The 54,199-nt window shown below is 40.4% G+C and overlaps 3 protein-coding genes across 3 annotated transcripts; 1 reads left to right on the forward strand and 2 right to left on the reverse strand.

Moving 5' to 3' along the window:
* Positions 1-29,358: 29,358 nt before the first annotated feature.
* Positions 29,359-30,053, reverse strand: LOC145793735 (uncharacterized). The gene is made up of 2 exons (XM_082876605.1): positions 30,019-30,053; positions 29,359-29,935 (listed from the first exon to the last, which is right to left on the reverse strand). The coding sequence occupies exons 1-2, from the start codon at positions 30,051-30,053 to the stop codon at positions 29,359-29,361; spliced, it is 612 nt and encodes a 203-aa protein (XP_082732731.1).
* A 27-nt stretch (positions 30,054-30,080) lies between these two features.
* Positions 30,081-31,763, reverse strand: LOC145793736 (uncharacterized). Its single transcript, XM_082876606.1, has 3 exons — positions 31,418-31,763; positions 30,656-31,222; positions 30,081-30,415 (listed from the first exon to the last, which is right to left on the reverse strand). Exons 1-3 carry the CDS (start codon positions 31,761-31,763, stop codon positions 30,081-30,083), a joined length of 1,248 nt encoding a protein of 415 aa, XP_082732732.1.
* A 1,869-nt stretch (positions 31,764-33,632) lies between these two features.
* Positions 33,633-53,930, forward strand: BGAL9 (beta galactosidase 9). The gene is made up of 19 exons (XM_082875167.1): positions 33,633-34,126; positions 35,294-35,389; positions 35,504-35,616; positions 36,538-36,604; positions 36,867-36,959; positions 37,236-37,379; positions 37,560-37,648; positions 38,812-38,917; positions 39,618-39,705; positions 39,874-39,995; positions 43,921-44,124; positions 44,514-44,746; positions 48,145-48,260; positions 48,491-48,588; positions 49,739-49,849; positions 50,781-50,891; positions 51,693-51,901; positions 52,090-52,438; positions 53,537-53,930. Exons 1-19 carry the CDS (start codon positions 33,941-33,943, stop codon positions 53,678-53,680), a joined length of 2,679 nt encoding a protein of 892 aa, XP_082731293.1. The 5' UTR covers positions 33,633-33,940; the 3' UTR covers positions 53,681-53,930.
* The last annotated feature ends 269 nt before the right edge of the window (positions 53,931-54,199 follow it).

Genomic DNA, 54,199 nt, shown 5'->3' on the forward strand with positions numbered 1-54,199 from the left:
GGCTAGCATTTGTCTGATTGAAGTCACCCAAGGTTTGAGAGAAGGAAAGAGCTGTATTGCCATGACCTTGGCCGAGACACTGATGGGCTTAGATTCTGTCTATCGCCGGGAGGCGACTAGGTTTGCCGGGAGTCCACTGCTGCTGCAGGTAATGTTTCCCACCCGACCTCACATATATATTTGCTCACATCACTCGACCCTCAGGCTCGGTTTTTCTCACAAAACCCTTTTCCTCACTTTTTCTCTCATCGTACATCTCTCTGTTCTTTATTCTCTCATTTTCCGTCCCTCCCCTAGGTATGGTTAATGGACAAGTTGCAGGTTGTGGACTCTTGCCCGGCTTATTCAGCTCGAGGCTACTTCTTTCGACAGCGCCTAGTCAATGCTCTTGACGAAAGGTGGTGGTTCGATTGGATGTGCAATTTGTCCGTAGACGGCATTGTTTGGCGTTGTCCTTAGCTCAACCTCCCGACAATGAGCTATAGTATGTCTCGGCTGATTGGGATCCAATTGATTGGTCTAACCCACTGCGTATTCTATTTTCCGTTCCGGTTCCTGCGTCAGTTTGGTCATGATCAGACCTGCCCACCGGAGGGGATTGAGTACCCAGCTGCTTTCCCGGTCCGGGGTGCACAGCTTGCCCGATATGCCACGGCATGGAGGACTAGAGAGCTCCTGGCCCCTGCTTCCACTTTCAGTTGCACTTTGTCCGATGAGTGCTTGGATTGGCTCAACGAGGAGGCACAGGTTGGGCCTAGCTTGGCTTCAGATGCTTCGTCCAGCTCTGGGAGGGGACACAGAGATACTTGATTCAACTATGCCCCAAATTTATTGCTTATTTAGCATTTTCAAGTTTTCCTTATGAATGTAAAAAAAAAAAACAACCTCGATTGTAATGCAAGAGCAGGAGAACTCAGTTTTGAAATCAATGAAATTGAAAGTTATGGTACTGAAAATTTTCCGCTTTTGGTCCAAAAATGGTCTTAGTCGTAAAAAGATTGATTTGAACAAAGTCAACTTTTATTAAAACTTTTCAAAACTATTTTCGATGTGGATCAGAACTGGACACGCCGAAGATCTGTCACTGAGATGCACAACCCCAGATCCCTGCAACTGGAAAGTTGCCCCTAGTCTGAAGAACAATGCGGCACTGTCGCGGCAACGGAAAGTTGCCCCTAGTCTGAACAGCACTGTACCGGAGATCGCGATAAATGCTGATGGATAAAGATGACTGAGATGATCGAAATGGACAGAGTTGATCGGGGAAAAGTTTATGGCTGAACTTCAAGGTGAAGTTGCCTACGTATCCCAAAGATGGGAATCAAGCCTTACGTAGTTCAAGCTAAGGTTCACTCGAGTATTTTCACTCTCCTTTTGCGCTCTAACTTTTGCCAAGGCCACCCTTTGCGGGTTTTCAACCTTGCGAGCTCAGTTTTTATATTTTCTAATTTTTTTGTGCTCTGACTTTTGCCTAGGTCGCCCTTTCGGGTTTTCGGCCTAGCGAGCCTCTAAAGGATAGTATTTCTTCAACTTGTCCATATTGATCGGTTGTGAGAACTCCAAGCCATCTAGATCCATCAGAACCACAGCTCCACCTGACCAGATAGCTTTGATGATGTAAGGACCAGTCCAATTGGGTTTGAACTTGCCCCTTGGGTCGTGGATGGGAGCTCGGTTGTCTTTGAGCACCAAATCTCCTTCTTTCAGATTCCTGGACTTAACCTTCTTGTTGAAAGCCCGGGCAATTCTGCGTTGATAGCCTTGGATGTGGTACAGTGCTTTCAGTCTTCTTTCATCAAAGAGCATGAGTTCTTCGAATCTGCTTTGCTGCCAATCTGCTTCGGCTATCTGGCATTCAGCCAATACTCGTAACGATGGAACCTCAATCTCGATGGGTAGAACAGCCTCCATTCCATAGACCAATGAATATGGAGTTGCTCCAGTAAAAGTTCTGATTGAAGTCCTGTAGCCCCACAGAGCAAATGGCAGCTTGTCTGGCCAATCCCGGTAGGTTCCCACCATCTTCTGCAGTATATGCTTGATATTCTTGTTGGCGGCCTCAATCGCTCCGTTGGTCTGCGGTCGGTATGTAGATGACTTATGGAAAGCCACATTGTATTTCTCCAACAAGTCTATCACTTTTTTCTTGAAATGGAAACCATTATCTGAAATTATCTCGTTTGGCACCCCGTAGCGACAGATGATGTTGTTTCTGATGAACTTTGCGACGTGCGACACCTTCAACACCGCGTATGATTGGGCCTCGACCCACTTTGTGAAATAATCTATCGCTACTAGGATAAACTCATGCCCGTTTGACCCCTTCGGGGTAACAGCTCCGATCACATCAATTCCCCAGACTGAAAAAGGCCATGGCGAAGTCATGTTGTACAGTTTTGACGGCGGGATGTTCATGCGATTTGCATGGATTTGACACTTGTGGCATCGCATTAACAAAACTAATACAATCCTCCTCCATGGTTGACCAGTAGTAGCCCTGTCTGAGGATCTTTCTGGCCAGCATTACTCCATTCATGTGTGCACCGCACTCCCCCCCATGGATGGCTTCCATCAGGCGTTTTGACTCTTCAGCTTCTACACAGAGCTTATGCATTCCCAGATGACCCCTTTTGTACAGCTTTCCCCCGCAGATAATGAACTGAGCAGCCATTCTTCTAATGGCCCTCTTATCTTTGGCATTTGCCCCTAGTGGATAAGTCTCCTTTTCCAAGAAGTTCCAGATGTCGTAATACCAGGGGTTGCCGTCTTGAACCTCATCTATGGCGAAAATCGACTCGTATGCTGGCGTAAACTTTTGATCAATAATGACTGGACGCATCCGGACTCCGGACGGGATGTCTATCATAGAAGATAGAGTTGCTAATGAATCTGCAAACCTGTTGTTCTCTCTTACGAGGTGGGTGAAATTTAGCTTCTCAAACCGAGGAATTAACAAATCCAAGGTTTGGTGGTAAATTATCATCCTTTCCTCCTTGACTTTCCAATCTCCTTTTGCTTGAGACACAACAAGGTTCGAGTCCCCAATGACGTCCAACCGTCTTGCCCCTAGTTCTAGGGCTGCTTCCAGGCCAGCAATACATGCCTCATACTTTGCTTCATTGTTGGAAACTTTGAACTGGAGCTTGAATGCTAGAGGGATACGAGAATCGTCAGGCGCTATCAGCAACACCCCTATCCCATACCCATACTGGTTTGACGCTCCGTCAAAGTACATCGTCCAAGTTTCATCTTCGATGTGCAGAATGGCTTCACCTGGGAATAGATACTCAACCGCTTCATCCCCCTCAACCGGGTGGTCGGCAAGGAACTCCGCTACCGCTCTCCCTTTTACTGACTTGCGCGTTACATACTTCAAATCAAATTCGGAGAGCAACAGCAGCCAACGAGCCAACCTACCCGTAAGTGCTGGTTTCTCGAAAAGATATTTGATGGGATCCAAACGCGAAACCAACATTACAGAGTGGGCTAACAGGTAGTGCCGCAGCTTCCTGGTTGCCCATACCAAGGCCAAACAAGCCTTCTCCAGCGGTGTATAGCGGATCTCGTAATCCAGCATCTTTTTGCTCAAATAGTAGATGGCTCTTTCCACTTTGTCTTCTGACTCCTGCGCGAGCATGCAGCCCATGGTAGTCTCAGTTACCGAAAGGTACAATATCAACGGTCTCCCCGGCTCTGGTGGTGACAACACGGGTGGGTTCTGTAGATACTCTTTGATCTGCTCAAAAGCTGCTTGACATCGGCCGTCCCATTGGAATTTCTTTCCTTTCTTCAGGAGACCAAAAAGTGGTTCACAAGTCAAGGTTAATTTAGAAATAAATCGTCTTATGAATTGCACTTTACCCAGAAAGCCTTGCACCTCCTTTTCAGTCCTTGGTGGTGGCATTTCTAAGATGGCCTTGATTTTGGAAGGGTCGACCTCGATGCCCCTTTGTGTAATCAGAAACCCTAGCATCTTCCCTGCTGTAACACCAAACGTGCATTTCTGGGGATTCAGTCGCAACCGGAACTCTTTGATCCTTTGAAAGAATTTTTGTAAGGCGGTGTAATGGCCCTCTCTATCTTTGGACTTGACAATCATGTCGTCCACATACACCTCGACCTCTTTATGGATCATATTATGCAATATTGTAGTTGCTGCCCGTTGATACGTAGCTCCAGCATTTTTCAACCCGAATGGCATCACTCTATAACAATATGTCCTCCACGGGGTAGTGAACGCAGTCTTCTCCCGGTCTTCGGGTGCCATTACTATCTGATTATAGCCTGAGAAACCATCCATAAACGAAAGCAAGGCGTGTCCTGCCGTGAAATCCACCAATTCATCGATGTGCGGCAAGGGGAAGTCGTCCTTCGGACTGGCCCTGTTCAAATCTCTGAAGTCTACACAGACCCGAATCCTGCCGTCCTTCTTTGGCACCGGAACAATGTTGGCCAACCAAGTTGGATATTCAGATACCAGCAGGAACCCTGCGTCAATTTGCTTGGTGACCTTTTCCTTAATTTTGAGAGCCCAGTCCGGGCGAATCCTTCTGAGTTTCTGTTTGACAGGTCGGGCCTCGGGATCAAGAGGGATCCGGTGCTGTACAATCTCAGGATCGATTCCAGGCATGTCTTCGTAGGACCACGCGAAAACATCTTTGAAATCTTTTAATAAAGCGACTAAGCGCTCGCGCTCCTCTGAAGACAACGTGGACCCGATCTGGACCAGCTGCGGGTCCTTCTCAGTACCAACATTCACAGTAGTGATTTCATCCATTAAAGGTTTAACAAATCTTTCCTGCTCTTGATCAATTAATCGTTGCAAAACTGGGGGAATTTCTCCCTCGTTGTTTTCATCAAAATTTTGAAAATCCTGATTTAAGCAATAAATCAAAGGCACAGAAAAATACTCAGAAACCACATCCACATCATTCTCATTAAATATTTCCAAGCCGTCAGATTCCTCTGTTACAACAAACTCAAAAGAAAATGAAAATGACGACCTAGACAGGACTGTGGCATCCGGGTTATCACCCCCGGGAATACCGGACTCAGACTCAGTCGAGCTAGAATCTGATTCCGACGCACAAGATTCGGTAGAATCAGATTCCGACTCACTACCTGACCCGGAGCTGCTAGAGAAAAAGCCTTCTTCATATTGCCAGATGAGAGAAGGTGCGATAGATGCATCCAAGATCGGCGCTGGAAAGCCCGCAGCTATTTCATCTCCAATCACAGAAACCGAAGAGTTATCCCCCAAGCACTCTTGGCCGATCGGAGGATCTGATAGTAGACTCGCCAGTGCTACCCCCATTTCAAGCTCTGTGCTCTCAGGATCCACTGTTTCACATTGCTCAACCTCAGTTGGTGGGTCTGTCTGTTCTTCGGCAACGTCATCCCCAGATAATTGTATGTCGAAGAAGATTTCAAAACCAGGCACGCGCTTCCCCTCCGCGTTTAGCCATGGCTCCGGGAAGCCGCAGAATGGAAAATCTTCCCCCTCCCGGACGAAGCGTCCGTTTAGGGTACCCCAGATGGGCCTGTGCATTAACTCAAATGGCTTCCCGGCCTTCTTTGCTCTGGCCCTTCCGGCCACTTCTTTTCCTTTTCTCACCCAGTCCTCTTTGGTGGGCAGATAACCCAGTCCAAAGGCGTGAGGGTTGTGTGGCACTTCGGCCAACACTGAGACGCCCTTCCGGCCACTTCTCTCTAATCCCATCCCGGGAGTATGTTTTAGCTTATTCATGAGGTAGATAGATTGAGCACTAACGTACATACCCTCATTCACAGCCATGACATTCTGCACCACTTGAGCCTCGGCCAAAGTGAACCCCGATAAAAACACATCCTCCGTGCCGTGCTCGATCTCCAAGACAGGTGTGGACACTTCCGGCGGCGGATGGATTGATGAATTCCCGAAAACGATCGCTACCCCTTTCCCGTGGGGGTACTTTAGCATCTAATGTAGAGTGGAAGAGACTGCTTTGACCTGGTGCAACCACGGTCGCCCCAAAAGTAGGTTAAAGGTTGCGGGAACGTCCAAGATATGAAATTCGATACTGTGTTGTCCTGGACCAACCTTGGTTTGAATTTTAACAATCCCCATCACTTCTCTGCTGGTATTGTTGTATGCTCTGATCACTTGGGTAGTTGGGACGAAGTCCGCGGGTTTTAACCCGATCGCATATGCCGTTCTGGTCGGGCAGACATTAATTGCAGACCCGGTATCAACAAGTACCACCGGTATCCACTTATCTCTGCATTCCACAGAAATATAGAGAGGTTTGTTATGACTTGTGCCCTCAGGCGGTAGCTCCTTGTCCGAAAAGGTTAATGCCGGGGAACCTCCTCCCGGAAAAACCAGCCCAACCAGCTGTTCAGGCGTGGTGTCTATGGAGAGTTTGGACTTATCCATAGCAGATAGGACAGCTTCTCTGTGTACCCGGGATGCCATTAGTAGTCCCCAGATGGAGATGTCTGCTTGTATCTTCTTTAATTGTTTCAGCACAGCTTCATCTTCAATCTGCTTCTCCTTCTGTTTCTCCGCTTCTCTATCCTTCCCGGATGCCTCGGGTTGGTCCAGGTGTGGGGGTTTGAAATACCGCCCACTTCTCGTCATGTGGTCAACCTCATCGAGGTACCAAGTGTCATCCGGTTGATTATTCCCCCAGTCTTCATCCGTGTGGGCAAGACATAAGTCATCGTCTTCCCACCACATTCCATCGGCTGCCAACAGACACCTGTCTGGCTCCGGTTTAGTTGCACTTGCAGTGCTCCCTGTCAACATGCTCGCAGCATTTTCTATCTTCGTGCACGCAGCACTTTCAGTCCCCTCAGGGCCTTTAGCTTTCCTAATTCTCTCAGCCTCCTCGAACTTTTCTCGTTCCAGCTGCATCAGTACAGCTGTTTGTTCAACAATTCCTGTATCCATAATGCCCATGTCCCGAGCGGAATTCTTAGCACCGGCGCTCTCCGGCGATACAACTTGACTTTCGGCCATTCCGGCCACAACTGATACTTCCGCCCCTGTCGGGCTCTGTTCTGGTTGGGCTTCCCCCACTGCATCTGGTTGATCCTCGAGCCATCCAGTGGCCTCCGCTGATCCCTCATAATCGTACCAATTGATTGACGCATCCCCCAGTTCCTGGTCATCGAGAAATTGCAGGTTGGCAAAGTCCTCCTCTACGGCTGTCGGATCATCTGCCCATAGCCCAGATCCATCCCCCCGGATCATGCATAGCTCTCCTGTCTCTGGCAATTCTATACCTAGCCCAATTCGGCTCGTTGATAGGATGTACTTGCTTGGATCATAGGCTCCCCCAGCAAAACTCTGTCCAGTCCCAGATTCAACAATCTCATTCTCTCCCAAAATCTGCCCTGCCCTATCTTCGACGGTCACCACCATCGGTTTTGGTTGGGTTTTAGAGATGTCCACCATGCACAAGAAGTTAGTGCAATCGGGGAGGAGCACCTCCGGCTTGGGTAGGTGGGTGGGCGTAATATAGATGCTAGGATCGTAAGATGCGACCCCAGTCTGGATAAAATTAATTCTTTTGGGAGGGGGAGGTTGGTTATGTGGCGGGAGAGGGTTGGTTGTGACATTGGGTTTATCAGGAGGCGCGATCACCTGTTTGTCAATAAGATCTTGGATCTCATGACGCAATCTGTAACAATGGTCGGTGTCGTGACCGTGTTGTTGGTGATATGCGCAGTACTTTGACGGGTCGTAAGAGGGGGGGAGTGGATTCGGTAATGGCTTTGGCTCCAGGGGTTTTAAATGATTTTTTCTGATCAATATTCCCAGAACTTGGGTCAGGGGCATATATAGTGGGGTAAAGGTTCTTTGGCCTCGCGGTTGGAATCTGTTGGTTTGTGTGTTGCTTCCGGACGCGCCGGAGAAGGGTGTGGCAGTCATGGGCCTTGGAGGGGGAGGGGGAGTGGTGGTGACCATACTAACTTCCGAGGCTCTCGTATTTGCAGCGCCACTCGGGCCCGCATTGTTGTTACGGTTGAAGGTCCTCCTCGGTTGTTCCCTGTCGTGGTCAAACAGACCTTGTTTCATTGCGTCTTCGATTTGCACCCCCATCTCATGTAAGTCTGCGAAAGTAGGGAAGGGGACTACAATCATTCTCTGCATCAACTTTGGGTGGAGATTGCGCACAATCATCCGGATTTGATCTTTGTCAGTGGGCCTTAAAGTCATCATTGACGCTTTTGCCCTCCATCGGATCACAAAGTCCGAGAAAGTTTCCTTGGGCTCTTGCCTTGTCGGTTCGAGATCACGGGTTGTGATCTCGATCTGAGTGTTGTATGAATATTGCGCGACAAAGGCCTCAGCCATCTCATCCCAATTCTTCTTCACTTCATCTTGTAACTTTGCGTACCAATGGGAGGCCACACCCGACAGGGTTCGGCCGAATAATGAAAGCTTCTGTGGTCGTGTTAGGCCCATTGGCCGCAAGATGTCTGCAAACAGTCGGATATGGACCATGGGGTCGCCGGTCCCGTCAAAGCGGTCGATTTGTGGCATTTTGAACCTATCGGGGAGTGTTACGGCCTCCTCGGTATATCCATCTTCGATATCCGGCATAGCCTTGACCCCTTGGGATTTCTTCAATAGCTTCTCCAGTTTGCTCAATTTCAGAGCTGTATGATCAACCTCGACCTCGAATGGAGAGTCCGGGTGATTGGGTGTATGGACCTTGGACAGTTGTGGTGGAAGCGGGGGCGGAGCTGGCCCCGTTGGAAGATTTGTGTCCTCTTGCAGATTTTGGATAGTCGGCACAGTATTCTGGGTGTTCGGAGGAGCGTTCTGAACAACAGGTGTCTGCTCAGGTAATGGAGCCCCTGCCGGAGGAGGGATTTGGTGTGAAGCAGATGCTGTATTCTGTTGTTGCAGCCTGGTAATCAGCTCAGCCTGCTGGGTCATAATCTCGGATTGTTGCTTGGCGAGTTCATCCCGGCGAACGGCATCCTGCTGCATGGCCCGCATGGTCTCCTGCATTTGGCGCATCATTTCCTCAACTCCTGTTGGTGCCGTCATACTGTTTCGATTTGTCTGAACTACTGGCAGATCTGTCTCAATGGGGATCTCAATCCAACTGTCCACTGATGGGGGAAACCACTGTTCTGGTGCTCTCTGTTCAGATACATTGCGCTTTTTCTGCTTCCTTCTAGTAACAGGGGGTAGAGAATGGAACACTGGCTGTCCGTCGATTAGATCCTCAGATCGATGGAGTCAACGACCTCGTGTCCAAAGTGCTTGGGGAATGCCTGTTGGGTTGGAAGCAATTGTGCTAGAACTGACCTAGCAAAAGATAAATAAAGCGAAATGGAAATAAATAAACAGATAAACGGACAGCATAACAGCTTAAAATAAAATGCATGACACACAGCCGGGCATAATCAACACACAGTCAATAAGCTGAATAACACACTGTCCTCAAACACTGATTATTATCCCTGTATCACTGTCCCCTAAACAGAATCTGATATCCGCAGATAACTAATTCTCAAATACTGGCTAATGCCCGCAGGCCTGATACCCATAATACTGAACTGATGCCCGCAGGCCTGATGCTCAAACTCATACTAATCTGATGCCCGCAGGCCTGATACTGTTAATACTGAACTGATGCCCGCAGGCTTGATGCTGTCAATACTGAACTGATGCCCGCAGGCTTGATACTCAAACTCATATACTGATACATGCATTCCTGTAGAGACGCACTCTAAAGCACATAACAGATAAGTGAGGGCCAAAACACCCCTATGTTGGGGTAGGGTTTCCCTGTCCTATTTTGTCAGGAGCTAGGGTTTCACTACGCACGCAGCGGTTTCAAACAACCTATAAACGGGTAAGCAACCTGTCCTAATTTGGAATGGTCACTAAGGATCCGAATATGCACTAGGTCGAATGGTCAAAGAGGGTGCCCCGGTAAAATCGGGGTTTGTGTTCCCATACTGGCAGAGCCCACAACCGGTCAGCCTTATGGTCATGCCTTGACAAGACAAGCCTCCGGCAAACCGTTCAGGAATAGCAGATGGCAAACACAGTGTCCTAGGCACACCAATGCAAATGCAATGCAAAGAAACACACAAGTGTAGTCAAAAACAGATATCACGAGTTCGAGTCAAGTTCTCTAAATCCCCAGCAGAGTCGCCAGAAACTGTAACAAGTTCGCGGGGGACCTCGCTACAGCTCGGACTCGACTTTTCGTTAGTCACGGTTCTAAGTCTGAACCAAAGAGTCCAAATCCGGCAAATTGTTTTGAGAAAACTGATTTTTGAAAGAAGTGCCAAACATGGACTGCTTTGCCAGATACAGAGTCGCCACCTAAATATTTTATTTTGGGAAATTTAGGAAACCCTGACTCGGTGCCAAAAGGCCACGTGTCCGTCATCACCAAAGTTGCCTCGGCTCGGGAACTTGGGTACGATTGGGGAAGGTCACTTCGTGAGCACCCCCGCTCGCCCGGTCATAGACCGGCCTCTACTAACCATGATATCAATTTTTGAAAACATTGTGAGTTCTTATTCCGGTTTATTAGCCTAGGTTACCATGTGATGCGCACAGCATACAAATATAGACCGGGTCGCCTGAATTGGAACAAAACATTTCATGTTCGTTTTTGAAAATGGTTTGCTACCCGCAGGTAGGCTTGAAACATTTGATGATTTACCCCAATTCAGATAACCCAACCTTCACCCATAGGCATTCAGGCAGTTATATCAGATAAGCACATAGCCTCATGGTAAGCATGCTATTCATGGCAGTCACTCACACGCATGCAAGGATGCTAAAGCATAAAGCTTACCGAGTACTCCAAGCCAAAATAGGAATTCATTAGAAATCATGCATGAAACCTAAGTATACAGAAATGCCTAATGCAACACATGCAAAATGCAATTATAACAGGCTCGGCTATTCTAAGATGGCATATGAAATGTTACAACTATCATGTATTCAACTTAGAATTGAAAATACAATGCAGTTAGTATGATGCGCCGAGCCCAGTGCATGCAATACAGATGAATGATGCAAACATGCTGTCATACTGTATGCTAATTTAAACATGCCCTAATCTAACCATCATAAGCAGGTAAATAAAAGGGAGAAAGACGTGGGGTTGGAAGACATACAACACACACACGCACACTTATTACAGTTGTGCCCTCACTCGGAGGGTCCGAATAAATATACAGTCCCGAATAAAAGAATATTACAGTCCGAATAATGTACAAATTCCTAATTAATTAATGAATTAACTAAGAAAGCAAGTAAAACTGGCATGCAAGCCAGGGACTTTCACAGTTATAAACATGGCCAAACAGCAAGCATAGGTATGGCAAAATGGCATGCAAGAATAGGGGCCAAAAGAGGGGTAATGAAGCAAGTGATATAAGCAAAATCCAAACTGAAAAATTCCCTTCTACAACACTGAAGAGGGACCAAAAATATGAATATTTACAGTATATGGCAGCCCCAAAATCAGTATACAAACATGATAGAAATGTGATGCAAAATGAGGTTCAAAAGTGGCTATAACATGAGGTATGCAAAATATTCACCAAACAGCCAAAGACCCTTAATAAAACATGTAGAATGGGCCAAAATAGGACAATTTCCAGAACTGTAAAATGGATAAAAACAAAAGCATGGTAGGCTAACTAAATATGCAAGAATGGGGAATAAAAGAGAGATATAACATGAAGTGGCATATGGAGGTCCCAAACCATGAAAGGACCTAAATGAAATATGAAGAATGGACCAAAATAAGCACTTTTTCAGAACTGTAAAATGGCCAAAAACAAAAGCATGGTAGGCTGCCATTGCATGCAAGAATGGGGAAGAAAAGAGGAGTATAAAGGTAAGTACAACATGGAAGTCCCAAATGGTGTTGAGCCCTTCTTCAATGTTGAAGAGGGGCTCAAAATAAGCCTAATATCAGTTTACAACATGCTCAAAAACAGATTACTCATGGGCCAAAAATAGCATGCAAGATCATGACATATAAGAGGATCAATGAAGCAAGTGCATCATTGAGGGCTCAAACAGGGTTGAGCCCTTAATGAAAAGTGAAAATGAGCTCAAAAGAGGGCCACTTTCAGTTAGGGCCGGAGCTTGAAACAAAAAGAATGTGGGGCTTACAAATGGATCAAGAAAAAGGGTCAAAGAGAAGAAATGTTACTCACCCTTGAAGACTAAGACTTTTGTTGCTTCTTGGACCAATTTGCAGCTCCTTTAGCCTTTGAGAAGCTCTCCTTGTTGCTGGAAATGAGGTGGTGATGGTAGGGCTTGGTGGTGTAGAAGAAATGGTGATTAGGGACTTAGAAATTTTCAAGGAAATGAGAGGGATAGAGATGGAGTTGTGTATGGAAGCTTGAAGAAGAATTTTTCTAACCCTTGAATGTGATATAGCTTGCTTGTTATAAAGGCCAAAGAGGGGGTGTAAAGGTGGGGGAAAAGGAGAGCAACTTTCCCCCACAAAATATCCCCCGGATAAAGATCTTTTCTGGGAGATAAAGCTCCACAGCTGTAAAGTGCACAGTGCAAGGAGCTCGGCCGGCCTATTACTTTTGCTGCAGGTGGCCGGCCGGCCACACCCCCTAGCCGGCCGGCTAGGGGTCAAAAGGGTCAATCAGATTTAGTGGCCGGCCACCAACTGATGGTGTCCTCCTATCTGTGTACAACACAACCCTGTGGTTAAAAGTCCAAGAAAGTGGGTCCAAGGGGTTCAACATTAGGTCGGAAAGAGGGGTTCAAAAGGGTCAGGTGGAATTACTGGCCGGCCACCAACTTTTAGGGTCCTCTCATGTGTGTACATCACAAATATGTGGTTCAAAGTTCGAGAAAATGGGCCCAAGGGGTTCAACATTAGCCCGGAAGGAGGGGGTTAAAAGGGTCAAGTAATATTAATGGCCGGCCACCATTTTTTAGGGTCCTCCCATGTGTGTACATCACAAATATGTGGTTCAAAGTTCGAGAAAATGGGCCCAAGGTGTTCAACATTAGCCCGGAAGTGCGAAAAACGGGCGCCGGAGGGCGTCGGAGGATGTATAACTGGTTGCTGCAACAATTGCTGGCCTCCCACCCTTCAGTGACCTCTCCGGTGATAAAACCGAGGTACCTGCCAAAAATGAACGAAAACCGTTGCAAAACGAATGCTCGGGGACCAAAACGCGCAGTTCGAGGTCCCGAAAATGGGCTGTTAAGCACCGAAAGTGGCATTCGGCCACGAAGTGGGTTTCTCAGACCCCAGTGTCCCTCAAAAAGGAGAAAATAAGATGTATGCCAAAAATTAGAGCAAACGGAGGTGGTTAGGCGGTCCCGAACCGAGGCACACGGCCTGACGGCTCCGAAAAATCGGAAACCGGACTCCGAAATGGGCAAAATGGCCTACGGCCACGAAATGTAGCCTACGGACATTGAGAGATGGTCTACCGGACCTCTCCCTCCCCTCAGGAAAAGAAACAGAGAAAACCGAGCTTGGTTCGCAAACCGAGACAAAGCACAAAAGAGGGTTCGAAAGTCCGGAGGCAGGGCTCACGGCCGCAACTCTGAAACTTCTGAACGAGCACATTATGCAACATCACCAAGCGCTCAATCGGTGACGTCTGAGTCTTAAGGTCGGTCAAAAATGGGGTGTCTACACAACTCTTAGTACTCTTTAGCCAAAGTAAGGACTTCGGCTAAAGAGTGGTTGGCTGGATTAAACTCTTATTACTCTTCAGCCGAAGTAAGGGTATAGGCTGAAGAATGGTTGACTGGATTAAACCACTCTTGGTACTCTTCAGCCGAAGTTCGTATATCGGCTAAAGAGTGGTTGGCTAGTAAGCTCAGTCAGATTGCTCAGCTAAGACCGGAATAAAAGTATCTCGGCCAAAAAATATTGTGTTTCGTTCAAGTTGCAGTTAGAAAGCAAGCACAAACAGGAAAGCAAACCGAGATAACAGTTGGAACAAAAGAAGTCATTTAAAAGTCATTACAGTTACAAGCATACAAATCAAACCGGAATAAGTGTTGAGCAGAAAAGATGATTTTCATTGATCAAATTCAAAATAAGTACAAATGAGGGGCCACAGCCCGGTTACAAAAAGAAAAAAGAAAAAAAAAGACACAAAATCAGTTAAAGAGATCGTCCAGATCAACTTCCAGCTCAACTCTAAGTCCGGTCTCAGCAGGAAGTTCGGTCGTCGCCAGAACTCGGTTGAGCTCAGTTGAAACAAGCTCCTCTGGGTTCGGCTTAGCTGGAGACACAACTATAGCATCAGGTGCTGGGGGATTGGAGATCGCTGGAATTTGAGGAGTAGGCTAGCGACCAGGCTGGGAGTTGTCTTCAGAAAAAGAGCCTTCATCTCCACCTTCTTCAAGAAATTGCTTCTGAAGGTCGGCAGCATACTCCACCAGTGAGGCCGGAATGAAGTACTAAGGAGCATTGTAGACCTCAGTGTCGGGCCCACAACCGAGCTGCTCCACAGCACCTCTCCAGCCGCACTTGAAGAATAAATCTTTTGCTGCTTCACATTGTTTGATATAAAGGGCTTTGCCCTCCTTGAAACCCCGGAGCTCGGCGTCTTCTGCCTTCTTCTTCAGCTCCGCTATCTCGGCGTCCTTCTTACCTTAGAGCTTGACTAGCTCACGAAGGTACTTATCCTTCATCATAGCTAGGGCCTTCTGTTTGTCTACATCGGCCGAAGAAACAAGTCCAGTCAGACGAGCTACCTCGGCCTCTAGCTCAGCCATTTTCTGGTAAGACTCCTTCAGTTCGGTTGTTTTTGCTTCAACCTCTACCATGGCTTGCCTCGCTGTGCTCCTGAGCTCCAACACCTTTTTATGCGCAATTTGGCCCTTTTGCACGGCCTGACAAAAAAAAAAAAAACTAATGACAAAACCGAACAGAAAGTTGGCGATATTTAGAGAGACAAGAAGAACAACTTACCAGGATCATTGACTTCGTGGCCGAGCGAATGGCCTTTAGCTCGGTCAAGTTCTCGTGGTGTTCCATGTCGGCTGGGAGGCACACACTCTTGGCAAGGTTGAAAGCCATCAGATGGTCTTTTTCAGCGACAACTGAATCAGTGTCTTGAATATCGCGGTTCTGAAAAGTCAGTTTGGGTGCCCATTTGGAAGAGCTGGCTCGGTCGGCGTGCTCCAGTTGCGAGCTCGGTGGAGGGCTTTGTGGCAGAATGGTTTCGTCTTCATCAACTAAGCGTTGTTCGGTCTAGGTAGTACGGACGCGCTTAGTTTGACGTGATGAGGAGGGTTGTTGTGATGGTAGGGCCACCACGGTTTCTTGTGTTTGGTTTAGTGGTGATACCTCGGCCCTGTTTGTCTCGGTCAAGAGAGCCCTGACTCTGTTTCTCTTGGCCATCTCTTCTTCAGCAGTCAGTGGGATTAGGTTAATTTGTGGCAAGGTTGGGTCCGGTTCGGGGGCGTCCTCCAACAAAAAGTCAGTTACTCTAGCTTTTCGGCAGCCGCTGTATCTGTATGTCGGTTCGAAATTTAGAAGTTTGGCCCAACTTCTTTTTGGAAAACGCAGTGCAGCGCGGATAATGTTCAGGTTGGGGTAACTATACAAGGATTGAAGATGGGCTGAATCTGCATAAAGAAAACAAACTGTTAGTTCGGTTCAGGAGCAAGTAACCGAAATAAAGCAAAGCATGCCAACAAACCGAAGTAATTATACCAGGTTCTCCTTTATTCCAGTTTATACTTCGGCCAGGGATCTGGGCTTGCTGGTCTTCAAAATTGCCAGACACCTAGAAAAAGTCATCATCATTCAAGTCTTTGTTCGGTGTGTCTTTTATTATTTTTTCTCGGCGGCGGCGTATTCTAAGATAGTAAACCCAGCCGTCTTCTTTCGACCCTATGGAGTATTGGTGGAAGATTTCGGCTAAGCCAAGGTTAATGCCAGCTCGGCGGTTTAGCTCGGCTATGCCCATTATTATGTGGTATGAGTTGGTGGAAAGCTGGGTTGGGCATATTTTCGTTTGCCTAAGGAATTCACAAATTAAGGGTTGGACAGGAAATCTTAGTCCGATTTCTATTATTGATAAAAGGGTAAAGGGTACAAAGCCCTGGTTTCTCCAAGGTATAACATCTTTTTTGGCTAAAGTTAGGTGGACATCGTCAGGGATGTTATAATCCCTTCGGAATTCGGCCATGCCACCTGGTGTTTCTACTAAAAACCTATATTTACCCATTTACTCCTAAGTTATGTATAAATTATGCTTGGTGCTAGCTCGGTCGGAAAATGTTGCTGTGTAGCTCGGTTGAGCGATCAAAAGGAGTGCCTAGGCAACCTAAGTCTGCAAAGTGAAAAAACAGAAGTGTTAAGCACAGATCTTTAGACCGTGCTACAAAGTAAAAACAAGTTAAGTCCTACTTCGGCTTTGTGAAATGTTGCAGGTCCTATCTCGGTTTCAGCAAGGTGCTTGGTAGCTCGGTTGGAGCAAGTGATTTGTTAGACCGGTTGAAATTCTAGGAGCAGTTTTCTTAATTCAGTCTGAACTAAGAGTGCTGGTTTAGCCCCAAGATAGTTCGGTCGGAATTAAGGCCTTCAAAACACACTAAGTGCAGACTTAGTTCGGTTTGTTATCTCGGCTAAGATAAAACAAAAGATGGCTTTTTTTTGACTTGTTAAAACTACTGATACAAGTGTTGGTTCGGTTGAATGGTATGGCTAGACTTACACATAACATAAACAGTATCCTAGTTCGGTTGCATTATGATTTTGGATCAAAAACTAGTGTTCTACAGGGTATTACATGTAATCGAGTGTACTATTGCTAAGTTTTTTCAGAAACATACAAATCAAGTAGGAAAAAAGAGTGTGTTTTACAAAAACACACAAAACAAAATACAGTGGATTGAACAAATACGAAAACAAGAAAAATAAAATAGATTTATAATGCTTACCTGATGAAGATCGAACAGCCTAGAGGATGGGAGCACACGGCAGCAGCAAAACACGAGCTTCACAGTTGCAAGGTTGAAGGACAGTGGAGGTTGGAAGAGAGAGAGAAGGAGATGAGTAGTGATTCTAAATAGCAAGGGTTTGTTTTGTGTAAATGAAAGGACGAAAAGGCGGGAACTGTTCAAAAAACACGAGGTACGAGGGCGGCGTGACAACTGCCTTCAGCCAATAAGAGCGTGCCACGTGTCCATGAAATAAGAAGCGTTTTAGTTGCTGTGATTGAAGAGACGTTTTGACCGGACAGGTACAACCCGGTGTGAATTTAGCTCAGCTGGAAAGGCTAAGATGGTTTTTTAGCCCGGCTGGGAAGGCTAAATGATTTTAGCTCGGTTGGGATTCTGAAATTTTTTAGCTCGGCTGGTAACAAGTAATCCCTATCATGCTATGCAGATGGAATTAAGGGACAATTGAGAGGGTAATTTATACTTATAAATTGGGCCGAGCTGGGTAATGGGTCGTTATGGGCCACGTTGCGAAGGACTGCGTAAAAAGGCCATGAAGTTACTCCGACCCAAGAGAGGTGTAAAGTTACTCCGGCCCAAGAGGGGTATAAAGTTACTCCGGTCCGAAAGAATCTTGAGGTTACTCCGGTCTAAAAGAAGCTTTGAACATAGCCCGGTTGCCGTACTCAAAGTTAGTCCGGTCTTGGCTTATCAAGGTTATCTCGGCCAGAACCTTGCTGTTTGATAGCTCGGTCTGATCACACCATGATTGGCGCTAAGAGAAACCTGGGTAAGAGCAATGAATGGAAGAGCCGAACTAAAGTTAGCTCGGTCTAGTCTGCGGCTTAGCATAAGCTATACTTACCTTGGTCATAGTGGAATCCGACCATGGTAAAACCATCTCACTTGGTTTAAGCAGTAAGGAGGGTGTTAAGGGATAAGCATTATCTTTCAGGAGTATGAATCCTAGGAGGACTCTACATGGAGGAGTAAGAGTCCTACTTGGATTGTGCCACACGGAACCTATAAAAGCTCACAAACATCACCTATGGAGAGGTAACACACAACTTTGATACACAGAGCTTCTTGTCTACTTGTCTATTTTGCTGACTTAGGCATCGGAGAGGTTTCCGGCACACACCTGCCGGCTAGCTCACGTTTGTGTTTTCAGAGAGTAAAGTGACATCGTTTGGAGGAGCGCAGATTTGATCAACAGGATTATACGAGAAGATTTATTTCTTTCTCGTACAATTTCAAATACAAGAAGCTAAATCACCAATACCTCCTGGGTCGATGGCATCAATAGGTCCTTCCTTTTTTAGAAGAAAAAGATTGAGTACATCTGATAAAATGATTAAGCTCCATGTAAATTACATCATTTCCCCTTTTGTAAATTATAAATACATTTTTTGAAATTTGTTTCAAATACTACTCTCCGGAATTTTAGAAATTATAAAGAACAATTCGTATTTTAATTATTGTTATTTATTATTTTTTTTTTAACATTATTCACACGGATTAATTATATTTAACATTCTTTTACTTTTATTAAAATTTTATTTTGCTCTTCTTTTCAAGTCAATCTCATTTTTACGCTCTATTAATTTATAGGTTTGAGTGGAGATTTGATACTAAAGATAACCTAAGGCCCTTTGAAGCGTAGGTTGCACTTGGACTTTGTGGCAATCTCCATTGTGAACGCTTAACAAATAAAACAAAAAAGAAAAAAAAAAATTAACAGGAGAAAGCACTATATATGCATGCTTGGTAAAAGGAAAAATATAGTAATATATTCATCTGCACATTTCCTTTCATCAAAATAAAAAAAAATAAAAAAAAAAATTCATTGATAAAAAATAAAAAATACAAAATAAGTTTTACTTTATTGATAAAATTTTCTTTGAATTATATTAACACATGAATCAATCATCACAGCCTCCGTTTGGCAAGTTGGTCTCTAGACTTTTTTGGCTATTTTACCCACAAAAGACCAAATAGACTATTTTAGTCACAAAAAATAAAATATCACATCCAATCCATAATCATTACACTATTCTCTCACAAAAAAAGTAAAAAAGTCAAAAAGCCCTTCTCAAACCAAGCTTTTTAGCCCAAGCTAAAATAGCCAAAAAAACTAAAAAGTCAAAATGTCAACCCACTTCCCAAACGAAGCCTTAGGTTTCAATGAAAATTTTATTGGAAAAGTATAATTTATTAATAAAACTACTATATACACACATATCTATATGTTTATATATTAAGCAAACGTAAAGTTTTAAGACTGAATATTTTTGGAGCTTTAAAACTTGAAACAAAATTTCTTAATTTTTATATTTTTAAAAACAATTAAAAAAAATATATTGACTGGCTAGCCCATTCATTTGTCAATGAAATTTAAAATTCAAACCTAGATTTTATGGTTTGTAAAAAGAGAGTATCACCACTTTTATTTATCTATATTTACATAAGAGATAGTTTTTTGCTTGCTAATGTTTTTTAAGGTGGCATTGTGCTCAATCATATGCACACCCAGTATAGTTTTTCAAAGAAAGAAGTTCTCCTCATCGTCGGTCATGGTTGTTAACACAATAAACAACAATGAGGGAAGAGAAGCCGAAAGAGCAATCGGAGGAGTATGTGAGAAAAGTGATGTACTTGCACTGTTGGGTTCCCAACTAAATCATCAACCCAAAAAAACAAAAAAAAACACTTCGAATGTACCAAAACAGATATTGAAAATTTGAAATGTAAAATATGGAATATAAATTTGTGATCTATATTATATCTGAGAAGTATTGTCTCTTCTTTAGCAATTAGTTTGGCATATTATTGTTGTTATTGTAGGAAAATGTTTTCGGAAAATCAATTCAATGCGGATAAATAATAAAAATAAAACACAAGAAATTCTTGATTGAAATTTTGTATACTTAATATAAATTGTGACCGAGGCCAGTATTTGCATTGAATTGATTTTTTGAAACTATTTTCCTACAGTTATGGTAAATGATTGCTACGGTTGACCACCTCCTTTGTTTATTTACTTATTATCAAGTCAAATACAAAAAATAGAAGAAAATGAGAGTAAATGATAGAAGCAATGAAGCTAAATTTTACTTTTCCTTTAATGGCTCTTACCCCCTCTTTGTCAATTCAGATAGGTTTAGCCAAATTAAGGGTTGTCTATACTCATTCCAATTATACGAATTGCCCAAGTCCAACCTTTAATTCAAATTTGTTCGCGCAAGCATGGCCTGACCTTAATAAATTAAATTTGGATTTTCAAAAATTAGAGTTGAAGCTTTTTTTGAATAATTTTTTAAAGTTAGCCTAGTTGACATATTTTTGACAAAATTATAATTAGTATCAAAATAAATAATATTGAGCAATATTTTTTTAATAGTTCTTTTGAAACAAGCTTATTTTCTGTAAGTTATAGCTTCAAGAGTTTTCAAAATTTTCAAATCCCAAATTTCATATACAAGGTCAAACTCTTATATCGAGCAATGTTATTGTAATAATATACAGAATAATAGGACATACACATATTAATTTAATGGTTACAGACAATTTTAACATAAAAATATTATAAATAATTTAAATATATATTTAAATATTATTTTTTTATTTTTTGGTTGAGAGGAGGCTTTAAGGCCAAAACAGTACATTTTAATATTTTGGGGGTGTTTGGGAAGAAAAAAAATAGCTTAATTTAGGCTAAAATTCATAAAAAGACAAAATAGGCTAAAATAGCTAATAAGACAAAATATCACATCAAATCCATAATCATTTCACTTTTTCTCTCACAAACATCACATCCAACTATAAAAAAATCTAATCATCTTCCCAAACACAAAAAATTTTAGCCTCCTAAAATAGCCAAAAACTAAAATAGCCTACTAAAATAGTAACTTCCCAAACGAAGGTGTTACTTTATTGAAATGACATTTATAGATTAGTTATAATTAAAGAGAAAAATAACAAAATTAAAGGTACATATGATAAGAGATGTGTATCGTAAGATTTTCCTTAAGACGATTTTTATTAAAGTACTCCTATTTAAAATAAAAAATTAATAGGGACTTATTTATAAGTCCTTTTTCAGACACTTATGGTAGGTTAAGTCTTAAGTAAAAACTTATATTCTCATAAGTCCTATAGAAATTTACTTGACACATTTACCCTTAATAATAGATGTTAATATCATATCCATATACATTAATTTGGAAATCCAAAAAACATTTCGAAACCCCCAAAATAGGCTGATTCAGTTGTTAACATTTCGAAACTCACCACGAACAGGAGAAGGGGGCGATTCGACGGAGAAGTTCGACGGGATGGTGACAATGGTTATCGTTTACGGTGAGAAGGAGGAACGATGACTCCGAAACATAAGTGTGGATTTGCCCCTGTTTCGCAATGTTAATTTATTTGATTTTTATTAACAACTCGAAACTAGGGTTTATGTGACCTTCGGTCGTAATCTGCTTTGTTATTTGTATGTTTTGTGAGAATTGTGATGAATAATTGATTTTACAGTTTCTGAATTGGAAATAGTATATATGTTGGGGTTGTACGATGGAGGTTTTGCGGGTTGACCAGTGTGGGTGATTTATGCTTGATTCGTTATTGTATTGGGTTTGGTAGACTATTTTTGGGGGCCACAGTCACATTCATTAATTGATTTTATTTGTTTTTTTTTTTATCCGAGCATAGTATTGGGTTTGGTAGACTATTTTGGGGGTTTGTCATTGTGTTGTCACGACCCAAACCCGCCCCTATGAGTTTAGTACCGTAACCGGCCAGTAATCTGAGATTACCGAAGGCCTGCTTAACAGTGATACAGTAATACAGAGTACAGGGGCATGGCAGAAGCCAAAACAGTAAATAGACAATGTCCAATGAGCTGTGACAGTCTGTATGCAAAAAGATTTTCCATATATATACACATTCAAAACAAAAGAGTACGTACATACATCATATACAGACATTCAGGTTAGGGACCGGATCCCTACCATGACAGTACAGTACGGTAACATTCAGTCTATACAGATTACAAAACAGATACAAAATGGGGGGAAACTAAAACACCCCAAAAGCCCTGGCTTGACAGGCTCGGAACCTTGCAGTGAGGCACAGTGGTTGGCTTTGACAAAAGGGAGTCTAACCCACGCTCCTAGCTCCGGTTTGGTACCTATACACCTATATATATATATATAAGCAGTGAGCTAAAGCCCAGTGAATAACATAATGCGTAAAGAGGTTAAGAATGAATGTCCTTTCAGTATTGAAAACAGTCAATTGATTCAGTATAACAGTCATTCAGTCATAACAGTCATATGTGGTACATCCATTAGCAAAACAGTGCAGTAAACAGTAGGTTTTGAGAGACCGAACAGTCAATGATGGCCATCAGTAATGGTTCCAAACTTGGGAACCGACAGAGATCTCTGTAACAGTAGCAGTAACAGTAACAGTAGTTGCTATGGATACCACAATACAGTTCAGAATAGAGGACATACATTCATTCAGTTAATAGTATCAATTCAAAAACAGTACAGTTTAACCATTCAAAAGATATTCATATTTGAATATATCTTTACACAGTTGTTACTCACAGAGTTCTAGGCTATAGTTAAGCTAGAGCGCGTCCTCAAATGCCAACCCTACACAGTTTACAGGATGAACACACACTAAGTTCACATTCGGGAATCAAAGACTTAGACCCTACTTAGACTTAGTGTGGTTCTATATCTATATCCTCATTAAGATGCCTTAAACTAGGCTTAAGAATGTCTATGATGAAATGAGGATGCAAAGATGCATTTTAAAAGCTTTTGCAGAATTTTTAGAAAATAGGGGTCCCGCTCGAGCATCGGTTACTCCACTCGAGCGAACATGCAGACAAAGGTTTCAGCTCGAACGTAGACTTACCCGCTCGAGCGTACTGAAAAACAGTCAAAAGTGCTGGATGTATGAAAATCACACTCGATTGGACGCTCGACACCCACTCGAGCGTAAGACACAAGGTCCCGCTCGAGCGTAAATTACCCCGCTCTAGCGGACTTCAAAACAGTGTAAAGTGCTGGGAGCATGAATTTCACGCTCGAGCACCAGTCACCCCGCTCGAGCGTGAGTTCAAAATCTGGAATTTCCAGATTTGAACCTCAAGCTCAAATTCAACTTCAAATGTATCAAATTCGATTCCTTTGGGCCCATTTCCTGGAAAACACTTATAAATACATAGTATGACATGACTTAAAGCTCAATTTGTAAAATCAAGGCCCAAAGGTGAGGGAATTAAAACCAATTTCAAACAACATTTCAAGAACATGATGAATGTGTAACATGCATGAATTCAACAACTTCAAAGCTTCAAATGCTAGCTCAATTGAGCCAATTCTTTTCAAAACAAGATAAATTCATGGTCCTTAGCAAAAATATGAACATACATGTGGCAATTTTCCATGAAAACAACTTTAAACTCATCAATATAGGCATGCATGCATGAAATGAGCTACAATTCAACATATAGAATCAATTCTAGACTTTAACTCACTAAATTTCCATGATCCATGAAGATACAACTTAAATACATAAACCAAGGGATAGAATCTCTACCTTAGGTCTCCAATCACAAGTCTAGAGGCTCAATTTTGCAATAAACTCTACAATTCCTTCAATTTCCAAGCAAAACAAGATGAAAACCAACTCTCTTAGTTCTCTCTCTCTCTATGGTCGGTTGTGCTTAGAAATGAGCTGATGAAATGTGTATGAATGAGTGTAGTAAGGCTCAAATATGGTCTAAGGTAGTGGCCCACTCACAATGGCATTTTGGTAGATAAAACCAACTTATGTGTTTTACATTATCTAATCTAATTTAATCACATTAAATCACATTTTGGATAAACATGCCATAAATTCACATAAATTCTAATGATCATAAAACACTAATCGATTTCAGGTTCGGCCGCCGATAAGGCCTTCAATTTGCAGTTTAAAGCATAAAACATGAACAGATAATTTAACAGTCAACAGATAGATATGCATTCAAACTGGCACAATCAATCAATCAGTTTAGCGATTTCAGTCAATTCAGTCAATTATCATAAGCAATCTCAGTTTAACAGTGATCAGTGGCTTATCAGTAAACAGTGATGAGGGTTGTCACAGTGTTGTACAGTTAATGAATGTGATTATGGCCCAATACGAAATTAGTATAAGATGTGAGTGGAAGCACATGTAAGTTGGACTGTGTGTACAGTGCCACGTTGTGATACGATGTCATTTGGTTGTTTTCACTCAGATATACAAATGTGACAAATTACAAATTACACGCACACCTTTGTTACAGTTACGTCAAGCGCTTCTTAGTCACATTTGAAACCATGGTGCATAATTTGTCCCAGTTACGTCAAGTACTTCTCAGTCACATTTGAAAACATGGTCGTGAATGTGTGTGCGTAATTTGTCACAGTCATGGCCATGAATGTGTGCGCGTAATTTGTCACAGTTACGTCAAGTACTTCTCAGTCACATTTGAAAACATGGCCGTGAATGTGTGCGAGTAATTTGTCACAGTCATGGCCATGAATGTGTGCGCGTAATTTGTCACAGTTACGCCAAGTACTTCTTAGTTACATTTGAAACCATGGCCGTGAATGTGTATGCATAATTTGTCACAGTGATGGCCATGAATGTGTACGCGTAATTTGTCACAATTATAGCCATGAATGTGTACGCGTAATTTGTCACATTTATATCAAGTACTTCTTAGTTGCATTTGAAACCATGGCCGTAAATGTGTGCGCGTAATTTGTCATAGTTACGTCAAGTACTTCTCAGTTACATTTGAAACCATGGCTGTGAATGTGTGTGCGTAATTTGTCACAGTTATATCAAGTACTTCTCAGTCACATTTGAAACCATGGTCGTCCATGTGTGCGCGTAATTTGTCACAGTTACGTCAAGTACTTCTCAGTCACACTAGTCACATCACGAACATACTGACATGCAATATTACGTATTGCTATTAAATTACATATTCACATACGTTATCAGCGGGATCTTGCTTGTATATGAAATGTGAATTTTTGGTGGCATTTTTTTCAGGAGGCACAATTAAACGTACACCACAGACAGGCTCCAAGGCGAAAGTGAGCAGCAGTGAAGGGACTAGAACTGGTAAAAGACGGCGGTCTCAAACTCCGTCACAGAATGTGAACGCATTAGGGCAAAGCAGTGTCCAAAAAGGAAAGAAGTTGAAATATGAGCCTCAACAACGACTGAACAAACAACCAACATTTTGCTACCGTTCCAACATTGCTGGAATTGTGAAGCTGGTGGCAGTGTCAAAACTGAAAGATGAGCATTTGCAACATCTTCAAAAAACACCGTTCTGGTTGTTGTTGGATGCGATGCGAAAAACCGATCTAAACCAACATGAATTCCAAAAATGCGATGACATTGTAATGAGGATCATTCAGACATTTGTTCTAGATAAGTCAGCTTTCATGATTGGTAGTAAACACATTGCGTTTACGAGCATCGATATGCAACTAATATTTGGAATTCAAGGTGGTAAGAAGAGTTTAGATGTGTCACATGGGCCAAGACTCCCGACTGACTTCATCCAACGAAGGTGTCCCAAAATAGCACGCATAAACTTGAATACCATTAAGGAACTGTTAATGGATGCATTACTCGGGGACACTACTCAGGATCACCAGGATGTAGCAAAGTTACTGAGTTTGTACTTGTGTGGGAAGTTATTCTTTGCTACTTCAGGCGAGACCATGGGATGCGGGTTCGTCCGGGTTGTAGAGAATCTAGACAACATGAAGGCATATGATTGGGCTGGAGCAATTTGCACAACTTTGATGGAGTCAATTAAGGGATTTTACTCTAAGCCTGAGAAAGTTACTAGATGTGTTACTGCCCTACTTGTAAGTGCTCTGTTTTTTTGTTTTTCCCACAATATAATTTTGTATTTGTTTTGAAAAACTTTCACAGCTAATATTTTTAACCCATGGTCACACAGTTTTGGGTATGTGAGCACACCAACTTGATACAAGCAGATCATGGAGATGGATTTCCAAGGTTTATGAAATGGAATATCAGCAAGTTGGTCACAAAGATAAAAGCAATGGACATTGAGCAGCCAAATGATGTGGAAGTATGATTTTCTATACCGTTAGAGTAAATATTAGATGTGCCAATTTACTATTTTTTATTTTTTATTTTTAAATTGTTTACAGGTTGTGGTAGGAGATCTGCACATCAGTTATTCTGAACGGCGCTTCATGAAGACGAAAGACGTTAAACAAATTGGAGCAAAGGCCGAATGTTCAAAGCGCAGTGGGATTGGTGCTAAGAGTAATGATCAGTGTGCTCGGGGTGCGTCTATGTCTGAAGAATACCAGAGAGCACTACTTGATATTGGTGTGCTTAAGATAGAACTCCAACGTAAATCTGATGTCATATTTGCATTACAGACAGAATTGGCAACAATGAGGGCAGCGTATGAAGAAAAATGGGCCAAGTTAGAACATGAAATCACAGTGAACAATAAGCAGAAGGAATGTGACATTGAAATGATGAAGCAGCTAGTGGATGAACTTAATGACAAAAACGCGAAGCTCGTGGAACAGTTGGAGGAGTACGCAGTCCATGAATACACCCAAGTAGCTACTGGTGTACAGGAGATGAAGCAAAGTAATGAGGAAATATACCACTGTGAGGCAAACGTACTTGCCATTATGCCATTGTCAACATCGTTTCCATCTGATGTGGATGAGAAGACAGAGTTGCAAAGGGTGGATACTCATGTGACCCCGATCAACGACATTGGGCAAATGGCATGTGATGTGGATTTAATGGCTGGTATTAATCAAAACACTGGAGCAACTGCGTTGCAAAACTTGCTTGTGAGAAACATTAAAAAGAAAAATAAGAAGGAGCATAAACTGCCAGAGTATGAATATCCACTAGTTTTGGGGAGGCAGATAAAACCATCTGATAGTGGTGTGGTCAATGAGGGTGACTGTGACAGTAAACAAGAAATGAAAGATGAGATCATTAAGGTTAATAACATTGCAGACCCAGATAGGACATTTTCTCGATTCGACTTGACTAATCGTCTATCAATCTGGAAGTTGTTATCAACGCAAAAGAAAGACAAACTTAAAGAAGCATATGAGAAAGGGGGTGACAGGTAGGTTATGCAACTTGCTCTTACCATTATGCATTTGTACATGAATTTATTGTTCAAAAAATGAATTGTAGTGCGCAAGTCTGGATTGGACCGCATGTGTCCAACTTTGTGTCTTTCAATGACATACGAGCGATCGTTAAGGGGCTGACATTACGAGGCAATGTAAGTATGGTATTTCTAATTACTCGTCAAACTTCTGAAGCTTCTTCACATAGAATGCAATTTACATACATGTATACAAGGGAAGGAAAAATAAAAATTTGTTTTCTTTTTCACGTAGGTCATTGATGCCTACTCGGAAATGCTGATGTACGAGCAGCAGATGAAGGCGCCTAAATCCGCGGATGACGAAAAATCATACATTTTCACCACATTATGTTTGGTAAGACATGCAACTGAAGAAATGAATATTGTCATTTTTAGTTTTTCATTTTAAATTTCCAAAATGAATGTCTGCAGCCTACGATAAGAGATGTGGCCGAAGATGTACGTGACAGGTACTTGGCATTGCGTGCCCCGCATGCCCTGAAGGCCAGATATATTCAATTCCCAATCCACTTAGATAACCAATGGACACTAATGGTTTATGACACTGAGGAGAGGTTTTGGTTGCATTACAACTCTATGAAACCAAGACGTGGGAGGGAAGACAAACATTACTGGGAAGCGTTGTTGCTGGTTAGTAAACATCAATTACTTTCTTGCAGTGATATTTGTATTTTATTTTGGACAACAATACTAATTATTGTAATATAAATTTGGCAATAATGTAGAAATCCTACTTTGAGGATTACATAAATCGCAGACTAACGGTGGGCACAGTTGAAACACAAGACTTGGTGAAGGAGCTTCTAATGGTTGATTATTGTCCACAACAAAAACCAGACTCGTAAGTTTGTTATGTTTCTTTGCAATGTATGCCATTAATGTTTTCGTACATTGCACGTGGTTTGTTTTGACATTGTTACTAATGACTTAAATTTTCGTAATAAGAATGATTGGGGAATTATAGTATGCTTCATTATGAAGCAACTTGTGCGTCACCTACATGTTGACAAGTCAATGGAAGGGGAGAGCTGCAGAACAATGCGAGCCGATATGGTGAAGTCATTTGTGAATGACAGGAGAAGGTCATTTGTGGATGGCAATTGACTATCTACTGATGGTGGTATATGGGTGCAGATTTGATATTTTGGGTATATAATCACACTGTTTTTGCTTTGGAATGGTATTAAAAGCTTGCTGGTACAGGAAAAATTGTAAGTTTTTGATGTTTTTCGTAGCATTGTGAATATGGATTATTGATTAGTGTATTTTGTTTTGGGAATAGGCAACAATGGTTAATTGATTTTTTTGAGAATGCACTTTATTTTGTTAATATGGCTTTATGTGTCATTCGGTAATGTCAATAGGAATTTAAGGGCAGCAGGAATATTGGCTACATAAGTGTGAATGTGGTTGCGTAAATGTGAATGTAATTGCTAATGTCATTCATAATGTGAGGTGAATGTGAATGGTAATGCCATAAAACAATGTAGCTGTTCATTTCTAATACACAGATTGTGTTTGTGAATGTATGGCAGTGCTTGGTACTTGTATTAGGGAGTGTGAAATTGCAAATGTGAAAGTGGTTGAGTGAGGGTGAAGTTGTATGTAAATGTGATGGTGATTGTGACAGCGAATGTGAATGTGAATAACAGAACAGGTTTGGTTGTGTACCTGTAACACCCAAAAAGCAAATGTGAATGTATCACAGTGTTTTGCACTTTTTTGCAAATATGAAATACAAATGTAAATGTGGTTATATGAATGCGAATGGTTACGTTTATGTGATGGTGAATGTGAAATTGGATGTGATTGTGAATGACATAACAGGTTTGGTTGTATACCTGTTACGCCCAAAATGCAAATGTGAATGTATGACAGTGTTCTGCACTATTTTTGCAGGTCTGAAACATACGTTTGCATGACCAAATAAATAAACATGTAACAGCAACATATGAATGAGACAGTGTGAAAGAAAAAATAGCTGAATGATCAATTGTAAACAGTGTCTTCACTTATTAAAATCTGTCATCAATTGGCTTTGATACATGCTACTACGATAATACGATGCTACTGTTCAAAACAGATTACAAAAGTGAATGCTAAATGCCTACTACTAAATTGGTTCTTTACATGTCTTTCGGTTGTGGCTGCCCATGCGCCCACATTGACCGTACCTAATCTAACTTAGTTTCTCTCCCCGAGATGGTATTCTATTCTTCTTGGGTCGCCCTGGAGGACGTTTAACTGCCGGTGGATATATGATGAAGTCGTCTTCCGAGAAGGAAGGTTTGTCAACTGTTGGTATTGGCTGAATGTATCCAGAATAAGCGGCTTTATACTGATCAACAGTGAAAAATTGTTCAACAAATGTACTGAAATCCCTTCCACTACTTTGTATTGCAACCACCGCATGTGCACATGTGAATCCGTTCAATTGCCACTGGAAGCAAGAACATGAATACTTGCCAACGTCTACCAACACCGTCGGAAATGAATGGACTTCATATATGTCTTCATTTGACTGGCTAACAATCCATGTGCAACCAGTGAAGTACGCCTCCCTAACACGACTTTCCATTTTCGGACAAAGTAACCCATTCCAATTAGTAGCCAAAACTTTACGCTCATCCCTCATAGTCATTATTTGATTTCTGATTGTATCAACCAACCTTGTGATTGGACAATTACGGGCATCAAGTATCCATTTATTAAATGATTCTGCAGCGTTCGAGGTCATCTCCCCATACCGTTTGCCCCTGTTCACATTATGAAAACATAATGAAAATGCTATCACATATTGGGTACTTGCAATGTTAGCACATGTAAGTCTTGTACGAACCTGAAATATGCGTTGGCCCAATGCTTCGGTGGCATATCTTCCAAGAAATTATTTATTCCAGATCATCCTGTTCCTTTTAGCTTCTTCCAATGCTGCTGAAACGAAGCCTCGATTGGAGCATATGCACATTCACGCAACTTCGCCATTAAACCAAAACGTACACGGTTGTCAACCCATCGTAATTTGTCCCTCAAATTTGCTTGGAGATGTTGTAAGCAGTACGCATGGTCTGCAGATGGGAATACAGCAGGCAAGGATTCAAGCAGCCTAATATTACGGTCGGATACGAAAGTTAATGTGCGAGCACTACTAACAACCTTTGTCAGTTGCTGTAAAAACCAAGTCCAATTTGCAGTTGTTTCAGAGTCAACAATAGCAAAAGCTAATGGGAATAAACCTGGCAAATTCAACAGGTTTACCATTAGATGAAATATTTTTAACAAAGTTTATGTCCACATTAACAATTGTTCACAATTCGAATCGCACCACACACAATGTTAGTAAAATAACATTAAATTGGAAACAATCTTGCAATTAGGAATCACCCACTACTATAGTGGACTTAAAAAAAAAAGGTTAGCCACAATGTAATGCGTTACTATATGGAAGTATAAAGTAATCATCGTAAGAGACATACCTTTGTTGCCATCATTCCCCGTCGCTGCAAGCAAATTGCATTTAAATCTCCCTTTTAAAAAAGTGCCATCAAGAAACAATAATGGGCAGATATGGTTGAATCCGTCAATGCAGGCTTTGAATGAAATGAAGAACCGCTTAAATCGGCCGGTAGACTGCTCAAAATCCAAGTTGACATAACTCCCAGGGTTGTAATGCATAACCGCATCCTCGTACCACCTAAGTTGATCAAATGAAACATGATAGTCACCATAAACTTCGCATCTTGCCTTCTCCACACCTAACCATGCTACGTGGTAACTAACATTAAGGCCGTACTCCTTTTTTAGCTCAAACATGACGTCAGTAGGACGTGTAAGTGGCTTATCATGTAATCGATCACCGATAACATTGCAAACCAATTCAGAGTTAAGTCTGTTATTCTTCCCAGTGCGAACAACAGCACCACAACTATGCAAGTTGTTCAACCTCTTCAAGTAAAAATAACCATTGCATGTTTGAACCCTTCTATGTACCAACCATGAACACCCTTTTTGCTCTCGCAATGTGCACACTGCCTTAACCCGAACTGAGTCATTTTTAACAAATTTGAAGTCAAACCCATACTCAATAGCATATTTGGACAAAACCAAACGGAAAGCAGCAACACCTCCTTTGAAACACTAGCCTACATGACTAATGCCATGTGACCAATCAACGGTCATCAACATTTTCTCACTATGGTGACAATAATTGGCCAACAAATCTATGCTAGGTTGGGGACCTGTAAATGGTTCACTGTGAGGATCCAGATGATTTGCAGACATAGTCCCACTGAATTGAGTACCTCGATTCAAATCATCCACCTCATTTTGCGAGTCAATCACAACGTTGATTTGGGTAACGCCAATGGACCTTGCAATGGAAAACATGTTTTCCATGTCCACATCATTACACAACATCACTTGATTCTCGTGACACGATAATTTGTAAGATATTGAAATCGACGATGGTGTCACATCCACCCACCTATCACATAAATTTTGTATCAATCGTTTTAATGTCAATCCATTAACACCCTTGACAGCAACCGTGGATGAACCAAAGGTGCAAAAAAGCATGATGTCCATATCCTACACAACGAAATGAATGAAACATTAACCGTGGCATACATTCTACAAAAAACAATCACAAAACAATCACAACGTGGCCCAACCCACATTCAATCACCATCAATCACATTCAATTTTATATCTGAACAATGACAACCCAAATTAAATAACATACAAAGAGAAGTTAGATTAACATTAATATACATTCCAATAAATTCCATCAACCGATACAATTGTCACATTCAATTGTAAAAAATAGAAACCAAAGACTTTGCGAAACGAAATGTGATACATATGTCCACAGTAAATACAAAAACCAGACAACACAATACAAAAACCAAGTACTTCTCCATGTGTATGTGAGCTACATTCACATACATTCCAATAATATCCACAGATAAGCAAATATGACATTGAGAAGAAAAAAATGAAGCCCAATAATTTCGCGATTCGTAACGTGACACATATGTTTTGAAAAAGTAGCACAACTGCAAAACATAAACTAAATACAAACGAATGCAACACAGACCATCACCACATAACAGCCTTCGAGTTTACAGAATTGCGCCAATGTAAGGCTATACCATTTTGCAGAACGCAGCAATATTCTCACATTCTCAATTTCTAATCTAATAAGCTATTGCAAAATACTATTACGAAACGTAATGTGACATGTATGTGAACATTATAACACAATATCATTACCACGGAAGTTGATGCAAGATTACCATAACAAACTCTACCAATGGATTGCTATGACAGATTGCGAAATCCATACGATATATGAGGACATTGAAAACAAAACATTCGGTACCAGATCAACACTCACCAATTGAATAAGCAGACAACTTGATCTCCTTCCCTCAAACAATCTGACTCGAAAGCGGCAAGATGAAACAACCAAACCAGAGCAACACTCACCAATTGAAAACCTAACAGACTTTGCGATCATGGCGCATATCACGGCACAAAACAATATGGAAAGAAAACGGTTAAAACATTGCAACATGTATCAAGGGTATAATAGTAAATTAATTCAATTAAAACATAATAGATAGGACTTAATGGAACACTTTCTAATTTAAATAGGACTTCAAACTTAATAAGAAATTTCTTAGGACTTAACATAATGTAAGACTCCCTAATAGGACGTATAAATAATTTTCTCAAATTCTAATAATATAACAATTAGGATATTAAAAATAACACAATCTCCCTTGTATATTATTTAGGGGTTATTTGGGATGTCTTAAATAAGTGCACTTTTTGTCTTTTTGGACTAAAAAATTGAGAAAAAAAATATGAATATTTGGGTTAACTTTTTGACTTTTTTTTTTTATGAAAAATGTGTATTAAAAAATTGCATAAATTAGTGTGTAGGGAAAAATTAGGATTAGGAGTTGTGCAGCCGTAATTTTTGACTTTTGGTGAATAGTGATAACTTTTTAACTTTTTGACTTTTTTTCAACTTGCCAAACTTGACCTTAGTAATTAACTAATCATATCATTCACACATTATTAAATTAAAAAAATACAAGGTATTATAACTTGGGAAAATTATTCAATAATTTCATAATATTACATGCCATATTCTAAGCCAATCACCAATTACTTAATCTCATGTTGTTCCTCTATTTCCAATATAAATCGTGAGTCCTTACCCATCTCTATTAATTAAAATCTTATAAAACATCGCGTATTCATATTTCAAGAATAATGCATAATTCCCCTATAACTTGTGGTTTGGTAAAAAAAATTGTACGTTACTTTTTTTAATTTAAAATTTTTTTAACTTGAAATTAAAAAATTCGTACATTTAAAATTTTTTTAACTTGAAATTAAAAAATTCGTACCTATTTATATGTGATTTTACTCCCAAACGAAGCCTTAATTCGAAGTGACCTCGGATTTCTCCAACTAACTCCCCCAGTTCAAGCCACCCACACACACCAAACACCGAAGACTGACCGACCGGTGAACGATCGCAATCCAAGAAACCCTTCACTCCCAATTTCGTATCACTTCGTGACGTTGCACCATCAGACCTCTCTCTCTCTCTCTCTCTCTCTCTCTCTCTCTCTCTTATCTACTCTTATATACTTTTAATTAATTTTTTATTCAGTAGCCTTTTCTTAATCCGAATCAATTCTTCTTCAAGGCTTCAACCTGTGTGTGTGTGTGTGTGTGGAGGTCAAATGATTGGGACTCGACGATCGTGGCTTCAATGTTTGGCCTTGGCGTTGACATTACAGCTATCAGTAATCGCCGGCGAGTTCTTCAAGCCATTCAATGTTAGCTACGACCACCGAGCTCTGATCATCGATGGCAAGCGTCGGATGCTTAACTCCGCCGGAATTCACTACCCTCGCGCCACTCCTGAGGTACCCACAAATAAAATTCGACTTTGTAAATTTCAATCTTCATATTGAGTTTCTAATAATGATCATATGTCTTGTTTATGTTTAATTCAATTTCAATTTTATTATGTTTTGAATTGTCTGTTGTTAATCTGAGTAGTTTACTTTAAGTGGGTGATTATTCGGTAGTCCAGGAGTATGGCCACTTGGTGCTCCCTGTTGGTAGGATTTAGAAAACCTTCCCAATTTATGCTAATAAATAAATAGAAAGACAGGCTGTTTAATCTATGCTTGAGTAAAACTTGGGTTGTTTCTGGGAGACAAAAATTGGTTGGCATTGGACATGAATTTGAAAGGATCTCTGCATTTTGGATTTTTTCATTTTCGTTCGGGATAGGAAAATATTTGTGGGAAATTTGAATAGACAGCATAATAAGTTTGCTAATTGAGAACAAATAAGAAATCAACACAAAAGAATTAATATTCTTCTTTAATGGGAAAAGGGGTGTTTTAGGTGAAATGTAAATTAAATATGCTTATATTTCACTCTAGTTTCACACATATTTTCCTTTTTCCTTTCCAAATCCCTCAACCAAACAAAGCATTGAAGGCAATGGAACTGTTATAATATCAGAAGAAGTCAGAGCATTTAACTATTCCCATACCATCTCTAAGCCACATTGTAACCATGCATGCTCTTGTGATTCTCTTCGTTCACAAGCTTTTTTCCAACCTTTATATATTTTGGGAAATTATATAATAGATTTTAAATACCCATTATGAATATGGTCATTGCCAACATGTCCTAGGATAGAACTTTGTGTTGTGATTTTGCTATCACCAACCTCAACACCTACCCCAAGAATGAGATGCACATCTAATGGTAGCCCTAAGGTTATGCATTGTGGCAAAGGTAGACATGTCTGAGGTTGGTTTGTGTTAACCAGCCAATTGTTGAACAAATTTGTTTGCTTATTTTAGTCTATTTTAATTTTCTTTGTCTGTATCATCTGCTATTCTTATCTTTTATTGTTCTTTTTTTCACCATCCTTTTGTAGTTCATATATTCTGTTATGCACTTATTTTCTTTGGAAAATATTATGCTTCCCTCAAGGATCTTTAAGGTTTCTTCTGCATTTTTGGTTGTGAACTAATTATAAAGCCCAACTGATATATCTCAAATGGTGTTAGATGTGGCCTGATCTGATTGCTAAGAGCAAGGAAGGTGGGGCAGATGTCATCCAAACTTATACATTCTGGAATGGACATGAACCAGTCAGAGGACAGGTGCGGTAATTTTTTTTGCCATCCTATCTGACGTAATAGCCTTGCATGGTCGAGTTCAACAAGTTAGATTTGTTTTACTAAATGATTTCTCTTATTTTTGACTTGTCTTCTCAGTATAATTTTGAAGGGAGATATGATCTCGTCAAGTTTGTGAAGCTAGTGGGATCTAGGGGACTCTATCTTCACCTTCGAATAGGTCCTTACGTCTGTGCCGAGTGGAATTTTGGGTCTCACCTTCTTTCTTATTCTGATTATACCAGTTCATTATTTTTTTGTCTTCTTAAAACTTACAATTTAAACCGTGAAAGATGATACCTTTTCATTTTGTTACAATTCAACAAATTGTTGTCTGACCAAGAAAGTTCAGCATCTTTAACTAATGATTGCAATAATTGTTAAGGTACTTAGAAGATGGTCTATCGCTATTATGTGTGTTATGTTGTGACAATAATCTGGTTCGGATGTGAAAAAGCAATAAATTCTGTTTAATGGTGCCAATCACTTGTGCCTCTTGACTTTAATTCTTTGTGCAAATAAGTTGAGCCACGTACCATACCAAGCCTCATCCCTTTGTATGATGACAGCAAGAGGGAACCTTCTTTTCTTTTCCATACAATCCTTATTAACCACACTACATCTATTTTTGGGTATCTAGCTATGTTGTTAATGTCTTGGGCATTTGCCCTAATGGTTACAGGTTATAGATGGCTGGGGGTCTTGCCCTGGGTGCATTTATAAAAAGTACTGAATATAGAAATCAAACCTTGAGCCTTTACCTTTGGGGTGGGGAGAGAGACCACTTATGGTAGCAGCTGATGGTTGGGAGTATAAAATATGCATGTATTATGTTATAGACAAATTTTAAAAAAATGCAAAAATGTAAACATTTTAAAGCATTTTAGATTGTGCTATTATAGGTAAGCTAGGGGAAAAAATGGCAATATGCCATTATTGATTTATTCATTTGATGACATTGAGGCTATTAACCAGAGAATGATACCAAAAAAAGATTATCTATCATTTTTGATATTATGAAATAATATTTGAGATGACACCATTGTCCTCCTGATGAGGTTTATAAAGAGTTATATTATCAACAAAGTATTTTTAGGTCAATATTTCCTTATGTTAGATGAATAAACTTGCAGGGGCTTCCCTGTGTGGCTACGTGATGTGCCTGGCATAGTATTTCGAACAGACAATGCACCCTTCAAGGTAAAGCATGATCAAGAGCTTTGTTCTTTTTCACATTCACAAACTTTGTTGCTTGATGCTTCTCGATTGTCTGTACTAAAACTTTTCGTATTATTAAAGTTGATGTGATACTGTTACAAGAAAAGGAGGTTAAAATTTATAGAGTTTGGTGATAAATGAGTTGTGTGATTGTAGTCATGCAGATTACCTTTGCTTCAGTGGTACCTTTACTTTGTATTGGTTGTTTTGCTTAACAGATTGGTGAAACCTCATTTTATTGCAGGATGAGATGCAGCGGTTCGTTAAGAAGATTGTGGATCTGATGCGAGAAGAGATGCTCTTCTCTTGGCAAGGTGGTCCGATCATTATGTTGCAGGTTGTAGGATAATTCTTAACTTACAGACTGAAGTTAGTTAATATAATTACATATATTTGAGGCACCTAGATAAATCTAGCTTGTTGTACTCCTATGACATTGTAATCTAATTGACACGATTATGAGTTCCTTGACTTATTTATTGATTTTCTCCCAATTATATGAAAAGGATACGAACATAATGACCAGGGTACTGCTGCTCAGTACTTTCATTTTTTCTTTCTAATACCCTTTTCTGTAAATTGACATGCCCTTACTGAAATGAAATTGTATCAGATTGAGAATGAATATGGGAATATGGAAAGCTCTTATGGTCAAAAAGGGAAGGACTACGTTAAATGGGCTGCTAAAATGGCTACTGGGCTTGGTGCTGGTGTACCATGGGTCATGTGCAAGCAAGTCGATGCTCCAGGAGATGTTGTAAATACTTGTTTCCTTTCATTTAGCATTTCAGTTTGTTCTTGCTATCGTAATACATTTAATTTTCATAAAGCAGTCGATAGACGGCTTCCTGATTTGATTGTTAGGTTTTATCTACAAAAATAGAATGCTACTTCAGTCCGTTTTATTTTTTTATTTTCCATTTATGCTCTCTCACAGATAGATACCTGCAATGAATACTATTGTGATGGTTACAAGCCAAATTCCTACAAGAAACCGACACTTTGGACGGAGAATTGGGATGGATGGTATGATCAATTTCTTACAATGTCATTGGGTTCCTGATCGTTCTGCTTGTGTTAATTTTGAGCCTACATGTTGCATGATTTCTTTGAAAATTTTGTCACCAAAAGATTTTTCCAATAATAAATAGGCTGGATCTTTTCCACACGGGTATCTATTGGAATCTTGTCTCAAATGAGTGGAGTATACATAGAAGGTTAAACTGTAGAATGAAGCAAAATTGTCAAATAATAGTTTTCTTCTAAGCCATTGTGGAATGCCTCTTTAACTTGCGAGGAAAGATAATTTCATTTTATTGGAAATATTTTAAATTATTTCAAGATAACCATTATGAAACATGTTTCATAATCATCTAGAAAATAAGATCTCCAATGCTTTGTAGATATTGCATGAAACCCGTTATCCATTGAGGTTCTTCATATATGTTGCTAACTTTTTCTTTTCTATATTAGTTTTGTAATTTGCTTTATCAGGTATCATTTGAATGGTTTCTTGCAGCATTTCCTGCCTGTATTCTGGTCAAGTTTTCCATTTCTTGTTCTTGATATGACATTTTCACATTATATAAATTGGGTTATTTGTATAATGATGGGCTGAAATCTGATCACATATGAGAATATTTTTATAAATGTAAATCTATTTGGTAATTAAATTTTATAGGACATCTTGACAAGAGTCATAAGGCATCAAGACATGATTACATTGCCTCTCACTTGTGAAATATCCTATTCACATGGCAAATTAAAGGGGTTGAAGTCTGCAAAGTCATGTATCTTTTGAATTAAGATTGATCATAAGGTATTGATTATTGCCTGTAAGAGAAAAAAGAGAAAAGGCAACTTGGGGTGGGGGACTGTAAAACATGGTTCAAGCATTCAGTTATTTGTGAAACAAAATCAAACTCAATTATGAGTATCTTTGTATCCAATAAACTTGATTTGGCAATCAATGCTCTTTTTCAGTGCTAGTTGTTTATATTACATGAGGGTCTATTGAATGCCGAGTCTCTTCTTGATGAAATACCATTGTTATCCCTCCACTGCCTTCTTTTTTGCTTCCTGCTGTTCAAATTAAGGCAATTTCATCCCTCAAGGTTAAAATTTAAGCTGAGGGTTTATTCATACAAGTTGATAGGAAATTGATTCATCTACATGGGTTCTTTTTTAAGGTACACTGAGTGGGGTGGAACATGGCCACATAGACCTGCTGAAGACCTTGCATTTGCAGTCGCTCGGTTTTTTGAACGTGGAGGGAGCTTTCAGAATTATTATATGGTAAATTAACTAAACAGACAAGTGCTTCAATAGCATGCATTCTAAGATGCAATACAATTAAAAATAGAATCAGATCATTGAACTGTGAATTTTTTTTTATAAAAAATATATCTTTTGGCTAATTGATATTCAACATTTATTGGGGTTAAAACAACTTTCCTTTGCTAGAATATTTTATATTAGTTACCATCAAAACTTGCATGATTTCCATGGTTTGCTCAGAAGATACAAGACACCCTATAGGGCGAGTGAACCTTCTAAATTTATGAGAGCACCTTATTTTATTTTGGTAATCATGGGTTACCAATGTATGATATACATATTTTTATGTATATATGTATTTCTCCTCACCCCTGCTAAGCTTTAATACAAGGAGGAATGAGGATAGTGGACACAGTGGAGCCAAGAGCACTATGGAAAAATCCAAGCACCACCTTTGAAAGAGCACAACTTTTGAATGGATGATGGCATCTTATATACTCATGGCAGTCTTGTATCAGCGACAATGTGGGACAAGGCCACTGTTTTTCCCGCTAAGTATTAATATGATGGAAAGGCAGAAAGTCAAAACAGTAGAGTTAAGGACACTAAGGCACAATTCAAGCACAACCTCCAAAAAGACCTATCTTTTGAAGGGGTGATGACGCATATGCTGCATATTGACCACCAAATGCATGGTTTCTCTGATTTGTGCTTGCAGTTTTTCGGTGGGACAAATTTTGGCCGTACTGCAGGAGGCCCAAACTATATTACTAGTTACGATTATGATGCTCCAATTGATGAATATGGTAAGTTAAACTTTACTTAAATAAGATCAAAAAAATTTTTTGGGTTAACAACTGATGTATAACTTGGATACAAATATATGGTTTAGTTGCTAATTCATATCACTATCAGCATTCTCATTGAATGGTTGTTCACCAATCTCACTTTTTATCTCTTTATTTTTCGTACAGGATTACTAAGACAGCCAAAATGGGGGCACTTAAAGGATCTGCATGATGCTATAAAGCTTTGTGAACCTGCTCTTGTTGCTGTTGATTCACCTCAGTATATGAAATTGGGACCAAAGCAGGAGGTTTGTTTTAACTGCATGATCTACTTAACTATTAGTTAAAAAAAAAAAAAATGATGTAATATTATTGATTGATGTCTTACAAGATTGATTCATTACAATTCCTATACAATCTATATATAGAAGAAAATGTGGTAGTAGGTGTAGTGGAGGTGATAGTGGGTTAGGTGAAGTGGAGTGTGTGGTGAAGTGGAGGTAGGTGAAGTGGAGTGTGTAGTGGAGTAGGTGAAGGTAAAGATGGGAAATTCTAACAGCCCCCCGCAAACTCAAGGAGGATAGAAACTAACCAACTTGAGTTTGAAGAGAGGAACAAAACAAGAAAATACATAAAAAAAGGATAGGAGACACTGTATGGGGGTGGCATAACCATGTAGAGGACAGTTTATGGGGTCATGTCGGACCGTTGTAGAAGACAGTTTACGGGGTCATGTCGGACCGTTGTAGCAGACACTATTGTGACAGTTGTGGTGACAGTTTACGGAGTCTTGCTGGACCCTTGTAGAAACTAACCGGAATCAATGTCGGGACAGTTTACAGAGTCTTGTCGGACCCATAAAGGAGCTAACCGGAATCAATGTCGGGATAGTTTACAGAGTCTTGTCGGACCCTTGAAAAAGCTAACCGGAATCAAATGTCGGGACAGTTTACAGAGTCTTGTCGGACCCATAAAGGAGCTAACCGGAATCAATGTCGGGACAGTTTACAGAGTCTTGTCGGACCCATAAAGGAGCTAACCGGTATCAAATGTCGGGACAGTTTATAGAGTCTTGTCGGACCCGTGGAAAAGTGGCATCCTCAAAAGGTGTGCCCAATTTTGTCAAAAGGCGTGCCATCAAAAGGCGTGCCCAATTCATCAAAAGGTGTGCCGGACATGATGGCGAGGCACGTGGGCGCCTTGGCTTGCGTGCCCGTTTGTCGGCTGGTGATAAGAGGCGCGCGATGCGCGTGGCTGCCTCGGCTATAAGACAGAGGCTGAGGCTGAGGCAGAGAAAAGCTGCGAAAAATCTCTGAAAAAACAAAAAACTCTTCTTCGTTTTGCTGAGAGAGATAGTCCGTAACACTCTGTTGTCTGAGAGAGATTTCTGAGAGAGATACTCTGTAATACTCTGTGGCCCAGAAAATGGCTTCATCTTCCCGGAGTCTGCTCACTCTCTTTCCCGACCTCAATGAGTCAACAAGAGAGACAACTGGTGCAGTGGCACTGGAACCTCAACCAAGCGCCACGGAGTTTACTCCGTTGAACTTTCCGATGCGGTCTGTGGAGCAAAGAATGGCAGTGCAGTCGGATGTGGAGGCCAATCAGTATACTTTGAAGGCATGTGTGGAAAGCATGACGGCGGTCACAAACCTGTCGAACCGGCTGCAGAGTAGGACAAATGAGGTGCAGCATTTAAACTCCCAGCTGGTTCTGCTCCAACGCATGTATAAGGATGCGCGAGCAGAGATAAGCGTGCTAAGGGCAGAAAACAAGGAGCTGAAGCGAAAGGCCACCGTGATGTTCCGATTTGGAGGTCCTCCATATGCTGCAGTGGAGGAGTATGGGGGAGTGAACGTGCTCAGTGGACAAGGGAACACGGAGACCGGACTGGCACGGGACACCCAAGATAAAAGTAAGAAGAAGAGACCTGCAGTAGAATAGAGAAGGGAAAAGAAAAATCCCACTGTGGGTGTGGTTGTTTTGTTTGTATTTTTTTTTTTTTTTTTTTTTTTTTTTGTGTGTAAAATGATGATCGGGGTGAGGCCCGATATGAATAAAATGAGTTTGCAGTTCGTCTTCTTCCTCCGTGTTTGTTTGTTTGGTTTTTTTTTTTTTTTTTTTTTTTTTTTTTTTTTAAATAAAATAAATAAATAAATAACATAAAAGAAAAGAAAGAAAGTGGAGCAACGGGTGAGGTGCAAAAGGTAATGATAATTGTTTGTGAGTGGAGAATAAAGAAAAGAAAAGAAAGGGGTTGTGTGGCACTTTTTTTTTTTTTTTTTTTTTTTTTTTTTTTTTTTTTTTTTCTGGAAAAGCATGTTGTGGCCCCCACCATCCAAACACTGAGCTAAACTAATGGTTTTATGAGGCATTAGTTTAATATATAGATATAGTAAAATAAAAAAAAAATGTGGGAGATAACGTGGGTGGTGTGTGGGTGATTATTAGAGAGAGAGAAGAAGGCCCCCCTGTTTGGTTTTTTTTTTTTACTTTTCTTCTTTATTCTTCCGCAAGAGAGAAGCCTCGGCAGAGAGGCGGCTGTTAGAAAGAGAACTTGAGTGCGAACTGGCGGTGCGAAGGAACGCAGAGGGCGGCGCAGTATAGCGAGAAGGCGCATGTTTGGCAGGCAAAGGCGAGGAAGTTGGAGGAGACAGCGGTGTCGGAGCCGAGGTCGGCGGCGGTGGCTGCCGCGATGGGCAAGAACCGACTGGAAGAGCCGGGACTGTGAAGTTCTTGCATCTGTCTAAGAATGATTTTTATGGCGAAATACCATCCCAGCTTGCTGGGTCTCTGTGCTCGAGCTCGAATGGTCTGGTGGAGTTGGATCTTTCTTTCAACAATTTGTCTGGCTCTGCTCTGCCATGGAATCTCGATATCTCTAATAACAACTTTTCTGGTGAGTTACCGATTGGGACTCTCCTGGTATTTGTCAAGATCCTAGCAACATGTTGAAAGTTCTGTATCTTCAGAACAATAAGTTAGCAGGTCCGATACCGAAGAATCTGAGTAACTGTACTCAGCTGGTTACTCTTGATCCGAGCTTCAATTTCCTCACTGGGGAAATCCCTGCTAGCTTGGGTTCCCTCGCCAAGCTCCGGGATTTGATGATTTGGTTGAATCAACTGGTTGGGGAAATCCCACCAGAGTTGATGTATATTCAGAGTGTTCGGTAGAGTTGGATCTGGAAGCTGGGTTCTCACAGGGTAAGGTTAACAGTGATGGTGGACTCGAATAAATTTCAAGGTATGTGTAGAGAATTTTAGCAGACTAGGTTGAGGTCCGGCGGGCGGCCAAGGCGAGGTTACCGCCCGCCGGTGAAGCGAGAAATACTAAGGTCTTAACCTTGCTCTGATACCAAGTTAAAAAAAAAAAAATGGTGTAATATTATTGATTGATGTCTTACAAGATTGATTCATTACAATTCCTATACAATCTATATATAGAAGAAAATGTGGTAGTAGGTGTAGTGGAGGTGATAGTGGGTTAGGTGAAGTGGAGTGTGTGGTGAAGTGGAGGTAGGTGAAGTGGAGTGTGTAGTGGAGTAGGTGAAGGTAAAGATGGGAAATTCTAACACTATTAATGCAAAGTTATCTTAGCTTCGTTATTTTTGTTAGCTAGAAGTATCAAAAGATATATTGCAATTTCTATGATGTCAAGTTGTAGCCTCTTATGTTTTTCCTACTAGCATACTGTAGAGTTCAGCATCAAGCAAGACCCAATTTTTGAAGTTCTAGGATTGGAATTTTCATTGTTGACTGTGTTTCTCACCTAATGATATCTTAAAAGAAAGTGTTTCCATGCTCATGGCATTGAGGTGACAGTGTTTCAATGCAGTTTGTTGGTAGTGTAAATGTATAAAGCTTTTGAGATGAAATGATAAGTATCTGAACTTATCATTAGTATGGGTAATTTAAAAGCAGGCAGGCCTGTTAGTGTTTGTTGTATACTGCAAATGAATAATTTAATTCCCCTAGGACATTCAAATTTGCAATAAATTTACAACCTGGTTTTGTAGTACTTAACCTAAAATAACTAAGTAGTTCTGCAATTTTTTTGGCAGATATACTAGAATTTTTTTTATTGCTTTGGGCAGAGGGAACTTTGTTTTCTTTGTCGCAATTTATTTTTTTCGTAAAAATTGCCATTAGATATCTTATTCTTCCTGTCCTCCTTTACCCTTTCATTGTACTTCATTTTAGAAATTAACGCAATTGATATGACTAACTTCAGGCACATTTGTATGGTACAAATGTTCATAGCGAAGGCCAGACCTTAACTTTGTCAGGAAATAAAAGCACCTGCTCAGCATTTCTTGCAAATATTGATGACCATAATGCGGCTGCTGTGACATTCTTTGGTCAAGTATATACTTTACCACCATGGTCAGTGAGTATATTGCCAGACTGCAGGAACACAGCTTTTAACACCGCCAAGGTTTGTTAGTATTTGTTATATTATATGTATGAAAATTATACTGTTTACTGATCAACAAGCGGCATGTCAGATAACCTTTGACGTATCATATATCTACATATGTTCACACAAAGAATTTAGCAGTTATATTTACTTGATAGTTGATAGAGTGGTTATATGTAATTGGACATTCAATATTCATGTGAAGGCGGTGAATCAGCGATATAATATGCTATAGCTAATTTAATTTTTTGCATAGTATATTATTAACTGTAAATACATTATCAGATTTCCATATTATAATAAGCTATCTAATAGTCCTGCTTGTGGTTCTTACTATAGGAATTGTAAATATTTAGTTTCTAATCCAGTTTCTGAGACACCTCTCGTCCTTTCAATATTTCGAGCAGGTTGGGGCTCAGACTTCCATTAAGACAACAGAGTTCAGTTCACTTCTTTCTACAAATGTTTCTGTACTTCGACAATTACCGAGTCAAGTTGAAGTTACCTATATCTCAAAAACTTGGTTGACTGTTAAAGAGCCAATTGGTGCATGGGGTGAGGACAATTTCACTGTCCAGGGCATTTTGGAGCATTTAAATGTGACAAAGGATCGTTCTGATTATTTGTGGTATATGACCAGGTACATCTTTATCCAAGTCTTGCAGCTCGGTACATTAAGATCAAGCTGTATAAGTAGATGTTAAAATTTACCATCACCTACCACCACCTACTCCTCACCTACTCCTCACCTACTACACTCACCCTCTCCTATATAATGAGCCACTCACCATTTGTAAGATATACAATCAACATTCATCAATCAATAATACATATATTTTTAACTTGGTATCAGAGCAAGGTTAAGCACCTAGTATTTTCACTTCACCGGCGGGCGGTAGCCTCGCCTTGGCCGCCCGCCGGACCTCTCATCTCTCAACTGTTAGCAGCTATTGATATTGCAGATCCACTGCTTGACCCGCAAGGGGACCCTGATGTTATGTAAGGATTCACTCCTTGTCCAGATCGAGCGCACCAGCCTTCCTCAGCCTCTCTACAACCCCTGCATCTCGAGCCAACTCCGACCCACGTCATCTTTTCTGCTCAGCATTTCTTTACCTGGTTCTTGAGCTCCCAAGAGTAAGCTCACGATCATCACCAAGCCATACCCGCTTTCTCCGGGTCGGGTCTCGGCTCTCCGCCGCCCAACGCCCCCACGGGTACAAATACACTGCTAGTAGTATTCTGTGCAATACTTACAGTCGCCTCCGATGCCTTCAGCGTCTCCATCGTTTGATCTAGCCGCCAGACGATCCACCTCCGCCGCAAAAATGCTTTCGCCGAACAGAGAGCTGTACACCAGCAGACCTTCCACTGGATGTATTCGATAGGGTGGTCGGCATTCCAGGAAGGTCGAGGGCGGCGTGCCAACCCGTAGACCTTCCAGGGGCCGACGAGGGTGTCGGTGAGTGGGAGGATCTCGGCAAGGCTGTTGCCGACGATTCCTGTCACGCCGATGATCAGGGCCACGCTCTCATACTTAGGGGGTGCATCATCTTCTTGGAGTTTCTTCTTTGCAGCGCCGATTGCACCTGCCCACCACCAGCTCATTTTGTTGTTTTTGGTTCTGGGTTCTGCAACTTCAGATCTGAGCAGATTTGCTCCATTTCGTCTATTCCTCACTCTCTCTCTCTCTAAAACTGGAAGAGCAAGAGGGCCATCACTGTTGAACCCATATTCCAACTCAGCTTCTTCACGTAACATCTTGAACAGTGGATGATTTGCATACTCAGTCTTGACCACAAACCTCTGTTTTTGAGGTCCTACATACACCGACAAGCAGCCTTCCAGCGCAACCCGGTGTTTTCTAGGCCGCTTTTCCTCATCACCCAGTGCACACATTTTACAACCACTCTCTTTACACCACCCACGTGATGCTGAGAGAGAGAGCCAGCCACCACTTTTTCTTTTCCTCCTTTGTTTATTTATTTCTTTATTATTCTTTTTTTATCTCTTCCTCCTTTTTATTTTTAAAAACCTATTTTTCCTTACAATCCTGTTCCCCACTCCACTTTCCTCTTTTCGTTTTTTTTTTTATTTTCCTATTCTGGCGCACTACCTCTACTTTATCTCTTCCTCCTTTTTGACTTTCCAACCATCACGTCCTTTGCAAACAAACATAAAAAAAAAATAAAAAAAAATAAAAAAAAACAAATTAACTTATGGGAAACCCCATCAAACTGTTACTCTTTTGAAAATTTCTATTATAGCATAACAGTCCTTCCCCCAAAATTTTGCACATCAATTGTTTGCGTATTCTGAGATAAAAAACTTTGAACGAAGACGACTTGCATACCACTCCTTTTATTCATGTCGGGGCTCACCCCGTTCACCATTTTACATAAAAAAAAAAAAAAAAAAAAAAAAAAAACAGACACACCAACAAAACAACCACACCCCCCGTGGGATTTTTCTTTTCCCTTCTCAACTCTACTGCAGGTCTCTTCTTTTTGCCTCCGTCCTGCGCGGCCCTTGACGGTGCTGCCTCCGTGTTTTCCACGCCACCGAGCACGTTCACTCCCCCATACTCCTCCACTGCAGCATATGGCGGACCTCCAAAACGGAACATCACGGTGGCCTTCCGTTTCAGCTCCTTATTTTCTGCCTTTAGCACACTTATCTCTGCTCGCGCATCCTTATACATGCGTTGGAGCAGAGCAAGTTGGGAGTTTAACTGTTGCACTTCATTTGTCCTGCTCTGCAGCCGGTGCGACAAGTTTGTGACCGCCGTCATGGTTTCCACACATGACTTCAGAGTATACTGATTGGCCTCAATATCAGTTTGCACCGCCATTTTTTGCTCCACCGACCGCATCGGAAAGTTCAAAGGAGCAAACCCAGAAGTGTTTGGTTGGGGTTCACTGGCCACCGCACCAGTTATTTCTCTTGTGGACTCGTTCAGTTCTGGAAAGAGCGTAAGCAGACCACGGGAAGAGGAGGCCATGTTCTGGGTAGCTGGACGGGAAGAAGAGGCCATGTTATGGTTGCTGAGTGTTTCAGAGATGGGTTGGTTACAGAGTGTTTACAGAGTGTTACCAGTGTATCTCTCTCAGCCCACGAAGAGTTTTTCAGAGGTTTCAGACTGGTTTGATTTCCACATGTTCTCTCAGCCTCCGCCTTCATTTATATAGCACATGACGAAGAGGCCGACACGCGCACTGTCGATCACGTGCATCGCCGCGTGTTTGGCGCGCCTTTTGATGGCACGTCTTTTTATGGATTGGGCACGCCTTTTTATGGATTGGGCATGCCTTTTTATGGATTGGGCACGCCTTTTGAAAGATTGGGCACACCTTTTGAGGGTGCGACTTTTTAAGGGTCCGACAAGACTCTGTAAACTGTCCCGACATTGATTCCGGTTAGCTCCTTTATGGGTCCGACGAGACTCTGTAAACTGTCCCGACATAGATTCCGGTTAGTTTCTACAAGGGTCCAGCAAGACTCTGTAAACTGTCACAACAACTGTTACAACATTGTCTGCTACAACGGTCCGACATGACCCCATAAACTGTCTTCTACATCGGTATGATACCACCATCCGGTGTCCTCTACCACATTATGACACCCCCATACAGTGTCCTCTGCAACATTATGACACCACCATCCAGTGTCTTCACCAATGGTCTGACACGACCATACAGTGTCTCCTATCCTTTTTTGATTTTTATGTATTTTCTTGTTTTGTTACTCTCTCCAAACTCAAGTTGGTTAGTTTCTATCCTCCTTGAGTTTGCGGGGGGCTGTTAAAATTTACCATCACCTACCACCACCTACTCCTCACCTACTCCTCACCTACTACACTCACCCTCTCCTATATAATGAGCCACTCACCATTTGTAAGATATACAATCAACATTCATCAATCAATAATACATATATTTTTAATTGTAGAAATATCATTTTTGTATTGACAAATGTTTTTACAACTCATTTTCTAATACAACTTATTTTAGCTGATGCCTATTCTATATCTAACTGCAGAATATATGTTTCTGATGATGAAATCTCATTTTGGGATGAAAATTCAGTTGAGCCAGCACTTACAATTGATAGCATGCGTGACTTGGTGCGCATATTTATTAATGGGAAGCTTATAGGTACATTTAATTTTTATTTGTGTATCCCTTTCAGAATTCTCTTCATTCTGGGACTGAAGTTCACTTATGCAATAGGCTTCTCTTTTAATTTATTTTACTTTCTATACATCAGTTCCCTTCCCTTGTCTTCTCTTGTTTTATGATCACTTGGTGCCTTTGTATGTGTGTCTATATATACTTATAGACAAGATTTTTTCTCTCACCATGTGATCTATCTTTTGAAAGTGAAGGCAGTGCGGCTGGCCATTGGGTAAGGGTGGACCAACCTGTTCAGCTTAAGCAAGGATACAATGATTTGGTGTTATTATCTGAGACAATTGGCTTGCAGGTAATATTTCTTAGAGTGGGTTGTATCCCGAACCACTTTCTAAATAAAATATATTCTTGACTCTTCTTTCCAAGAAGGCTTACAGTGTTAAATTCTTTATGATCTTTTGAAACTAGGAAATGATGTGTAAAATATTCTTAGATGGAATTTTCGCATGCACCTGTCTAGTTAGATAGGGGTGACCATTGGTTCAATAGTAAAACCTTGGCCTAATAACCTTGAGGTTATGGGTTCAAGTTATGGGGCAACCACTTTGTGCACTATGCCAAAGGTTAGGTGTGTACCTAATCTTTCCCCTCCCAAACACACATTAATTTGTACTAATTGGGCGTTGTTTTTTTACCTGTCTAGTTACATATTTAGGAATGTCAACTCTGATTTTGTATTTTGTTGGGTTTGAGCAGATTCTTGCATTTGCTTCTTCCCGAAAAGTATACTATCTAATCATCAGGGGGTGGATCCAGGATTTTTCTTTCGTAGAGTGAGGCAACAACCAATTGATTACCCAAATGTCTAATTATGTGAAGTATACCAATATCTTCATCACAATTCACAATAATCAAACTAAAATCTTGAACCAGAACCGCCAATTTGATTTACTAGAAATAGAAACTAAACATTTGAGTCTATACGATATTACTTTTTCCCAAATAAACAAAAAACTGAATAGACTAAAACCCAAAAGAGAACACCACAAATATGTAAACTTGTGTTAACAATTATTATTCTTATGGCTTGGCATGAGTAATTTGAAGTTAAAGAAATGTCTAAAAGATGATTCACAAAAATTCTCCTCGTGCCAAAATGGGAGCACAAGTGATGTTGGTCACAAAAATTGACCCTTTCCTTATTAAAAGAACTTCGTCTGGTTATTTTAAAAGGTCAAAAAATGGAAAGAATATTGAGTTACCCAAAATGATTTTACAATTTCAGTGGGGTTTCTTGACCCCACTCAGGGACATGTAGCTCTGCCATGCTTATTGTCATTAGCTTGAGCTGGTTATATGCTTATTGCTGGGCCAATTCTCTTCAGTCTTATCTCTTTTCATGAATTGGAAATTACTTGATGCATTTTTTTTTTGCAGTGATATAGTCCTCCGAGAGATACTAATTCCATCTTTTTGTTCATACTCTTTCATTAATTATACAGAATTATGGTGCTTTCCTTGAGAAAGATGGGGCAGGATTTAAGTGTCCAATTAAGCTTACTGGGTTTAGAAATGGGGATATTGACCTCTCTAACTCATTATGGACCTATCAGGTACTTCTTTTTTTTATTATATTATCTCAGTTTTCTGTTCTGTATTTCTAAACATGGATTCAGCAAAAATTTTCAATATGCAATCAGTCTATTAGATACCTGTGTGTATAGAGTATCTTTTTAGTTGATTTCCGATGAATTAGTAAATGTAAGTTTTTATCAGCAAGCATGTTTGTTTCCATGTTGACTTCCAGTTTGCTAGAGAATGAACCTTTAAAAATATGTTTTAGTGACTTACTGGAAATGACAAATTTGCAGGAATAAGACTGAAGCATCTTGCAAGATGCATTGCAGTATTTTACTGTATTGTGATATATGGACCAATATTAAGTCTTATCTAGCTAGTCATGATAATCTTGCATTTTCTCTTTGTCATGATGCAATCATGTCAGATTTGGAGAACAATGCAATCAGGTTGATTTTGTGACATCTTGGCCAATGTTGTGAGCGTTGAATAGAACCCTAAACCTAGAAACTTCCAGTAACACTACCCCTCCACAAAAAGAATAAAAATAAATAAGTGAATAAAATAATTGCAAACATAATTAAGTTTCTTAACCTGTCCTAGATCTGAAAAGTAGTGGTTTCAAATGCATCCTTGTGGCAAAGGTCAGATCTCTTTTTTGTTAATCCTGCAGACCATATTAAAACTTGCTCACTCCACTTTCATACCATATCAATTTAGTGTTCACACTGCATTCATCATGCCTTTAATTATCATTTATGCAGGGCTATAGACGATGAACTTCATGTGCCTTGGCTCCAGAAAATACCATCATGACTTTGCCTGACAACAATTACTAACCTCCCATTTGTTCTCATATCTTGACTTTAGCTTTTGTAAAGAGGGGTAACTTTATATCATCATGAGCGTGGCCAGGCCCTCCTACTTGATTATTTATGTCCTGAATAGTTTTACTTTTTGCTTCAGGTTGGGCTCAAGGGTGAGTTCATGAAAATTTATACCATTGACGAAAATGAAACGGCTGGATGGACTGATCTGACTCTTGATGCAATTCCATCCACTTTTTCCTGGTACAAGGTGAGTTTATTATTTTTCCAGACTTATTTTTGTGAAGACCAATATCAGGAATGGTTGTTTTCTGTGTGCTTATTTGCTATATAAACCAAACTAAATCAAGCCTTAAATCCCATCAAATAGGGTTGCTTATTTGCTATATACAAGGTAAAATGCACTAGGCATATTATTATATTATTGGGCACATCTTCATCGTAGTTAATTTGATTCCATGGTAACTGAAAGAGCCTCATACCACTATTTATTTTTGCCTGACGAATACTGGCAGCTGATTCCACTCATCAAATGATCATTGTAAAAATTAGAAACCACTATATGATGTGTTTGATAGATCAAATACATTTAAATAAGGGGTTTAAGAGCCAAAACACGTTTGTTTAGTTCTTGTAAAAAGAATACTGCTTCTTGAAGCCCTTTCACATGTCCTGTGAAGGAACATTGATGACATTAACCATTTGATTTTGATAAACTCACCATCCACATGGCACACTGGTAACTCTGCATCAGCTTTGCTATCCCTCGTGTGAAAGGAGTATTGTTAGATGTCTTGTCATCAAAGCATAACCAACAAAAGAGATTTGTTTTTTATTTGGACAAAATCTATTATTCAGCCTCTTGGTGTGTAAGCATTTATTGTTTGAAGTATTCCATGGTAGCATTTATTTATAATCAACTTCGCTTTGCCTGGGGTGTGTAATAACTTATCCTTGAAGATGAAAACAAAAAACAAGAGACATGAAAAAAGGAAAAAAGGAAAATTTTCTGATGCCTTTATTTATCTGGTTCCTTTTGCTGTCCAATTAGACGTACTTCGATGCCCCTGTTGGGACGGAACCAGTTGCCCTTAATTTGGAGAGCATGGGGAAAGGCCAAGCATGGGTCAATGGCCACCATATAGGAAGATATTGGACTTTGGTTGCCCCAAAAGATGGATGCCAAGAGATTTGTGACTACCGCGGTACCTACAATTCAGATAAGTGCACAACAGGTTGCGGCAAGCCTACACAGATCTGGTAAACTTAAGTTTTGAAGAAATACAAAAGAATTATGCCATGCCCAAGTTCTCTCTAATATATGTAAAGTAGTATGAATATCAAATTTGATCCAATGTTTCTTCCAGTATATCTTGACAATCCTTCATATATAGATATGTTTCTTCCATGAAGCTGTTCTGACATAGCCATTGTTGATCAATCTCCAGGTACCATGTACCAAGATCCTGGTTACAAACATCAAATAATTTACTTGTTCTCTTTGAGGAAACAGGAGGGAACCCATTTCAGATTTCAATTCAGTCACATTCTACCGACACCATTTGTGCTCAAGTGTCGGAGTCCCATCATCCACCTCTCCGAATGTGGTCCCATCCAGATTTTGTCAATGGAAAAATATCAGCAAGTGAATTAATTCCTGAAATGAATCTACAGTGTGATGATGGGTATACGATCTCCTCCATAGAATTTGCTAGCTATGGAACTCCTGGGGGTAGCTGCCAAAAGTTTTCCAGAGGCAACTGCCATTCACTGAATTCATTGTCTGTGGTATCTCAGGTCAGTGATTTATATTTATGTGTCAAATTGCATACCCGTGGCATCTTACTTGTGGATGACATCTGATTGTAAGTTTGAAGTCCATTTTTAACCTTGAATGTAAGGAGGAACTACTTTGATCAAGTAATAGGATGCATAATAACATTTGTGGAACTAACTAGGGCAGGGTAAGTTCAATTGATGAAGAACTAAGAGTAGTTATAGAGCTTTCTTCAGTTAATTATGAGACTTCTTGGAAACAATTAACATGTAGAGCTTCACTGAACTATTTGCTGCGTAAACAGTCTGCACTTAATAAAAAACAAAAACAAAATAAAAAATAAAAAAATAAACCTATTGTTCATTCTGATTGACAGATACAAAGAAATTTTGACTGCTAAGGTTGCACTGGCCATGTTTGTTTACCGGCGTGGGTAGCTGGACTGGATTGATATGGGTGTGGGTCCCACCCGCAACTTGTTTGGTGTTGATTTGGGAGGGCGGATTGCTAGTGTGGAGGGCTTAGTAATCTCTCTCAGTAGGGAGATTAGCTTGAGTGAATTTTGAGTGAGATTAAAAAAATAGTGAACGGATTGAATCTATTTTATATAAAAATTTTACTTTTTTAATTTTTTTTTACCAAGTGCACCGGTTTGTTTTAATATTTGTTTTAGTTTTTTTTTTAATATAAAATTTATTTATTTATTTATTTTATATAAAAATAATTTAACAATCTCGTTACTACACATCTCCCACACTATCATCAAAACAAACACACTTTTACTTAATCCTCTTACTAACAATTCTCACATTAACAATCTCTTCACTAACCATTCTTTCACTAACAATCCCATCCAAGCTAATCCGCAAAACAAACACGGCCTTGTATTTTAATTCTGGTTGGCTGTTTGTTGCAGTGTTTAATGTGTAGCCAATTGCAGCATATGCTGCATCATGATTTTGGAGGGGTGCAGCCATCATTTTACTTGAAAATCAGAACAAGTGGCATGCCCACATTTAAGCAGAGATTTATCTAGAAAGAAATAGCTGTTTTATTAGTGGCTATATACCTGATACATGCATATTAGTCTAATGAAGCTTTTCTTACTGTTCTTTCAGGCATGTCAAGGAAGAAATAGTTGCTCTGTCGGAATTTCTAATGCTGTGTTTGGAGGTGACCCTTGTCACGGCACAGTCAAGACTTTAGCTGTCGAGGCGAAATGCGTGCCATCATCCACCATCGGTTTCTCAGCTGTGGAGTGATGAGCAGCTGATGTGACGAATGGAGCTCTCACAGCTTCAATGGATGGGGACAGTTTCATGCCAACATAGATGGTATTCTATTTCATAAGAAAGTTGGGAACAACAGAGATTGGATTCAAATTTGTCTTTTTTTGTTCTGTAACGTGTTCCATTTGAATCCAATTTTGGAGCTTGTATCCCTGTCAAGAGTGAAGAAATGCTTGACGGTTTGGATGTGTACAAGTTAAATAAAATGTATATATTTTCATTATTAGGTGTGCAAATTCTCTCTAGTCCACTACTCATGGGTCTTACCACGAGTCCCTTTTCAAAATTTGAGTTGTTCAATTTGTGGACTTGTGTGTAACTTATTCATAAAATAAAAATATATATATATATATATATATATAATAATTATAATTATATAATAATTGTAATTATATAATTTTATCATATTTGTTTTAAAAATAAATAACAAATAATAGCATAATTTTTTAAAGTCAAGTATAATAAAATCATGTAGTTAAAATTATTAAGACC

The sequence above is a fragment of the Camellia sinensis genome, chromosome 6, assembly GCF_055761805.1.
Source record: "Camellia sinensis isolate YWXY chromosome 6, ASM5576180v1, whole genome shotgun sequence".
Classification (NCBI taxonomy): domain Eukaryota; kingdom Viridiplantae; phylum Streptophyta; class Magnoliopsida; order Ericales; family Theaceae; genus Camellia; species Camellia sinensis.

Bases quoted from the DNA above. Each gene is read 5' to 3' on its own strand.
- LOC145793736 (XM_082876606.1), bottom strand. From the start codon at position 31,763: ATGGACATCATGCTTTTTTGCACCTTTGGTTCATCCACGGTTGCTGTC. The intron at 31,223-31,417 runs GTCCCCAACCTA...AAAATGACTCAG, and splicing joins TCACAGTGAACCATTTACAG to TTCGGGTTAAGGCAGTGTGC. The intron at 30,416-30,655 runs GTATGTCTCTTA...TGAATTTGCCAG, and splicing joins GGGGAATGATGGCAACAAAG to GTTTATTCCCATTAGCTTTT.
- BGAL9 (XM_082875167.1), top strand. From the start codon at position 33,941: ATGATTGGGACTCGACGATCGTGGCTTCAATGTTTGGCCTTGGCGTTG. The intron at 38,918-39,617 runs GTAAATTAACTA...TTGTGCTTGCAG, and splicing joins GCTTTCAGAATTATTATATG to TTTTTCGGTGGGACAAATTT. The intron at 48,261-48,490 runs GTACATTTAATT...TTGAAAGTGAAG, and splicing joins TATTAATGGGAAGCTTATAG to GCAGTGCGGCTGGCCATTGG.
- LOC145793735 (XM_082876605.1), bottom strand. From the start codon at position 30,053: ATGCCACCGAAGCATTGGGCCAACGCATATTTCAG. The intron at 29,936-30,018 runs GTTCGTACAAGA...TAATGTGAACAG, and splicing joins TGGGCCAACGCATATTTCAG to GGGCAAACGGTATGGGGAGA.